Source organism: Peromyscus californicus, unplaced genomic scaffold (genome assembly GCF_007827085.1).
Source record: "Peromyscus californicus insignis strain IS unplaced genomic scaffold, ASM782708v3 Scaffold_24__1_contigs__length_46423439, whole genome shotgun sequence".
NCBI lineage: Eukaryota > Metazoa > Chordata > Mammalia > Rodentia > Cricetidae > Peromyscus > Peromyscus californicus.
The window spans coordinates 32,855,831-32,927,919 of record NW_026294535.1 but is presented as its reverse complement, the minus strand read 5'-3'; the positions used below and the strand labels follow the sequence as shown (position 1 = coordinate 32,927,919).

Here is a 72,089-nt window from a genome sequence, read left to right as displayed (position 1 = left end):
CTTTCCTTCTCAGCGCTGGCTGAGGAATGACGTCCTGCTTCCAGCCAATCACAGAAGTGGACACAGAGTTCCACCCCTAACCAAGATGCTATCTACAATTGATAGCTGAAGCACAGCAGGATTGAAATGGTCAGGAGGATTCTCTCAGCACTCAACTGGAAAGGCAGCCCAGGACAGGGAGAGCAGTAGAAAGGATGGTCAGGGGCTTGGAATCCAAAGAGCGTGTGGGGAAGTGCAAAGCGTACTACCCAGGGCAGACAGTAGGAAAGCAAAACCTTGACAGGGACTGCGTATAGAAGGACCCAGAAATTCAGACAGGACTTCAGAAATTATGATAGCAACAAACTCAAGACAAAAGCAAGGAGGTGATATGTGGCTATGAGTTAGATCATTCTAAACCCAAGAGGAAGGCAGATTTGAGAGCAGAAAAATCTAGATAGGTATATTTTGAAATATATACAGTTTTACTAACAAATTATTAGCAATTATTCATATGTCTGCTTTTCCCACCTGACTCTTAGGCCATTAATGAAACAATGAAAATAATGTGAGAGTCATTCATGAAATAATCAAATTTCATTAAATTTGGTATGAAGGGATAAGATAGCACTGTGAATACTGCTTCTGAAAATTGTCATGAAATTATCCCTCATGGATTCAGTTTGAAATGCTGAGAGCTGAAATCGATTACCCTGGGTTCGGTTTGACATGCTGAGAGCTGAAATCAATTGCTCTGGGTTCAGTTTGAGATGCTGAGAACTGAAATCGATTGCTCTGGAGTCTCAGAGAAACAAGCTTTGCCAGACTGGGGCTTATCTTCAGAAAGAGTGTTTCAAATTTGGCAGTTTGTACTCTGGTTTATCTTCCCCAACTCATGCCCTATACCGAACTTTTCTGTCAAAGATCAGGAAGTAATTGTTTCCATCACTTAGGACAAATAGGCTGTGTGCTAGCCACTCAGCTCTGCCGTTGTAGCGCGAAAGCAGCCCAAGAGGATTGATTCATAAGCATGAGTGTTCCAACTCATGGCATGAGTGTTGCAATAAGACTTTCTTCATGGGCACTGAAATGTGAGTTTCATACAGTGTCACGTGTCACACTTAATTGTTTTTCTTTGTTCTTTTGCCAGCCATTTAGAACATATGAAGCATTTTTAGCTCACAGGTCACATAAAGACAGGGTGACAATGGCCAAGATCCAATCAACAGACCACTTAGACTGCCACTCCTTCTCCATAATTACTAAGGAAACCAATTGTGCTCACATCAGCATCATAATCAAGTATGTTATGTGTCTATTCTGTAATCATAGCCTACTGTTTTACCTTTGCCAATTTTTATTCAAACTGTATTTTTTAAAATCACAATACCATTTGTTTTTACATTTGGAAACAGAGCTAAACATTCACTGCATTATAATTTATAAATTACAAATTAAAGTGACTAAAATTCTATGTATTTTTTTAAAATAAGTTTAAAATGTATTCTATTGTGATTATACAACCAAGATTTCAGCCACTCTTTTAATCTTCACTCTTTTAATCATAATCAAATTCATCATGTTTCATTATAATCAACAAGATGTTCTTAAAATCTAATTATAGCTGCCTGTGCAGTGACTATGCATGTTTTTGTATTTATTTGCTGTGTCTATTAGTCATCAAGTTATGGTTTCTCTTCTGAGTAAGTAGGTATGAAGCTAATGTGATTTAGCAATGTGGAAAAGGCTTCCTTCCCCAAATACATTCCTCTACCCTACTATGGTGCATTTGTTTGAGTCTTGTGTCTTGTCTCAATTACTTTTCTATTGCCATGACAAAATACCATGACTAAGGCAACTTACAAAAGAAAATGTTTAATTTAGGGTTCTTGGTTCAGTTCCAGAGTGTAGGAAAGGCCATGAAGATCATGTCAGAGAGCATGGCAGGGTTAGGCAGCCATGTTACTGGGACAGTAACTGAGATCTTGTATGTGAAACTACAACAGAAAGAGAGAAAGAAGAGAGAGAGAGAGAGAGAGAGAGAGAGAGAGAGAGAGAGAGAGAGAGAGAGCGAGCGCACTAACTGGGAATGGCATGCATGGGCTTTGGAAACCTCAAAGACCATCCCCAGTAGTACACCTCCTCCAATAAGGCCACACCTCCTTATCCTTCCCAAATAGTTCCCCTAATTAGGGACCAAGTATGCAAATAGATGAGTCTATGGGGGCCATTCTCATTCAAACCACCATGGATCTCAGTTAAGTATTTCATTTCTCTTTTTAGGGCCCTCTGTTTCCTTTTTTTTTTATCCTTAATTAAAAAAAAAGTTATTAACTGAAAGCAGAAATTCTCATAAGATGGAGACACTGTTTGGGCCCCAGCTGTGCGTCTACAGGGTAGGAAGGAGGTGGGGCTGAAGAAGCAGTGAGGCAGAGGGTATCAGGAAAATAGTACTGAAAGGAAAGGTAGGACACTCAGAGAAAAGATATTTCTGAGTTCACAATTAACGTTTGAGATGATTTCCTTGTGTGAGTCAGAGCATAATGTTTCAATTCTTAAAAATATTAGCCTTCCTTTCATCTGACGCCACCCATTGATAAGATTACTGAGGGAATAAGTGGAGTTAGTCTTATTTCCTGAGCCTCTTACCCCCTTTCAAAGAGTCGAGTTTCTGCACAATGGTAACAAATGAACCATGGTGGGGCAGTTTGTGGAAAGTTTTCGGTGACCTGTAACCTAGCTTTATAAATAATTCTAAACAGTCATAAAGTCATTATGCTCGAAAGATGATTGCTCATGGAGGTAGCATGTAAACTCTGCTTAGGAAACAGAGCAAGAACATGATGCCCACAAAGAAATCTCCAAGATGATACCTTCTGGCTCCAACTTAAGTGCACAATTTTACTTACTTATTTATTTACTGGTTCACTTACAAAGAAAACGTTACATTTTCATACATGTCTGTCTTGCATTGTGTTCTTACCCCCATCCTCCCTTTCTCTTTTGCTCATCTCCCCACCCCCCCAAAAAAAAATAGCTCTTCCTTCTGTTTCCATGACTCATGTTTCTCATTACCCTCTCTTGTTCCACTCCTCTCTCCCATGAGGCTTCTCCTTCTCAACTCATAGTCACCTTTCTATTTGCATGCCTCCCATCTACAACTAGATAGATAAATTAGGTGCATAGCCTTATATAGGATTTTTTCACATATAGGGATAATTTTGTAACTCTAAAATTTAGAAAGAAATTATTTTATACACTGAAAAGAAAGGGAAGAATTCCTTAGTGTTATAGGACTTTTAAGTTTTACCTTTTGTTAGGGCAATAGAGAGAAAGCATAAGAAAGAAAGAAGGTCAGAAATCACATGATTAATATAAATCAGGAGGACAAATTGCCAAGGGAGGAAAAGCTAAGTGCTACAATTCCAGAGTGGCTGAATGCTGTAGAATAATCCTGTTGTTCACTGTAAATATGCATCACTCTTATTGGTTAATAAAGAGCTGACTGGCCAATGGCTAGGCAGGATTTGTGGAGTGGAAAGAATGCTGAGGAGAAGAAGGGCAGAATCTCTGGAGACATCATGAGATACAGAGTAAGCAGGATAGGAAGTATATACATGAGGTAAATGAGCCTCAGGGCAGCAACATAGATGAAGAGAAATGGGTAAATTTACATTATAAGTGCTCACTAAAAAACAAGCCTAAGCTACCATCCAAACATTTATAATTAATATTAAGTCTCTGTGTGGTTATTTGGGAGCAGGCTGGCAGGATGAAAAACTTCACCTACAGCTGAAGAATACTTTGATGAGTGTTAACCAAAGGAAACAATAAAAGCCACAGGACACTATAGCAAACCAAAGTTTTCTGCCCCAACCTCTGCCCTTGGTTTCCAGTGAGATGGCCTTTCTGGTGTCTCTATTCCATTCATGTATTTAAAAAACCCTTACTGACAACTCCCGCACCTAAGGTTCTGGGGACCTTGAGATGGGGTGGAAAGATTGTAAAAGCCAAGGTTTCAGGTTTGCTTTGAGAATGTGTCCCCTATAATCTACAATAGCACACCAGAACGTCTTACCTTTAACTACAGCTTGGAAGTCATTGATCAATGTTTCCCAATATCTCCCTTCTTCCTATTAAGTCAGCAACAGCTATAGTCTCAACTTTATAAGATCAACTTCCTTGTATACCAGTTGTCTATGTCAGGTTTACTTCACTTAACTCGGGTTTTTACAATGATTATTTTAAAAACATAAGAATCACTTTGTTGGGCGCTGGAGAGATGGCTCAGTGGTTAAGAGCACTGGCTGCTCTTTCAGAGGACCTGGGTTCTATTCCCAGCACCCACATGGTAGCTCACAACTGTCTGTAATTTCAGGGATCTGACACCTTTACACCAACATACATAAAAAATAAATCTAAATAAATAATTTAAAAAAAAGAATCACTTTGTTCATAGTCATATATTCTTCCTAATGGTGTCTTTTTCTAATGGTGTGTCATCAGTATTTTGTAGGGATGTGTCTTAGTTAGGGTTTACTATAGCTGTGAAGAGACACCATGACCACAGCAATTCTTTTAAAGAAAACATTTAATTGAGGGGGCTCACTTACAGTGTTAGAGGTCAATTATCATCATGGCAGGGAGCATGGAGGTATGCAGGTGCAGGTGAAGATGGTGCTGGAGCTGAGAGCGCTACATCTTGCAGGCAACAGGAAATCAAGTGACCATCACACTGAGTGAAGCTTGAGAAAAAGACTTCAAAGCCTGCCCCCACAATGACACACTTCCTCCAATAACATCACACCTACTCCAACACGGCCACACCTCCTAATAGTGCTACTCCCTTTGGGGGCTATTTTCTTTCAAACTACCACAGGATGTATTTGTCATATTTTATATGTATATATTTGTGTATATATTTATATGTATATATTTGTCATATTTTATATAGAGAGACAAATATTATGATATTACGTGTGTGTGTCATGTCATACATATTTATGACATAAGCGTATATGTATTATGTCTTTTAACTTCTTTTTTTGTTTTTTTTTTTTTAAGACAGGGTTTCTCTGTGTTGTTTTGGTTCCTGCCCTGGATCTCTGTAGACCATGCTGGCCTCGAACTCGCAGAGATCCACCTGCCTCTGCCTCCTGAGTACTGGGATTAAAGGCGTGCGCCACCACCGCACAGCATATTTTAACTTCTCAATGTAATTTTTTTTTATTCTTTTTCACTTATTGTCCTTTTTCCAGTTTACTGGGGATTGTTGCTCAACCCTTGTTTTACACTTCTGATTTCACTCTTAGCAAGGGCATGGCATTTTTTTTTTCTTCTGTGGACATCTCTATGTATTTCAGTCATGGGTATTCTCCATGAGTAGTACTAGCCAGGAACAAATTCTCACATTAATGTTGAGATTTTTATGCTTTCAGGTGATTCTGATGATGTAAGTTTCACATGACAGCATTCCTTTCTGAGTGCAAATTCCAAAATCTCCAGGGAAGGTTTTATGCTTTTACGTATATATATATTTGTATGAGTGTGTGTGTGTGTGTGTGTGTGTGTGTGTGTGTGTGTGTGTGTGTGTCCCTGCATGCCACTGCCATCACATCAAAAGACATGTCAGAAGACAACGTAGAGGTGTCAGCTCTCTTTTTCCATCACGTGGATCCTGGGGATTAAACCCAGGTCACCACGCTTGACAGCAAGCACCTTTACCTGTTGAGCCCTGTCACTGGCCCTCAAAGTTCCTCTTCCTAAATCCTAAATGGAAGCAAAAAGCTTTTCTGCTATATATCTAGATGGATAGATTTTACACACTGTGTATCTCAAAAAAATTGCCACACTTGCCTAGGATACACAGTAGGCAACAGCAAGTAAAAGAACAGACTTGCCCCCACCAAAAAAAAAACAACCAGAGACTAGATATTGGCACCATGAAACGTTTCAAATATCTTAATTCCAGATGCCTAGATCCCAGCACAAAACCACAAGCATAAACAGCCAAAACAATACACCTCCACCAGAAGCCAGAAACCCTCTGGCCATAGGCCCCAAGAAAAGCAATTTGACATCAACACAAGGCAAAGAGTTCAACACTGCAATTATGAATATGTTCAAGGCACTTAAGGAGGATATGAATAAATGGGCTAATGGAGACTTTAAAAAAACATTTGAATAAAATAATGAAAGCATTTCAAGACATAAACATTAAAGAAACCGACACAATAGTTCTCTTTGTACATATTCATGTATTTTAATGTACCTCCTAGGGATATCTATAGCTAACAGTGTCTTCAGTAATGTTTCCTTTAGGAATTTAATTTTCAGTGTTATACTACTTTTACTTTATTGAGTGAATGTGTGTGTGTGTGTGTGTGTGTGTGTGTGCGCGCGCGCGCGCATGTACCTATACATGCTTATATGTGTATGCTTATACAGTCAGGAGGTCAATATTTGTCTTCCTTAAAGCTCATAGATTTTGAGCAGAAAACCCAAAGGATCCTACTATCTCTGCTTCCCCAGTGCTGAATTAGCTAACATATGCTGTCACACCTGGCTGGTAAGTCAGAGCTGGGTATTGAACTCAGGTCCTCACCCTTGCACAGCAATGTATCAGCTGAGCCATTTTCTCCGGCCCCAGTTCTTACTTTTGAAGTATATTTTTCTGAATGTTCTTTAAAGTTGACTTGCAGTGTTAGCAAATTTGAAATTTATGCCATGTTCAGCTGATTTGTTGACATAAATTATATTTCGTTAAAACTGTATTGAGAAACCCAAAGATGTACTTTCTAAGCATGATAAATTATCCATTTCTGTTGAAATACATAAAGACAACAACTCAGATATTTTCACAGGCATATCATTATGCCTCTGTGCAGAGCAACTTCCTTCAGTAAATACTTTTCATAAAAAAAATTCATATCTAAAGTTGTCTATTCTTTTGCAACCTTCACCAAATTTTTAATACTACAAAAATTGCTGGAAATTTCACTCTATTCTAGCACCAAATATAATTTTTCCCAAGTAAGAATAGGAATCCAATAAAAATCATCTTCACTTCAGGTTGAGAATTTCTAAAACATATTGGAGAATTTCAAAATTATACATTCTATACATCTGCTCTGTCACCCCTTAACTTCTTTTGTTCTTTGATTTCATAGAGACAAACTTCAATATATTTTAGTATGCACTGTTTGTTGACAATGGAATTTGTTAGCATCTCTAAAACTGAAAGCTCACTGGGCAATTGTGGCACATGCCTTTATTCCCAGCACTCAGGAGGCAGAGGCAGGCAGATCTCTATGAGTTCGAGGCCAGCCTGGTCTACAGAATGAGTTCCAGGACAGTCAGAGCTGCACAGAGAAACCCTGTCTTGAAGAGCCCAAACCAAACAACCCCCCCCCATACACATACACAAAAAGCCTGAAAGCTTTCCTGTATCCTATTGGTTAAATGATTTATCAAATTTTTCAACAAATAACAATAAAATTCAGATTACAAAAATTTCAGTGCCTATTTTAGGAGACTTGTACTGACTGAAACTACTTCATTCAAGGTTGAAAACTCAATCCAAGATGACCAACAATGAGCAAAATTATACACCATCAAAGTATAAAATTGCCCATTCAATATTAAATTCCTCATGAAGATTTCAAGGTTTGGTTCCTTCTAAATGTGAAACTCAGCTTTTACCAATGGTAAAATATCATCTCATTCATGCATAGCTATCTCAGAGTCTGCCAGCAGAGACTCTTGCTCTGCCTCACATTGTATGATCTCCCAGAATTCCTTCTCAAATCTTTTGGGGAAGCTTCCACAGCTTTACAGCTCTTAAATATTTCATACTTGCAAAACCAGCATCACATGGAAATCAGCGAGGGAAGGTTCCACCAGCTTGAGCATTGGCTGGCCCTCTGCTACCACAAATACAGCCCTCTGTGTGTCCCTCAGTGATCGAACATGGGAAAATGGGTTCCGAGAGAGTTTCCTGGGTAGCATTGTCTGGAGAGCGTACCTTGAGACTGTTAACAAAACTCTTTGAGGCTGTGATGGGCAGGGCCTTGCTGACTTATGCAGTGACTCCAAGACTTCTTTCTTATTGTCCCAGAGCTTCTTTTAATGTCATCAATCTCTTTGGCAAAACTTTCAAAAGTGCTTATTTTCTGATCTAATTGCAAGTTTTCCAATTCTTTCCATACTGTGTTTGCTTCCAGTTCTCACTATAAGTTTATCTAAAAGCAGCCAATAATACACATGCCACTGTCAGAAAGTGCAGCCTTGAAAGTTTATCTACCAAGTCAATTAATCTGTCCCTTCGAAACCAGTCACACACAAAATCTCAGGGCATAAGAACATACAAATTCTTTCCAGAACACACCATGAATGGCCTGTAGTCAAACTCTCAAAAGACTTCATTTCCTTCTGAAACCTCACAGACTTTAGCTTTGTTCTCTGCACACTTACACATATCCATATAAACATACACACACACAATAAATAAACAAAAACAAACAGGCAAATAAACAAGCAAATAAATTAGCTCTGGGGGTTGCCATGACGACTCATTAGATAAAGGTGCTTGCCACCAAGTTTGATAACCTGAGTTCCATCCCCAGGATCTACATGGTAGAAGAAAAGAACAAACTCCTACAAACTGTCCTCTACCTCCACATGCTAGCCATGGCAACACCACCCCATGAAAAATAAATAAATAAATAAATAAATAAATAAATAAAATTGGAAAATATTTTAGCTGGCTCTGATATTATCTAAATGATCAGGATAATTTACAGTCACTCAAATCCTAAAATGTTTTTTCTGCCCTCTCCCTTGCTCGTACTGAACATATCACTTCTCAGAATGGGATAACTAGTTTATGAATATTTTCTGTATTTCATTATAGCTTATAATTCTGGGTTATTTACTTTTTGAAAATGGCTATTTGTATTTTTTATTTTCATTATTAGCACAAAATACACAGATTGTGCTTAATTTACATTTTTTACTCACATATTTATTTCAGTGTTTGGTATTTGAAAATATATTCACTTATTGACTGAAAGAATTGGTTAGCAAATTAATGAATAGAAAGCTCAGGGCAAACATCTTTTTCTTTTTTTTTTTCAAATATTTATTTATTTTATTATGTTTACAGTGTTCTGCTTGCATATATTCCTGCAATCCAGAAGAGGGCACTAGATCTCATTACAGATGGTTGTGAGCCACCATGTGGTTGCTGGGAATTGAACTCATGAACTCAGGACCTCTGGAAGAACAGTCAGTGCTCTTAACCTCTGAGCCATCTCTCCAGCCCAGCAAACATCTTTTTAATGCTCATCATATCTATTTAAGGAACAATTTCTTTGTGGAGTATAGAATAACATTCTATAACCATTTATTAAGTAGTTCAAAGTACTCATTAAGTACCAAAGCTCTACGCTAATACTTTCTGGATTCATTTTGTCTTTCTTTTTTAATAGCTGGAAAGAAGTCTTCTATGTGTAAATTACAGATGTTTTATTGTAAGAACTGAGATAACATACTTAAAACAAATAAAGAAATATGGAAAATGGTAACCCTCAATAAAGACAAGGATGAAAGTCTGTTCAGCCCGATTTTGGGTACAGATGCTGGCCCAGGACTTCTAGAGTCTATTTTTGTCATATTTAAGCATAGCACAATTTTGGAAGAAAGTTTTCAGGTAACAATTCAGTCCTGTGAGTATAACAAATCTTAAGACGTGTTTACATTGAAGCTCTTTACACAGTGCATATGGCTTCATCCAGAAGATGGTTTCTTGTTGACTCAAGGGTCTAGAACAATGGTCCTCAACCTGTGAGTACATGTTGGATAGGTATAGGATATTAAGGTAGATTATTGTATTTATCCTATACCTATTAGTGAGGCAGAATAAGGTTAGGCAGGACATTCCAACTAGAGAGAGAGGAAAGAGAAAGGCAGAGCTGGGAGATGCTGCTAGCTGCCGCCAAGAGAAGCAAGATGTAAAGTACCGGTAAGCCACAAGCCACGTGGCAAAGTATAGATTTATAGAAATGGGTTAATTTAAGATGTAGGAGCCATTGGGCCATATAGTTTAAAAATAATATAAGCCTCTGTGTGTTTATTTGGGTCTGAGTGGCTATGGACCGGGCAAGACACAGGAAAACATCCAGTTACAACATGTCTTTATGCTACTTTGATAGTTTTCTTGTGAATTATATTTTTAAGATGTTTCCCATTTTTAAATTATGCTCCTCTCTTCTTAATGATTTGAAAGTCTTCTTTATATATATCAAATGTAAGTCCTTAGAGTTAGGTTCAATTGAATCAAAGACTGACAGCATCTGTGTCATAGACTATCAGCAACTTTTAAAAGTCTCTTATTTTGTCATGTTTATAATTGCTTTTCTTCTTCCATCCTTTATACATATTTAAAATATTTTTCCTGGTCTATCACCTGCCTTTTCACACTTTCAATAGTTAACCAGTTACTTCTTACATGCTAATGCTCTATGTCTATATAAGAAATCTTTATTCCAGGGTGATAAAGATTTTCTATTGTCTTTTAGAAGTTTAACTTCTTATCTCTAGGCCATCTTGAATTAATTTTTATATGTGACTTGAAGTAGTGGTTCAAGTTCATCTTTAGCAACCTGAAAAACGTTTTGCCATTTATTGGAAAGATTGTATGTGCCCATAGTGAGTTAATGCTTTTCAGCTCCCAAACCCCCCAAATATCTGCTGCTATGCTGGAGAATTTCAAACCATTTTTCTACTGTGTTGTCTAGCTTACTCTTAGATTCCACTAGAAAGGGGGAAAAGGGTGGCTAGAAAGAGATTGGTGGAGACAATGGGCTCGATTCCCCCTGATTACTTGTTTGACCCCACCCCCACCATGGGTTTTCCACAGTTGATGATTTCCGTGAGTGGCATTTGATCTGTTTTCTCCCTAGAGACCTAGGACCCTGTACCACCAGCCTTCTCCTCTTCCAAGACCACAACAGCAAGCCCCAACTCAACACTGGCCCAGAAGCCTGTTCTCTCACTTTCCCAGCTTTGATCTCTCAGCCAGAGGGGTGGTGACTGCTTCCTGCACTTGCTACACCCCACAGTTCTCTTTTCCTCTTTTAGCACCTAATAACATTCTACTCTGTGTGCAGTGATTTATATTAAATTCCCTGTTCACTTTACACTGTGGTTTCTGTCTCCCGATACCATCTGTTCGCCCACTGAACTGCGGTTGGAACAGCCCTGTAAACAAGGTGACTTCATATAAATGGGTATGTTTCTGGACTCTATTCTGTGTCATGGGGCTGCTTGTCTATTCTCATTCCAGGACACTCTGTCTTAATCGTGCTATTATTGCACTAAGTTTCAGTATCTATGAGTCAAAGGCTTACAGCTTCTTTTACCATAAAGCATTGTTTTGGCTCTTGTAGACATGGAAATTTCATCAAAATTATAGAGTTAACTCACCAGTTTTCATTACAAAATATACTGAGGCTTTAATTGGTTTGCTGGGAGTCTACAAAACAAATAATAGTGACCCTTTTTAAAAAATATAAACCGCCGGGCGGTGGTCGGCGCGCGCCTTTAATCCCAGCACTCGGGAGGCAGAGCCAGGCGGATCTCTGTGAGTTCAAGGCCAGCCTGGGCTACCAAGTGAGTTCCAGGAGAGGCGCAAAGCTACACAGAGAAACCCTGTCTCGAAAAACCAAAAAAAAATAAAAAATAAAAAAAAATAAAAAATATAAACCAAGGGATATATCCATGAGCATAGCATGTCTCTCTGCTTATGTAGGATTCTCATAATTCGTCTCAATAACATCATAATTTCATTGTAGTTTTTGCACATATTTCATTAACTTAATTTCAGGTACATGGTTATTTTGACCTTGCCAGGGAAGGTTGGTTTGCCCACTGCTCACTTACTTGTTACTGGCACACGGAGGAAGTCATTTTTATTGATATTATATCCATTAAACTAATTGGTTTCTAGTAATTCTAATAGTTATAGGTATACCTCCTTTTTGTAAATTTGAGAAGCTGTAATTTGAAAGGAATTTGTTCTGCTTTTAAACTGGATTGTCAAATGATTCCCACAAAGTTCAATAATATCTTCTTGTTTGTTCTCTTAATAAAAGAGGGCGAGTAATTCTGTCTTCCTTCCCATTCCTCCTATTAGAATCTTTGTCCCTCTTTTGTCTTGATGGCAAGCTTCTAACTTTGTTCTTCTTTCTAAAAAGAAAATCGACTTCAGCAGCTAAGAGCATGTACTGCTCTTTCAGAAGACCTGAGTTCAAAACCCAGCAGCACCCATGTCTGGCAGCACCCATGTCTGGCAGTACCTTTAACTCTAGTTCTAGTGGAATCTGATGCCTCTACCCTCCACAAGCACCTACATTCACATGCACATACCCACACAGAGACACACACATATACACATGAAATTAAAGTATAAACATAAAATATTTTTAAAATGTTAACTTATTTTCTTGAGTTTTTCCCTTAGAATTTTTTTTAACTGCATGTTCTTTACCATTGGTATTTTCCCTTTCCATTCTTTTAAAAATAGGTTTAATTTTTCAATGGAAACATTCCTTTGATCAAGCCCTTCCACTGAAAAATTAAACTTTTTAAAAAAGAGTAACGGATGATTCCCTCAAACCATTGACTTAACTGAACCTAATCAGCTTCTGTATGCCATGTTTTCAGTTCCATGTGGTTCAAAGTGTTTTTAGCTAGCACTGCTTACTTGGCAAGTTTTAGGATAATAGGAGATCCTGTTTCAAAAGCTATTTTTCAAAGTCATTATTTTCTTAATGTATATTATACTTCCATTAGAAATTAAAACTACAGTAATTTAGAAATATTTCTTCTGATGAGCACTACTAAAACAAAGTGTTTCCTCCCCACACCAGGAACTGTTCTGCCCTGAAACTTTCAGTTTAGGTCTCTAAGGCTCTCAACATACAATCTCATCTAACACTGCCCTCCCACCCCCAGGGATGGTAGCATCCATATGATCATCAGACTAGAAGATGCCTGCTGGGTTTAGTTCTTCATTTTCCCACATGGAGACGAGCCAGGAGCCATGTGACTTTGGGAGACAAGGCCTGAGAATAGCATGAACAAATTTTCCTTGTGGCAAGGCTCTGGAGAATCTGACCCACTTTGGCAAGCCCAATGGATAGTTCGCTGCTAATTCTGGGCATGACCCCAGGAGCATATGTGCTACTTACTTTCCTTACACAAACCATATTGCTGGCTGCCTCTAGTTTCCCTTTCTTAGAGCTATGAAGTGGCTTTTATATAGGGAAAACTTCCCCCTGATGACTCTCCTCTGGGTGAACCAGAGGGGATGTTGTTAAAAATATACAGAGGACCCTATTCAGCTCATCAAGCCTTTGATGTTTCAAGTGTGACCATGAATTCGGGCTTTTTAAGGACAGGATATTGTCTTTCCAACACACTTTGTGACTAGCCTAAGAGAGTCACAGTAGTTCATGACAATATTACAAATTTGCATATCTGGAGAGAATGATTTCAACCACGAGAGTCTAGGAGAAATGCTAATAGTTGATGTCAGGAGTTAATGGGAACAGTCTAGGAACAGGGAAAGAAGCAGAACCACAGAAACCCACAATGCCCTCATTTCTAATAGCTGGGCCAATACTGTAGGAAATTGAGAGGAAGGAAACATGAGAACAAGGGACGAGCAGTGCCAACTATTAAGAGTAAGTTGCCAAGTTATGTTGCCTATGGGATCAATGGAAAAACCTAGAAGAGATGGAGTAATACAGAATGAAGAATGAATTGACCGAGCCTTGGCGGGTGAGTTAATTGTGAGAACTTAGATTTGACTAGAGGTAAACATTAACCATTAGGAACAGAACTCTCTTTCACTTTGCATGACATTGTAACCACAAATGCTGTCAACCGGGCATGCTGTTCTACCTGTAGGTGTGCCTGGTTAGCAGACTTCCTTTGTTGCTTGCAACTCTGCTTATGCTTCTAACATTAGGGCTATGAGTCACGTAGGTAATGGTTACCCGTGGGAGAGTTGGGGGACGGAAAGGGAGCTATGGATCAAGTAGGCAATGGTTAGTGGTGAGAAAGTTGGGAGACAGAAAGGGAATGAGGTAAGGGAACAAACTGGCAATTACTGTAACCATTGTTAGGAACTTAAGGAAACAAACAAATTTGATTGTAAAACTCTTCATGCCAGCTATTGAAACTGTACAAACAAAAACGGCCCAGGCTGTCCAGGGTCACTTGTTTGAAACAGGTGGTCATACTTTCTTTGCTGCGCCAACTTGACACGTCTGTCCCAGGTTAGGGGACCTGTCTGGAGTTAGGCTTCCAGCAGAACCCATCCCATCTCTTGGATTATTTGCTTCATGGCAAGATCTGGTAGATATGTTTTGAATATCGAGAAACAAACAATTTGTCAGTCAAAGAAAGGCACAGATCTAGACTCATGTCCCAGGACTTCTTTTGAGCTACCAACCAGTTCCCAAATCATGACATGGAGACTTCTTATTAGTTATGAATGCTCAGCCTTATCTTATGTTTGTCCCACTAGTCTCATAACTTCACCTGTTTCTTTTCATCTACGTTTGGCCTCAAGGCTTTTTACCTTTCTTTCCTTCTGTATTTCTTACTTTCACTGCTTCTCATGTCTGGCTGGCTGACTGCTGCCTGGCTTCTGGCTCTGGGCATGCCCCTCTCTTTCTCCCTCATTCTCTCTTCCTTCTCTCTAGAGCCTAGATTTCGCCTCCTATCTATTCTCTCTGCCTTCCAGTCCTGCCTATCCCCTCTCTGCCTAGCTATTGGCCATTCACCTCTTTATCAGACCAACCAGGTACCTGAGGCAGTCAAGGTGAAACAAATGTAGCACATCTTTACATAAATAAACAAATGTAGCATAAACAAATGAAACTCATCTTTACATCATTAACAAAGGCAGCATAAACAAATGTAACACACCATCACATAGTTAAAGTAATACTCCACAACAGATTCGTTTCGCATGGACTTGAATGTACAGGCATGGCTCCTTTGTTGGCTGTAAAATGTTATACTCTGTTAAGAAGATTTCTACCATTACCAAAAATCCTACATTTGACTTTGACAAGTGAATGCTATTTATGGCCATTTTTATCCACAGACAAGAAACTGTTTCATGGAAGCAAACCTATAGTGATACTAGTGGTTAGTGTTGTTGGAGGTTTTTGCTCTTTTCTGGGGGGCCACCACCCAGCTCCCAAATAAATCACACACAGAGGCTTATTCTTAATTATGAATGCCCAGCCTTAGCTTGGCTTAGTTTCTAGCCAGCTTTACTTAAATTATCCCAACTACCTTTTACCTCTGGGCTTTTCCTTTTCTCTTACTTCTGTAAGTCTTACTCTTACTCTGTGGCTTGCTGTGTGGCTGGGTGGCTAGCCCCTGGAGTCCTCCTCTCCCAGATTTTCTCCTTCTATATATACTCTCTGCCTGCCAGCCCCACCTATCCTTTCTCCTGCCTTGCTATTGGCCAGTTCTTTATTAGACCAACAGGTGTTTTACACAGACACAGTAACACAGCTTCACAGAGTTAAACAAATGCAACATAAATAAACAAAAGTAACATACCTTAAAATATTCTACTACAGTTAGCCTTCGAGTACTGTAACAGAATACTTAAAATAATCTACTTACAAAAGTGCAAAGATTTATGTTTGCTCAGAATTTTGGAGGTTGGGCCCATGGTCTGGCTTCAGGGCTTGTGGCAAGATAGGTCATCATGGTAGAATTGTGTGACAGCTGTGGCCTGATTACTTTGTGGTGGGGAATGAGAGAGAAAGAAAGACATTGGGATCTTACAGTTCCCTTTGACAATGTGTCCCTAAAGACCAGAAGACCTCCCATGAGGTCCCATTTCTTAAAAGTTCCACTACCTCCCACAGGCTTGAGACCACGTCTTTAACATATGGGCCAGGATGGAACAGATACCCAAACCATAGCAGGTGGTTTTATCCAAATCGTCTTTGAGTCGGTGAGCTTCAAATGGTGTGATGGAGAAAGGACTGAGGTGCAGGGAATGGACGGTGAAGAGACACAATTTAAACCTCAGGAAAGATGAGGACCACTTTACCATCCTAAGAGAAATATTGGAGACTTTATGAAGTAGGTTGCTGTATTTTCTTCCACAGGCACATCACATCTGAGGCAAAGATTCAAGTCAGAGACAGAAGATCGTTCTGAATCAGACAGAACAATGACAGGGAGATCAGTGCAAGACTACGGTGTGGTGCTGGAAAATTATAGCTTTATATTGTTAGAGCCTGTGTTGCAAAGAAACATTCAATCAGCTGCTCCGAATTCCACTCTGAAGTTAGGACAAGGAGGAAGCCGTGGCATCTGCGAGGTTTTAAAACAGGTTCAAGAGTAAGGAAATATGTAAGAATGAAGGGGTGTGTTTCAAGTTAATTGGGTTATCATAGGTGGAATTTGGGTACTTCACAAATATGACCCTGAAAGACTGTATGGAATTTAACCACAAAAGGGAGCAAAAATGTGAAGAGCAGAAACCTTTGAACAATTCCTATGGGTTCCCTGAAGTGAGCTGTTCTCAACTCAGCTTCACACTCTCACCACGAGTTACTTCAAAATCTCAAGGGACGGGACCCAGTTATTGGTACTGAGACATTTCTTGTAGAGTACCTAGGGTTGAGAATGACAAAGAGCTGGAATCCACTATCGAAATGTCTCCTCTTGTCCCCATCCTCTCTCCTGGGCATTTCCTTTTCTTATGATGAATAAATAAGTTGTACAAGGAATTTTTTTGTTTGGTTTGGTTTTGTTTTTCAAGATAGGATTTCTCTGTGTAATAGCTCTGACTGTCCTAGACATCACTTTGTTTGTTTAAAGATTTATTTATTTATTTTATGTATGAGCACTCTATCTGTATGCACACCTTTATGCCAGAAGAGGGCATCAGATTCCACTATAGATGGTTGTGAGCCACCATGTGGTTGCTGGGATTTGAACTCAGGACCTCTGGAAGAACCGCCAGTGCTCTTAGCTGCTGAGCCATTTCTTCACCTCCTGGAAATCACTTTGTAGACCAGGCTGGTCTTGAACTCACTGACTCCGGAGGGCTGGGATTAAAGGCATGCACCACTACTCCCAGCTGTACAAGGAATTTTAACTGTCTTACCAATATTTTAATCCACGGCAACAAGCAATCCAACATTTAAGTATAATTCCTGAATGTGAGGGAAGAAAAATGTGAAGAGCCATTTCCCTTTGCCGACTTCGTAGTCTCTTAACCATACACAACTTCTTTTTGTTTCTCTTTCCCCCAACTAGATATAACATTTCCTCATCTTTAAGCAGCAAAATGACTACCATGTGACCAGAAAGATAATTACATGTGAAAGTAAGCTAGGTGGTAAGGAAAATAAAAGTTCTGGTTTACAGTTCCCTTAATAGATGCTGTTTCCAAGATATTTTTAGATTTATTTTTATGGCTGAATATGTTCCAGAAAAGAAAGTTGACTTTTCTTTCGGAAACTTGTTTCTTCTGTCTAAGGATTTGTAAGATCTTTGGCTCCTTTGAAAGTACTTTCCGAAGTGAAGATTTTTGAACCACTAAGGGATAATTATCTAAAATTTAAAAAAAGGGGGGCAGGGTAACTGGAGATTTAGTTAGCATCACACAGAGCCAGCCAAGGCCCAATTTACAGAGCACAGTGCCAGCTTTTAGGCTCATGAGACCCTCTCACCCTTAATTCAGCAAGTACTGGCCACATTCTAACGCTCATTATCCACTATTATTCACATTTTGATTTCAGATATACACTTATTTTTTATTTCAGAGTACTTGTTTGGCTTAGTATGTGATACTTTCCCAGTTCCGTATTAATGTTGACTATTTTTTTTTTAACCAAAAAGTTCAGCTGTCAATTATTATGCCTTTTGTTTATGAACTAATTAATACTTTCTTGGTTGTTTACAACATTCCCAATAGTTTTCATCTTCGGTTTTGCCAAGCACCCTAACCTGATTTCCAAAAATCACAGTTTCTGCGGAGAGCAGCTTGTTCTATTGAAATCACTGGAAAAAGTGTCACAGTCACTCTTGGAGACCCGGTGAGGCAGGTGTGGTGCCATGCTCGGCTCAGCTGGTTATTGCTCTTGGCTGTGCCACAATTGGTGCTGATTGCGTTAAGCCCATGTGGCGCATTTAGGTTTCTGCTTGTCAGCAGAGCCCATCCTGCCCTCTCTCTGCTCGTCCTCACACAGGCTGTTGAGCATCACAACTTACCGCCTTTCCCATGCTGAGGTTCAGCTCCTGGCCCCTGTCTCTGTTCTGTCTGTTCGGTTCCACTACCTCACACACTTTCAGGCGGGCAGCCTTGGAACGAGATTCTGACCAGAGGATTTATCCTTTTCTGGAGGAGTTGTTGCTAAAATCCATTTCAAATCACATGGCTTTGAAGATGGAGTTATTTACTGATGCCTCCCAGCTTCCTTTGAAGTCTAATGGAGCTTCATAATAAAACCCAAAATTTGATAAACATGTCTTTGAAATAATTTAACTGTAGTACTTCATATAATCATGATGTTGTAGACACTGACATTTATTGAGTGCTGACCATATCATATGTGCTGAACAATTTGCATGAGTTATCTCAGTTGATATCACAGCAGCTCTGTAGAGACTTCTCTTCATTCTCAGTTCTAGGATGAGTCACAGAGACATGAGCATGTCCAGCACCACTCAGCTGCTGGATGATGAAGCCACGGTTGGAAACTTAAGGAATCTGCTCACAGATTCTGCAGCTTGTAGTTGCCATTCATTGTAACAGAAGAAGGAGATGTAAATGGTAACTAAACAAACTCCTCTCGTGGAAAATAACACTATATTCTCATCTTCTTTTGGGAGTCAAATTAATTGATTGTGAGGGACATACCTTGTTAACTGTTATTCATGGATGTGGTCATTTTAATGTCTTTTAGAATGTAAAATATATTTCTTCTTATTCATTCAGAAGACATTATTTGGGCAAATATCTCCTACTTGCCAAGCTATAAATGGGTAGAGCATATGGGTAAGAAAGAACAGATTTTGTTTTTCAAATTGGTCCTCCTCAGATAAACGATGTGGCCTCAGAAACAAGTGTATGGTAAACGTCATGATGGGACATACATGTAGTTGAAAGGTGAGGAGAGGGGAAGACATTCCATTGCATTTATGGCACTCTGTCGACGTGACCAGATGTTCACACAATATCCCCAGCAATTTGGCTTCTCTGGAAAGAATCAAAAACTCAAATTTTAATCAAAGCATCTTTTTTTCCAGGATATGTATTGCGACTTAATAATGTAACATGGGACCAGGGAACCTTAATAATGTAACACTGAATGACTTGCTTAACTTCCTTGTATTTCAGTTTCCCCCTCTGAACACTAAGAATGGCTTTAATAAGAGAATTGTTGTGAGACTTGAATGAGCTTGAGTTCTTTCAAAGAATATTTTATATGTATAATATATATTAGTTATATATAATAAGTAATATAGAGTATATATAATATATATGACTTATAATACTAGCTATATGTGTGTATAGTATATATATGTATACATATATATCATTGTAAGTAAACACTGATCTTCAATGAGCTGTCTTTAAGGACAGCATGGCTATCTTCTTTCAAATGGACCAGGTAATAATAATAACTATGTATACTGACTGAGCTGCTAATGTATCCTAGTTACCATGCTAAGATCTGTTATACACATTCAATTCAGGATCCCAGGAGCCATCAAAAAGTCTAATAATTAAATACAGACCAAAAATAGCTAAGACATATGAGGACTTGGGTATTTAAATGGAAAACTTAACTTAGTCTTGATTGGACTCAGAAATGCACCATTACTGAAGGTAAGACTCCAGCTAGACCTAAAGGATCCCAGCTAAACGATATGATGGTCATTAACAGTGTGGGGACCAGGCTTGGGGGGTGTCCATGGAAAAGAGCCTAGAGAGGAGCAGGGAAAACAGACATGGCTCTGGTGAAGAGCTTTGTAAGCTCTAGGAGACTATAAACATATCTCAGAACTTGAGTGTGGAATATGACATAGTAACATTTGTATTCCAGGCAGATGGCTCCAGTGCTACCAAAAGCAATGGATTTGAAGGAAGTAAAATAAGTGTGGAAAAGCCTATGGAGAGATTATTGCCATGAGGCTGGAGAGATGGCTCGGTAGTTAAGAGTGTTTGCTGTGCTTGTAGAGGACCAGAGTTCAGTTTCCAACACTCACATCAAGCTGCTCAAAACTACCCGGAACTCCAGCTCCAGGGGACCCAATGCCCATGTTTATCTTCCATGGGCACTGGCAGGCACATACACATAAATGAACAGGCACCTACACATAAATGAATAATAAATAAATTATTTTAAGAGGTGATTATTACAATGATTTCACTTCAGGAGAGATCATGAAAATAGGATGGTAGTGAAGAGAAACAGAGAAGTGAGCAGATTTGAGAAACATGTCCAAGTGTTTACTTGCATTTCGTGTATCCAAATTAGTGCCACGTATAATCTTAAACATAATGAAAAACAATACCCATACTTCTCTGAATTGGAGAAACATTTCTGTTTTCATTGAATTAACAGTTTAGTGGGGGAAATTCTTTTCATTTTGTTATTGTTATGATTCTTAAGTAATTAATAAAATTCCATACATTTTATAATATTCTGGTTTGATCTTGGAGCCAAGAAGTAAAAAAATGAATTTATTTTGAAATCAGAATTTAACATCATTCAGGGAAGAAAAACTTCCTTTATAATCACATCCAGAGCAAAAAAAAAAATTAAAAAGCAAGCAAATTATCAAAAGAAAATAAATATTTTAAAACAGCCAAAGCAGAAGCCTGGACACCTTTCAGCAGAGTAATGTCTGGAAATTTTAATGTCTTCCTGACAAAAGTTGTCACTTAAAGAGGAGGAAATTCGAGTGACTTGTGAAGGTCGCAAAGCTAACAAGTTGTCAAAGCTCTTGCCGGGATCTGGTTTCCTTTAAAGCATGCATGAGGAGTCTGTCTCCAGGTGAGGCTGCTGTTGCTATTGCTCACAGATGGCTGGCTGGCTAATCAGGCTCTCTCCACCCTGCACAGCACGACTGACATTTTGGACTGGATAGTTTGAGCTGTTGGACAAGCTCACGTGCACTGTATAGACTGTGACAGAATTCCTAGCCTCCGCTCACCAGATGCCAGTAACACCCTCCTCCACTCACAGTGCCGATAACCAAAACTGTCTCCAGACATTGACAAATATCCCCTCAGGGGAAAATGGCCCCAATTAAAAACAATTGCTCTCAGGTCTTCTCTGTCCTTGAAATACCATCAACTTTAGGCAAGAGGGGGGAAAAAATGGGAGAAACTGCACCATTTCTCACACAGAGTCTAAAATGTCTGCATTATTATTTTTATCACGTTTGTGTTCTTTTCTCCGAAACTTAAGCACCTGTGTGCCTTTTCTCAAAGTCGGACTTTGCTAAGATGATGTTCTCCGTTTCTGCCCTCAGTCAGGTTTCCCCAGTCTCAGCAATGCATTGCATCAGTGGGGGCTGTCCTCTCAGCTCTCTCTGGCTTGTGGGTGAATTCTGCTGGTAGAGGTGGGGGTGGGGGGATGGCAAAAGAATGGGGTTGGTGAAACGGAAGCAAGGTTATGCTGCTGTGTGACTTCCAGGGATCTTAATCCTGCTAGTCAAATGCTTCCTCTATGGTTCCTCTTGGTTCCATCTTTACCACACAACCCTGGATCTCGGCATTATCTCCGTACTTTGCAATGTCTTCCTGCTGCTAATCTCTGGTTTACCTCACATTTCCATGTGACTGGGTATACATTCCCCACCATCTATATAGGTAGTTGACTCGGAATGAGTTATGTCTCCCTAAATTCCCTATTGTAAAGCCCTAACTCCCAGTGTGGAAGTATTTGAATAAGGAAGTAATCCACGGCAATTATGGTCTTGGGGTAGAACTTTGAACTGAGAACATCATTGTCCTCTAGGAAAAACATACCAGACCACATGCTCTCCACCCCTTTTTATCCCCCTTCCCAACACGAGGACACAGCAAGAAGGCATTGTCTGCAAGGCAGGGAAGAGTCCTCACCAGCAACTGGATCCACCAGCACCTCAGTCTTAAAATTCTCAGCTTCCAGAAATCTAAGAAAGTCTGCCTTTTAAACCACTCGGTCAGTCTATGTTGTTATGGCAGCATGTGGTGCCTAATACATCAGTTTCTGTTCTATGCTCTTGTTGTTCGAAGGTGCTGGAGGGCTTCTGTTTTCCTGCAGAGACCAACTGATATAAAAAGATCATTATATCACCAAGACAATATAATATTTATTGTACTCCTGCCATGTGCCCAAAATTATGCAAAAGAAACATTAATATTTGGTTTCATAACTGTTTTCTTCAATATAAAAAATTGTAAGGTTTTTTGTTTGTTTGTTTTTTAGTAACTGCCTTCCTTGGTTTCCCTCATGCTCAGAAGAGGGGAATGAATCAATCACACTTGTCTCATATGAGAATAAAAGATCACGACTACTTTAGTTGCTATGTCATAAGAGGCACAGGTTTTGAGTCATTTAGTACCAGTCATGATTCCTTCCCTTACTTCCTGTGTGTCCTAAATTAGTCTCTCTAGGCCAGAGTTTCCTTGTTTGAAAATGGGTCTAGTAATAGTAGCAACCGAAGAGGTTGTTCTATGTAAAGTGTTGAGAATATATTTAGAGACTGAGTTAATACTCAGTGTATATCTCTTAACTTTTCTTTATAATTGACTATGCGCCAGCTCGGTGCTAGCCACTGCTTAATAGGAATAAGAAATGATGTCTTCAAAGAGTTTTAGTATACAACAGACACAAACAAAACAGTGATTATAAAAATATGGCCAATTTATAGATAGTATATCATCAGGAAGCCAACTTGAACAGTTTGGGAAGCTACAGTCAAGGTTTGAATCTCATTTCTGCCAATTGCTAATCATTTCAGTTGCGGGCAGTTACTTAACTTCACTAAGCCTTCACTGTCTCCCCTGAAAAATGGGGGTAATCGTGGGGGTCTGTTTCATAAGGATGTGTGGGAAGAAATGAGATAATAAATGCAGAGTTTATTGTAGAGTTCTTGGCGGATGACACATCTCCACAGAAGAACTATTACTTTTATCATCGATTGGAGCGGAGGGAGCACAGAATAGAGGTGTCCGATCCAGCAGGGATACCCCAAGTTTTCTACTCCTTTACTGTGACTTTGAGTAACGTAACAATAACTGCCTTCTGTGGTTTTCCTCCTGCACAGAGAAGGGGGATGAGTCTGTCATACTTTTCTAGTATGAGAATAAATTATCACAGCTGCTTTAGAAAATGTCTTGAACAGAATCTATGAACTCTCAGTACATGGGTACAAAGCAGTTCCACACCTGCATGTGTGTGTGTGTGTGTGTGTGTGTGTGTGTGTGTGTGTGTGTGTATGTGTGTATGTATGTGTGTGCGCGCGCGCCGTAGTAGCAGTAGCACAGGACATGTAGAAGAATGTTTGTATCAGCTTTATTGTAGTAGTACAACCAAATGTCCATCCATAGAAGAATGGATCAGTGCATCGTAGTACATCCATACACAATGAACTATTACATAGAAATGAGAATAAGGTACACCTACATGCAACAATATAGATCCCACAGACAAAGAGCCATGAAAGAAAGTCAGAACGCACAGCTTCTTATTCTACTAAAAGGAAGTTTAAGAGCAGGAAAATTGATCTATGGACACAGGAGTCAGAAAAAGGTTATCGTTAAGGAAACACTAAGTGAGTCAGTGAACGGATACATGTTTCTATAACCATTCAAACTAAAAGCCCTGACACGGCAGTTTCCAGTGTCCAGGGTGCAAATATCCCCAGTGTGGTGGACTGTAAGCTCCAGCAGACCTTAGTAAATAGACATGCAGAGAGACACAAATGTGAATGTGAATGCTCTGGCTAATAGAATTGGGAGTGCATTCGGGAGCAATGTGGTGTGTTGAGAATACCGTCATTGGACAGTCCTCACACAGTCCTACATGCACAACCCCAGAGTTCCACACTGAAGAGTTATTCATTTTGCTGCGTGTTACATTTCAGTAGAACGTAAAATTAAAAGTGCATTTCCATGAACTAGAAAGAAAACGTTGTTTGAACTGTTGTGTCCCATAGGAAGATCCAGAGTGGCACCAGGTACCATGGGCTCTAAGGCTGAGTGAGATATAGGCACTCTTTTTGGGGGGCGGGGCCAGTGCTTATAGTACATTTGAAGCAAAACACAGACACCATAAAGATAAAAAAGATGGTGATTTGCACAGCTAGATTATTCTTAAGCATTTCAACTTTAGGCAATCTCATTATCAGTCATTGATATCCCTGATGAAACAGATATTTAAAAAAAATCAGTGTTTTTGAAAAATCCCAGATTCACTGCCCTACTATTCTCTTGTCACTTAGAAATGAAGTTATTCCAGTGGCCGGATCCAGATGAACGTCACCAGGAGCACAGAGCCACCTGAACACAATGACCAGACACCAAAAAAGCATCAACGTAAACACTGTTTTTATTTTGAGAAAAAAAAAATTACACATCCATTTTTTCTTATGTCCCTCACATTTAAATATGCTGAACACATGTGAAGATATCTGTAGTGTATCTAGGCAAGACATTTTAATAAGGCATTTGCTCCTGATATTTACAGTACTCACTTATTCAAAGTTACAAAGCCAAAGCAAAAAAACTTAAATGGTGTTGATGATAACTTGGTAAATCTGTTGATTCATTTGCTCCCGATCTGGCAGTACAGCACCATAGAAAACACCAAACCAAGAATCTAGAAACAAAACACTGGATTAATGTGGAATTTAAAGAACAACACGGGGAAAGATGGAAGCTGTCTTTTGAATATCTCATGGGAAATTAGACTCCTTAGGAAGAGAACAATACTGAAGCCTAAGTGCAGATATCTCTCTCTCTCTCTCTCTCTCTCTCTCTCTCTCTCTCTCTCTCTCTCTCTCTCTCTCTCTCTCTCTGTGTGTGTGTGTGTGTGTGTGTGTGTGTCTGCTTCATTGTGCAGTATCAGCTGCTACTACAGGATGCTCTCCCCTTGTGGTATGCACACATCTTTCTGTAAAGCAGTTCCCTCTGAGTTCTGGGTACCACCAGCCTGTGGTACCCAGAAAATATACTTAGAAATAGAAAAATATACTTATTGATTCTATTGAAAGACCATGGTCATCTGGTTTGGATCATCTGCATAGAAATCAAGGAGTCTAGAATTTCTCCCACTGAAGTTTTAGACGATGCTTAGAAGTGAAAAAAGTATGTACATTTTTTTTTTTTAAGAAGAAGGGAAAAAAAAGCACTTGTAAACTATGGGGAATAGCTTAACTCAGGAATTTTCTTTTGAAGTAACAAAACACAACTGAAAATCTAGGGCGTGAATTCCATCTCATTAGTTCTTCTAAAAGTAAAGAACCTCTGAACTCACTCTAATTGACTCCGCAGTTGGTGACTTGAATGCTTTGGTTTTGAGTAGTTAAGAAGACTCAGCAAATGGCACCTTCCTCTGCCCCAGCCCCTTTCAAAGGAGACAGGGAGTGTGTGTGTGTGTTGGGGGGGCACAATTTCCATCTACACTGCACACAGATTGAAGAATTTAATGAAACACTTTCAAATGGTAGTTTATATCAACGTTTTATCACTAATATCACACTTCCTTCGTTTCTTCATATCTGTTAAGAACATTTATGTTCAGAAAAACAGAAAGAGGATTCTTTATGATGTGTGGACAAAGACTCACAACAGACTTGCTGCTAAGTGTTTATACATAGACTCCCACATGCTGAAGCTGTTTATAAAGATGTGGTAAGATGACCGTTTCTCTGAACTGCTTCGTTCCTAGGACCTCCTGTGAGGTTAACTTTTGTCCTATTAAGTGATGAATAGTCCATGTCATTTGATAATTTTTTGTTTTGTAAAAGCGAAACCACAAAATGCTGACCACTTTTTAATAATAATAATCTGCTTATTTATGTCTAGATAAGGATCCCAAACATCCGCAGAGGAATTTTTTTTTCACAGAATTAAGCATGAGCATCTTGTATGAGTTTCTAGTATGCAGACTGAAACAAGCCCTAAAGGTATATAGCATTAACAAAGCCTCCACCTAAGGTCTAAATAGGGAGTATGATGTTTTTTCTTCTGAGAAGATTGTTTACATATATTTTCTGCATTGAGTCTGTAGAGCATTGCTTTAATTTCCTTAGAAATGTTTAAGAAAAGAGATTTTTCTCTCTGTCCATCTTTGTGCTTCCTTGAATTTGGAAGCCAAAAAGATTTAAGTGCTGAGATACTCATCTAATGATTCAAAGACTAAAGTCTATTTGGAGGCACTTTTCTACTGATTGGGGACCAGGGGGCCATTTGCAAAGCTCTCTTTCAAGTGAAGTAAAATAAGGCACCAAATACTTTTTTTTTTACATCAAACTCTACAATGGAAGACAGGCTTTAGATTGAGAAATCAAAGAGAAGTATCTTAATAATTCGTTCAATCAATTAGTAACCATATCTACATATAGTCCAGACATCACAATTTCACTGGGCTCACTAATGATTACACATTATGACAGTACCACACAAACTCCATAGTGGTAAATAACTGTACATAAGGTTTTTTTTATTCAAGGGTTTCACTTGAAAAACCATATAGGAGAATTAATAATGTCCCTAAATGTGTGACAAGTACATGAAGTATATGACATTCATAAAATATTGATATGCGCTATTCCTCTTGCAATCTTATTTTCTACTAGATCTGTCTAGATTCTTGGCAATAACTTTGGCTATGATATGCAAGACACCAATCTTTCTAATCAATCATGTCCTTATTACTTCTGACTCAGCTTCAACAAACCCCTCAAAAGCGTACGTGAGCTGTATTCAGTCATAGGCAACTCTCTAAATTTGAGTCTAACATGAAATATAATACTTAACCTCACTTAAAGGCTGCTTTCTCAATCTTCATTAATCAGTTAATGATTAAACCCAGGTCTCTGAGAATATTAACCTCCCGCTCTACCACCAAGCTATCCTCGGCCATGATCATTCCTTCAAAATCAAGTCCATCAAAGCAAGTGTATGTGTGCCATATGTTTCTATGTCCAGGAGTAGATATGTGATTCTTTACTCGCCTTTTCAGCCATTGTCCATTGTTTCTAAATTAGCATGAAGCCAGAATGCTAAGTAAACAAACAAGGAACACAGAACAAATGGCAGAATCAAGAGAAACAGACCTAATGCAAAGTAATATTTGACTTTGACTCATTTGGGTCACAAGACAGTAATACATATGTAACATATATGTTATATATATATATATATATTTGAATATATATATATGTATATATATATATATATATTTGATGCTAGTAGCATCTAGTGTTTTCTGATACATGGCTGAGAAATTCCACCAGTAACAACTTAGAACATTCAATGACTTTAATCTCAACCAAAATCCTGACCAAGCAGTTATGCAAAAGGAGGCTGCAAAGCTACTGAAGAGCCCAAAGGGGCACTGCCCAGCATTCCGTGAGAATGAAGCAAACGCCACTCAGCTGCCATCACCAGGGAAATACCACACAGGGCTTGAATTCTTGCTACTGTATTGACATACGCTCATGAGCCATTCTGACTCATTTGACATCTACGTTTCTTAAGAGCTGAGGTAACTCCATAAATGCTCCTTTGAAAATGTCTTATTTCATCTTCTTGGCAAATATGGGGAGGCCGCATAAACGTTGCCCATCAGGTTGTAAAATGAAACGCCAAGAAAATCCATCAAGATGAAAATTTGATGGAAAGTATGTTTTTAAGTTAAATGATTAAATTGATGGAAGGCTCCACATGCTTCACTGCTTTTTCTGGAAACATCTCCAAGTCTGCTTATAGTATCTAAACTGAGAAAATCCAAGGCAACCACTTCTGCTGTTTAGAAGTTGTTAGATTTCTCTAGAATGAGTTAGAGGCAAAACATTTCTCTATTCCTTTGGGTTCGGCTTTTATTTTCTGTTTCAAGATCAAGGCTGGAAATGACCAATTATGGCATTACTTTTTTTTTTTTTTTTTTTTTTTTTGCTTTTGGGTCTTGCTTTCTACCTCACTTCAGAAAATTTAAGACTTGTGCTAGTTTTGATGCAAAAGGGATACCTACAAATAAGAATTGTATAGATGTTAATTTTTTTTTCCTCAAGAAGACATTTAGAAACAGCAGCCTCAGGCCTTCTTGGTTTGTAGGACTAGAATCCTACCTGTTCCAGACTCAAGCCTGGCTCAGAGAGATGCTGCGCCCCGGGCAGTGTGCACCCAGTGCTTGGCTTACCATTAGCATTTGTTACAACCCATGAGAAGTGGAATGAATGCAGAGGCAGTGACACTGTTATACTGTACCTCGATAACCGCCAGTCCAAAAGCGATTCCAATGACAATGATAATGTTCTTCTCAACCATATCTTTTATCAGAGAAAGGCAGGTCTATTCAAACAAACAAACAAATGCTTTTTAGTGAAATTTTGATCTCATATTTATTCTTCTGGTTGACTTTTGATATGGTTACCAAGGTCGGCAAAAAGGAATTGAGCTATTTCTTCTATTCCTAACTTCAATCTTACTCTGTGTTAGAGAGCATTTGAACTAAAAAGCTATGCTTTAGCTACATAGCTCCTGAATGTGGGGAATGATAATCAATAGAGTGGCACCAGGTCTACCAACCACTCCAGGACAGGCCTCATGTTCAGGAATAGCTGACCAATATAGAATCGACTCCACAGTTTCTTTGTGTGCATGCTTTTATTTGGTTACAGTTTGCTGAGATTTTTGGGGGGAAGGGGGGTGTTATTTTGTTTTCTTGGGGGTTTTCTTGTACTGGGTTTCTGGTTTTGTTTTGTTTTGTTTTAAGAACTTAAAATTGGGAGGGTAGGGTGAAGGATTTGGAAAGACTTGGGGGAGGAGAAGAATATGATCAAAATATATTTAAATTTAAAATTGGTTTTAAATAATAAGACTATAATAAAAAAGAAAATGAAAAACTAAAATCATTTTGTGAAAATTTAAAAATAAATTCACACCACTATATCTCCAAAACTATAATTTTTAGAATCAAAAGATCATAAGTAATTGTATCTTCTCTTTGGATTACTTATCTAAGAACTGGTATTCCACTAACTATGGATTATGTGGGTTTGTGACCTGCAGCAGAGAAATCTACTGTTGAAGTTACACCTGGATATAGTACAGATGTTCCTCTTCAAAGCAAAGAGATTCAAATCCTTTAAAAATAAATATGAGTGCTATTTTTAATCTTAAAAAACATTGTTATATATACTTTCATTCTACTACTTTAAGTAAGAAAGAGAATTTAGGAAGTTGTTTCTCTGGTACATTACTTTAAAATGTATTCAAACCAGCCTAGAAATCAAATTTTACATGTCAGGCAAATTCTAAACATTCCAATAACTGAAAATTGCAAGGGTAACTTTTTAAAATGGAAAAACACTGTGCAACATAATCTGTATTGTCATGAACTGTCATCCTTGTGACACTCATATATTTATGAAGACTGACCAAATCATGCTACTAGCTAGAAACAGTGAAAGGTCTCTCCAAAGCTGGAAAGGTCTTTCCCCGACTCCATTCTTTAATGGGATGGACTTCTCCATTCACTTCTAATCCAAAGCAGCAAACATCTGAGATTAGCGTGTCAGTTAGGGTCAAGAGGGAGATGGATGACCGCGTCTATTGATTCACATTCATTATATCTGTCTCCTCCTGCGCCCAGGAAAATAAGGTTATCTTGGCAAAAGAGAAGGAAGAAAATAAAAGGAAACATGAATAATGGTCATTATAGATTTCCTATTTTTCCAGACTTGCAAATGACACATGGCAGATGGAAGTATTCAGAGCATTTATGACCCTCCTTTTAGGGTACTAGGGCAGCTGTTGGCTTATACTCAGCTGAATTATGTGTGAACTTTCAGTAAATATCTTCTTATAAGGGCTTTTCAGAATGTATCTTAAGGAAAAACATCTTTCTACTGAGTTTTTCATAGGAAGTAGACAACCATGTCAACAGAGCCTATGGATTTCTTCCTCCTCCTAACTGGAAGCTACATTCATCTGTACCAGATAATAATTTCCAGTCTACTTGGGAATTGTGTTTTGCTAAATTTAAGCAGGCAGGAGGGTATCAGCTATAAAAGGTAAGAATACAAAATTTTAATTGCTATTATTTTTGACAGTGAAATAACATAGTAATAATGCAATCTGGTAACTTCTTCCCCCATGAATTACTATAAAGATGAGCTACACCAATGCTGCTCCAGAGCAGAGCCTCATTAGCTCCAGAGATAAAGGTCAGTAGTCCAGAGGAGAGAATTTTTTCCCTATGATTTGATATTTTCTTTCATTTATTAATGACATCAACAATTAGTAAATAAAAACAATGCCAGATGGAAAATAACCTTTGGGTATGCGAGTTGTAGGAGGATTTGTGGATATCTCATGACTAGATAATAATTTAAAGGATGCTAAAGCCTTTTTTTTTTTTCCAGACAGGGTTTCTCTGTGTAGCTTTGTTGCCTGTCCTGGATCTCGCTCTGTAGACCAGGCTGGCCTCAAACTCACAGAGATCCGCCTGTTTCTGCCTTCCAAGTGGTGGGATTAAAGGCATGCGCACCACCGCCCAGCCGGCTGAAGCCTTTTTGATGCTGCAACAGTATAACTGAGATAGAGTAGTCTCCAAAGAACAGCAGTTTAAAAAATTCAACTTTAATGCCAATTGTCATGTGTGTACTAAGCCTTTCCAGGTGGAAGGAACAGCTTAGGAAAAGCCTTTGTGGTGAGGGGTACATGTGAGGACCTCCATGAACCCACATTCTGAACTTCAATGATTGATTTGGAGGGGGACCATAACATTTGTACTGTCTCCTACGCAAGCACTTTAGTTATCTTTTGGAGCTGTCTAGTTCTTTTTCCTTTATTCTCTATATTTGATAATCAGTTCTGTGAGCATAGATTTTATACCTTACGTACATACTGATCTCCAGGGACTAAATGACAGGACTGTCCTAAGTGTTCACTGCTTTGGATCAGGTGTAAATGAAGAATGGATCTCCAGAAGGTCTGGCTTACAGGAGGTTGCCAATAGCTATTCGATAAATAGTCATAAATTCTTCATTTAAAAAACACAGGAAAAGCAGAAGGTGATACCCACAATTCAGACATTTAGGAAGTATATAACACATAGAAGATAGAAACTCACCTTTTAAATCTATTTCAAATATTCAAAGCAATTTCTCAATTGCAACAATAAGTAGATAAATTAGCAAGTATATTTATCATCTAGAAACTAAACTTTTAAATATTAAATCCTTCATTTATACTTACATGGGTTCTTGGGAAACGGTATTATGACTAGTAAAAAAATACAGATTTTGAAAATTAAAGTAAAAATATTAATTTCCAGAACTTTTATTAAGACAGAAAAAAGTAGAGATTAGTAATTATAGTCACCAAAGGCAGAATAAAATAAACTTTTTATGTTAGTTTGTACATTGACCTAACTTTGATCCATGAAAGTTGGATTGAAGTGATGTGAAACTCAGATTAAAAATGCTTTCATTTTAAAATATCTTCTTTTATATTTAATAAAGATTAGTTTTAGATTTGGATAATTGCTGTATTTTCCTATCACAGTTTCCCTGGTGCTTGCTGTATTTTAAGTTTCTACAGAGACTGTCATTGTGAAAAGGATACAGCAGAATTAATGTGCCAAACTGGATCTTATTCTCACCTGTCTGTTCACATTAGTTCCCGCATAACTATTACACTGAGAATCTGGCGAATCTGGACATTTACATGACTCTAGAGCGTCATTAAAATTATTTCCCCAATCTTCAGCTCCCTCGACCAAGCCACAACATTTAAGCTGTGAAGAAAGAAAGAGAAGGAAACAGAGTCATTAAAAAAACCACAAACATTGTCATCCATTGACTTGTCCTTCTAAATGTCATTACAGGGATGTGTCTTATGCTAACATACAGATTTTATTTTATTTATGTGGTGTATGTGTGCTTGCTTGTGTATGTGTGTGTATGTGTGTGTGTGTGTGTGTGTGTGTGTGTGTGTGTGTGGTGTGTGCATGCATGTGGGAGGGTATGCCAGTCCTGTGGTCATGGAAGCCAGAAGAGAGCATGGGATCCGCTGGAGCTGCATTAAGAGAGTTATAGCCAGCTGTGAGCCAGCTGACATGGACCCTGAGAACCGAACTCTGGCACTCTGAAAGAGCAGCAAGTGCTCTTTCTTAGCCACTGAGCCATCTCTGCAGTACTCCTTATGCTAAAATATGACATGTCACCTTACCCATACAGAGCACACATATACACAATGCAGATAACAATAAACTCTATTTTTAGAAAGGAAGAAATGTTTCACTTTGGTCTGAACAGCAATAAAAAGGAAAATGACTAAGATAGTAAAAGCTTGAAGAAATTGGAAATAGGGTTTTAAAAAACTAAACAAAGTTCTTAACTTTCAGTTTTAAAGACAAGAGAAAGAGTAGAGTCTGGGATATGCACCCCAGGTTCACAAAAATGTCAAGTTCTCAATTTAAATATATGTGTATATATATTTATATGTATACATCTATCTCAAGATTTCTGAGAAATTTTCAAAATAAAATTTCTATCCCAGGATCTCTGGATCAGAGACGTTTAAAATACCAAAGAATTCCAGAACTTCCCTAGGACTGAATTTTCATAGAGATCTTCAAAATAGGAAAGCAAGCACAAATTAAGGAACAGTGTTTCAGAAAAATGTTATAGAGATGAAAGCCCAGACTAAACTCACTAAAGTGGAAGAGGTTGTGGTCACGCTCCAGGAAGGCAAGGAATCAAGCCTGACTCAGAACACTATCCATGAAGAAGAGAAAGCAATCATTTCCACCCTCTCCTAAACCCATCTACTATAAAGAGCACTTCTGGAGAAACTATTGGGAAAAGTCAGTAAACAACAAATACTGGTCTTTCGGGTATGAATTTAATCCCAGCAGTTGGGAAGCAGAATCAGGCAGGTATCTGTGAATTCACGGCCAATCTGATGGATGTGGTGAGTTCCGGGACAGTTGAGACTATATTGCAAAACACAGACTCAAAAATAGATAAATAGATAGATAGATAGATAGATAGATAGATAGATAGATAGATAGATAGATAGATAGATTAAAAATGGCTGGGCACGTGCCTTTAATCTCAGCACACTTGGGAGGCAGAGGCAGGCAGATCTCTGAATTTGAGACCAGCCTGGTCTACAGAGTGGGTTCCAGGACAGTTAGGGCTACACAGAGAAACCCTGTATTGAAAAAACAACCAATGTCTGGTTTAACTTAAGGCCCACACCAGGAGAGCGAGTCTATGCCTTATACTGCCTGGATCTGGGTAGCCAAGAACCAGAGACCGAATATCCCACAATCCTAGGGTAGAACCAAATATAAATAACAAAAAAGTAATAATAATAAATGAAATGATTCCTAATGATATTCTGCTGTACTCATAGATCAGTGCCTTGTCCAGTCATCATCAGAGAGGCCTCCTCAGGCAGAAGATGGGAGCAGGTACCCATAGCCAGACATTCTGTGGAGAGACAGAGTCTAAATTGCAAATCTCCATCAGGTCCCTCTCCTCAGAAACTGGAGAATGCCTCAGAAGACGGGGAGGAAAGACTGTAGGAGTCAGAGGGGATGGAGGACACCATGAGAACATGACCCACCAAATCTACCAAGCAGGACTCACATGGGCTCACAGAGAAAGAAGCAGAAAGCACAGGGCCTGCATGGGTCTGCATCAGGTCCTCTGAGAATATGTTATGGCTGTTAGCTGGGTGTTTTTGTGGGACTCCTAACAGTGGGAGCAAGTGTGTCTCTGACTCTTTTGTCTGATCTTGGGACTCTCTTCCTCCTATTGAGTTGCCTTGTCCAGCCTTGTTAGGATGTCTTTTGCCTTGTCTTATTGTACCTTGTTTTGTCCTGTTTGGCTGTTATCTCTTAGAGACTTGCTCTTTTCTGAAGACGAGATGGAAGGGGAGTGCTGTGGGATGTCTTTCTGTTGCTGTGAATACTTGTTGCTCTGATTGGTTGATAAAGCCATTTGGCCTATGGCAGGGCAGAAAGAGCCAGGCAGGAAAATCCAAGGGAGATAGTGAAAGGAGAAAGGCGAGGCAGGGGAGATGGCATCCCACCGTCCAGGGAGCAGTGTGTAATGGTAAAGCCATGGAACACGTGGCGACATATAGATTAATGGAAATTGGCTGATTTTAGTTATAAGAGCTATAAGAGCTAGCAAGAAGGTTGAGTCATAGGCCATGTCATACAGTTCATAATTAATATAAGCCTCTGTATGTTTATTAGGGTCTGAGCAGCTGCGAGACCAGGACCGGGCAGGACACAGAAAAACTTACAGTTACAGGGAAGTGGAACTGGGAGAGAGGGCAGGTGGGAGAGGAGCTATGAGGAGTAGATAGAGGGAGGGAGGGAAGGAAGGGAGGAGGGAGGGAGGGGAAGAAAGAGGGAGAGAGGGAAAACTATGGTTGGGATGTATTGCATGGGAGAGGAATCTATTTAAAAAAAACAATAAAAGTGAAAAGGAAGAAAAAGAAAAGAACAGACTTCTAAGAGACAACAAGAAAATATAGCAAAATAAAAAGATAAAGGAAAAACTTTCATATCAAACTCCGACACAGCAACCCAACACGAGGAAGAGTCCCACAAGCAGGCAGAAGATTCAGAGACCCACTCGTTCTCATGGTCAGGAGTCCCATAAAATACAAAGCTAATAGCTATCATCTACACACAGAGGACCTGGTGTAGACCATGGAGGCCCTGTGCTTGCTGCTTCAGTTTCTGAGAGACCGTAAGTGTTTTGATTAGTTGATTCAAAGATAAGTTGGTTTGATTGGTTGTTCTCCATTCTCTCTGACTCTTCCTCTTCTGTGGGATTCCCTGGGCTCTAATGGGAGAGATTTGATGAAGAACTCCAATTTAGACCCTTTCTCCGGGATGTACTGTATGAGAGAAAACAATCTATTTTTAATTAAAAAGAAAAACAAACTCACAAAAAAATAGGAGAGGGACTTTCGTTCAATGGTTGTAGTTGGGTGGCTACACTAGTCATATTTCAAGCCCATCCTGCCCAAGTTTCGGTTGCTGACAGTGGGACCTAACCAGGAGATTTGTTGCAAAGACAAAAATGAGACAATCTGCATGAAGTGATAGGCCCAGTGCCCAGCATGTAGAATCTCCTTTTTAAAATACATGAACTATATATATATATATATATATATATATATATATATATATATATATATCAGATCACCCCACATCTGAGATAACACACCTGATGATTCTTACAGAGTCACAGAAACGTAAGGGAGAAAGCGGGGAGACAGAAAGGCTAAAGCTTGTCCTGATATCTACTCTCTGAACCTGCGATAGAGAAGTCAAGGAAAAGTGTTGTCAGAACAAATTGTAAGTTGACAGTCAGATGTAAAAGACCAGCACTGATGACACGTCACCCTTATAGAAATACTTCTTAAGAATCCTGGAGGGACACGTTCCATCGTATGGTAACAGGGAACTTGTATGGGAATTCCTTGAAATCCACAGAAAGCCATGCAACAACTTCTGTCCATAGCTGGTGTGTTTACAGATGACGTGGAGTTCGGAATAGGACCCTTTCCCCCAAAGAAATGTAACTAAAACCAAGAAAGCTAGATGGATGAACAGATAAAGCAGCTTCAGGGTGAAGCAATATGTCTCTAAGAACATATGGAGTTTTAGGCATAGGATTTGTGTGCGAGGAGAGAGCATCTCAAACAGACAACACATAGCACATTTAGTAAGCCACAGTTGTCACAGATGCCTTACATTCCGGGAAATAGGCAGTAAATGTGGCTCTACACCTGTCCCAGAATCCCACTGGATCTCTATGATCTTTTGTTCCAGGCACTTTACTAGAGAGGACCAAGATTGCTCTGGATGCCCCATGGATGGGCTGAGGCTGCCCAGATTCTTCCTGCTGTCAACTTGAATTAATCTGTGCTTTAGAAGGGAAATCATGTAGGAGGGAATGTGTGCAAGCCACGGACGGATACAGCCACTGGAAGTTAGGAAAACCAGTACCTCACACGGGAATTTAAAATGGAAACTGGCTCATATTAGAGTTCTGTTCTTGAAAACAATGCCGTAAGCAGAGTTTTTGTAAGCTGGAGTCTGTCCAAACAGGAACTGGTAAATGACCAGGGCAAACAATGCCATCTGACAAGTGGTTTAGGAAATCAAGGATGCTTCAGCTTGAAAAGCAAATTTTGGGAATCAAACAACAGCTATTTTCAAGGAAAGAGCCCTGTGTTTACAGACATCCATTGACTTCTTTTTCTGGTGAGATTCAGAATTAAGACTAAATGACATGAATTCCAGGGAGATAGTTGTTTGTTTTGGTTTTGTTTTTGTTTTTTCAAATTGAGGAAGAACACACTGATTATCAGACTAGTATAGAAGTGGGATAAGCAAAAATGGGTAGACTTTCAGCTCACTATTTAAAAGGTAGATGGTAAGTGTGAAATATTTCAATTGATGAAAAGCCAGGATGGATATCCTATAAAACCCAGCCCTCCTACAACCTTCTAAGAATTTCTATGCCAAACCACACCTACAGTGAACACTGCATGTAGATATTATGATGAGACTTCTAAAATCTAAAAGTGTGGCTAGGAAGCCTCTGACAAAAGAAAAATTCATCATGCTTTACAGCACATGTATTCACAAAGGGGGAGAAAAGCAAGAAGTGTACTCCAAGGATGTGGGAATGATAGAAAGGCAGGAAGAAGTCTCTCAAGAGACCTTGACCACACAAACCCGGTCTGACCCAGCTTCCTTCGGAAGCAATACTCAGTAAAGCCTGGGAAGGAGTCAGATAGTTGGTTAGTTTTAATGCCTCCATTTGATTTTACCTTAAAGGAGAGGGAGGGAGAGGGGGAAGAGGAGGGGAAGGGAGGGAGGGAGGGGAGAGGAGAGAGAGAGAGAGAGAGGGAGAGAGGAGAAAGGAGCTAGTAGCCGAAATAAAAAATGAGGTCCTGTAGATCTGGACTCAAATTCCAACCCCTTCATTAGTTATTTGTCAGCCCCAACTCAATAACGGTGTGCATCAGCGTGACGTCACATCTGCTTTGGTTTCATGCCCTGCAATCTTGGGTTGCAGCATTAGAGAACATTCATGAGGTGGGAACTGGGCCAAAAGGAATCACTCTCTTGAAGGGATCGCTGCTGGCTGAAGAGAGTGGGTGGAGTTTGCAGGACCGAGTTAGTTCCTAAGAGAGTGGGTTTCCATGAGAGGAGGGAAAAGAGATTTTTAAGGAAGGGTAGGGAGAGTGACAGGAGCCTGTGACTTACTCGAAAGGGACTACTAGGGTCAGAAGGGTACAAGTGGTGGGAGTGGGCAAGAGGAGGAGGGAGGAGAGTGGAGGAGAGGAGTCCAGCAAAATAAAGTGTGTATAAGAAGGACACAGGAGCCGGGCGGTGGTGGCACACGCCTTTAATCCCAGCACTCGGGAGGCATAGCCAGGAGGATCTCTGTGCGTTCGAGGCCAGCCTGGTTTACAGAGTGAGATCCAGGAAAGGCGCAAAGCTACACAGAGAAACCCTGTCTTGAAAAACCAAAAAAAAAAAAAAAAAGAACGACACAGGAAAAGCCACTGTAATACTTTGTAACCTTGTACGCTGGTTAGAAAGCAAATTTTTAAAAGAAATGTAGAAAGTCTGAACACTCAGAACTACATGAGCAAAATCAACAATAAAAGAGCAGGCCTTCCTCCTCTCTAGACTCTTGCTTCTTGTCTCTGAGTAATCTCCTCTGTATTTATTCCCACCATCGTGATGTTCTCCTCCGTGAGGACCTCACAGAACTGAGCAGATGATGCCATGCTCCTCAACCTCCAGAACTGTGAGCAAAATAACCCTCTTTTCTGCCAGGCGTAGTGGCGCAGGCCTTTAATCCCAGCACCTGGGGGACTAAGAGGCAGGCTGATCTCTGTGAGTTCGAGGCCAGCCTCATCTCCATAGTGAGTTCCAGGATAGCCAGGGCTACATAGTGAGAACCTGTCTAAAAATAACAATCAGACAAATAAACAAGCAACCCCCCAATAACACAAATAAATATCTTGTGTGTATAAAATACTTAGTCTCGGGCATTTAGGTATAGCAACACAAAACAAACCAAGTCACTGGTTCATAGGGTTGTAGGGAGCAGGAAGAGTTGTTGTAAGTGGAGAGAGGAAAAGAAGAAGGTAGACTCCTCAGCACACTACTCTTTCAGATTGTAAATATTAAAACAATTACTGGTTTGTCCCATAAAAGCTTAATTTGTTGTAGACATAGCTTCTTAATCTATCCTCTAAATGGCTTCAAATCCTAAGGGATTGGAAACTGTTACAAGCACTTTTTTCCTATTACATTGTGACATAATAATCAGTCAAAATCTGAAAAATGAACAATTTGTCTTCGCAGAGTAAACATACCAACTTAAAAAAATTAAAGAGTGGACTGAAGAGATGGCTCAGTGGTTAAGAGTACTGACTGCTGTTCCAGACGCCCTGGGTTTGATTCCCAGCAACCTCAGGGCAGCTCATCACCACCCATACCTCTAGCCCCAGGGGATCCAACGCCCTCTTCTGGTCTCTGCAGGCACCAGGAATGCATGTGATGTGCAGACATACATGCAGCAAAACACCACACATATATTTTTAAAAAGCGATAATAATAACTTTATAAGTTCCAAACCCTGGAACAAATGGCCGGAGTGCTTATGTAACATATCTAAACAGATCTGGCCGCCAGGTTCTCCTAGCATCCCTCAGTCCCTACTTGTTACAGGGTAAGGCTGACATATCCCACCCTCTGCCCTGAACTCTCCAGCCCAGGGGCTGGGCTGCCCTTTTCCCAGAGGCTCTTCCCTATATAATCCAGACATTTTGGTTACCCACCCCTTCTATACTTTTGCCCTCTTTGCTGGTACACCTGGTTCCCCTCTCTTCCCTCTTCCTTCCCCTCCCCCTCTCCCCACACGGCCCATCTCAGCCTGGTCATGTCCACTCCTCTGGACGTCCCAGATGTCCCTGCCTCTACCTATACTCTTTTAATGTCACTAAACTTTCTCCTCCACCACACGTAGGGGCAGTCACGTCCTTTCCTATCCTTTTTATTTCTTCTTTTCCTTCACTTTTTAAATTTCAAAGTTAAACACTGAGGAAATTATATTCAAATTTCCAAGTGGCCAAGACGTTCTCATTACCTCTTCTTGAAGTGCAATCATGGCCTGCTGGAATTCTTTTGCCTCAGGAGTCGTTTGAGACAAGAGTTTTGCATTGTCATAGAGCGTTTCATTCAGAAGGCGGCTAGACTGAAAATTGAAAAAAAAATATATATATATATATACGTTGTTAAATTATTCATGCCAGCGTGTAGAATTTCAATGTTTTAGGCCTTTCCAAGAGCTGTCAAACATCATCGGTGAACATACCTCAGATTTGAAAGCAGCTCCCAGGATACCTGCTGCCAGCTGCAAGAGCAGAATCAGGAGCAAGCCGATGAAAAACTGAAAGACCAGACAGAGGTGTGTTATTCTCAGAGTAGCCAGTAACTACCAACAGCACTCCAGTGTCACGTGACCCCTGGCAGCCAGAACTATCAGCCTCAGTCTCCCATTATTACACCATTGTGTTGAAGCTACAAATTGACTCGATTACTACCAAGCAACATCTCCTTTAAAAAAAATGATCAAGGAAAGTGGTTGTAATTAAATCTCATTGGAAAGACTATAGTCGATTCTCTCATCCTAAAGGGAGGTAGGTCTGAAAGCCTAGAGGACCTAAGTATTGTTTCCCTATTCCTGTTTAACACACACACAGACACACACACACACACGCACACGCACACGCACACACACACACACACACACACACACGCTCTGATTTCAAAACAGTATCTTCACTGTGGGAATCACATGGCACCATGTTCCTGGTGTAAATCCTGAACTCTGCCTGGAGGATGGAGTCCACATACCAGTTTTTTTAAAAACAAGTTCCTCAAGTAATTAAATTCCCCAAATGGTAAAAGAGGCCTCATGACTCAAACAGCTCTCACAGAAGATGTAACTGGAGTTCTGTTAAATGTGTCTCTGTCTTCTCTCTTAGTAAACAGCTAAGCACTGTTATTGTTCTCAGATACGCAAACTGCTTCTTTATTTATAGACACAAGCTTAGGTTCATTCTAATTTATACCCCACAAATACTCTATTTTCTAATAGTTTGACAAGATCTGTTCATTACTTTGCAGTCTATAAGTTAAAAAGTGAATGCCTATGGGCTATCCCAGTTCAATCCGCCCTTCTGGAAAATCCTAAACCACAAATCTGATTATCTCCCTTGCAATTTCCTTAGCACAGCCTGTACTTTACAGCCCACACAAATACATCTCCTATCATTACTGGAAATAGCCCTCTCCAGCCACACCCAACACTCCCATTCCTCACCCAGAGCAACCCTGGATCCCAGGCTCTCTTCCAGGTGACCACAGCCCACAGCACACCCTTACCTAGGCAGACAGATTATTCACTTCCACCTCTGGCTCGAAAGCTCCCTCCCCCATCTTCACCCCTCTCCTCTGCGAACACTTTCACTGTAGTATATTCTTACGTCTTTCTTTTTTTGGGGGGGCGGTGGTTCTAGACAGGGTTTCTCTGTGTAGTTTTGGTACCTGTCCTGGATCTCCCTATGTAGACCAGGCCAGCCTAGAACTCACAGAAATCCACCTGGCTCTGCCTCCCAAGTGTTGGAATCAAAGGTGTGTTCCACCACCACCCAGCATATTCTCACTTATTCTTCCCCCATGGGTTATGTCCACTTAACACAGTGTCTGACACACAGAAACATGGTCAAGTGGCTTGAATGAAGGACAGAATGAGAGAAGAAGGCATGACTGATTAAAATGTATCTTCCTTTAGACTCTAAAAGTAACCTCAAATTTAAGCCGAGGTAATCCAAAACCTAAAGCCCTAGTATCTTCCATATGTAAATCCTCTAAAATAAATGAGGCTTTCATCAAGCTTGCCAAGTCTTTGGACCAACCACAGGGACGGATAACCCTTGGGGTCCGGAGGGTGGATGCTGGGATTGGTCTGGAACCCACCAAGAGAAGCATGCAGCGGCTTTCTTTCACAGCACCACAGCAGCCCAGGAAGCCCAGAACCATGATGATGGCCCCCACCGCGATCAAGATGTTCACAGCAATGTAGGGGTTCGTGCCAGAGTCTCCAGCAGAGATGATCTACAAACAGAAGAGATTGGTGGTATGAATTCCTTGTCTTGACGTTTCTTTTTCTCCTTTTCCCAATATCTCTTGAGTACCCACTCAGTGCCAGGCCCTGTTCTGAGACCCTGAGAAGCTTTCATGGTCTAAGCTAGTGAAGGTCTCCGCTCTGGCAGAGCTCACATTCTGCTAAAATGCTACCTTCCTGAGTCGGGAAATTCTAGGATAGATAATTCTAGAGTGAAACAGTAGATGTTGAATGGAGGAACTGTAATGGCCTTTTAAAGTTGTTTCTAAAAGTTGAAAATGAAAAGTACTTTTAGTCCTTTTGATGGGATCTTTGGTTCACACAGTGTACATCTGATTCATAGAGTAGCATAACAAAAGTCTTTGTTTTATGATAATCTAATCATTTTTACTTTAGAGTACCCCAAGTTCTTAAAGTCGCTGTTGGTTATGGCATGATGTCAGAATCATGTTGAGCTGAAGAAGCTGTACATAAAAAAGCAAATGCTGTAAGATCCATTTACACAGAGCTGAAGAACATGCAAGGCTGTGGTGATAAAAATAAATGCACTTTGCCTTTGTGCAAAATAGACAAGAAGTCAGGAACTGACTGAAAAGGCCCACTTGCATCTTGGTAAGAATTCAATAAGCCCATGTTAACCCTTACTTCTCATTCCCTGAAGGACTTAACCCAGAGACTTTAATTTTACCTGACTGTTAAATTATGGGATGTTGAGTAAAATACTGTAGGTCTGTTTATGGTGGGTGGGCTACCCATCCAGTGTAACTCAGTTCTTCTATATGCTACACAAGTATCCTCTTGTACTTAACCTCATAGCACCCCAAACCCATCTGCTGCTTGTCCTGCTTGATGCATGGATGCATGTGCAGTAGTCAATTATAACTAGAGATGGAGATCTTGTGCCAGTGTTCCACCTGCATGCTGCATTCAGCGCCCCCATGCCACCTGGAACCTCAAGGTACTGGCTGTCTCCACGCAAAGACACTCAGGACTCTGTATTCTCTAATCTCTCAGACCACCCACACGTCACCTACTCTACCAAATCAATGCAAACGTAACACGCCACTAGTGATCCTTCTGTGTTGAAAGGTTTTTTAAATCCATTCATAACCTATAGGAAATGTTTATTCAATAGTCAATATGAAGGTGCGTACTGAAATTATGAAAGCTTAAACACAAAGATCCACATTCTACATGGGGTCCCACTAGGCAACAAGTTTGCAACCCCAGGACCATAAATGAACCTGAGCCTTCAGGCCCATTTGCAGTTTGTAAAAGGGAAATAGGTCAGGTCTGTGATTTCTAAAGCCTCTTTTGTCTGTAAAAGTATTTGCTCACACATAATGCTTAGATTTACAAATTTAAAGCCTGCTTATGTCATAATTTTTTTTAATTTATTTTGGGGGAGAGGTTTTTGTTTGTTTATTTGTTTGTTTTGTTGTTGAGATTGGAGCCAGACTTCTTGGGAGGGAGAATTAATTTCCTTTAAGGTTGTTGGTCCTGATAGATAGACCGCTCTGCTCTGGTGGATAGTCCCATATCTATGAGTATATGGGCAGCACAGATTGGGCCTGGTGGATTATTACAACAATAACAAAAGTAAAGACATAAATTTTGGAAAGGGTAGATTGGGTAGATCTGGGATCAGGGGAGGAGTGAGGGGTGAATATAATCAAAATACCTTGTACGAGTGTATGAAATTCACAAAGAATCGATGAAAATATATTTTTAAAAGGACTAGGAAATTATTTTATTCTATTCATTTATTTTGGTTTTGTGAGACAGGGTTTCCCTGGAAAGCAGCTCTGGCTGTCTTGGAACTCGCTCTGTAGACCAGGCTGGCCTCGAACTCACAGAGATCAGCCTGCCTCTGCCTCTCAAATGCTAGGATTAAAGATGTGTGCCACTGTGCCCAGCTGGATTAGGAAATTATTAAAGCCAGAGAAGTCATTGTTGTTAACAAGCAGGCACAAGGTCAGAGACAAAACAGATATGTCAAGAAAGCAGCTTTGGGAAGGCAGCTCTGTCTGGTCACCAGGACATGCTGTGACATCTGAACAGGCAGAAGACTCTAGCAAGGTTATTAGAACTCAGGATGGACACAGAGACAATAGATGGACTATCTACACAGGGAGCCTAAGTAGTGCAGTTGATACCCGTCCAGGCAGTAGTTAAGGACTGTGGTGAGGCCACCCACTGCCAGGGACCAGGCAGAAAGAAAGCTGTGTGCTGACCCACTGCCAGTCGCTGTTGCAAGCTCAGACCAACAAATGCCTATTCTTCCTGAAGAATGAACTAGAAATCAGAGCCGGATGTTTGTTCCAGCAGGAACCCAGCAAGCTTTCCAGAGCTGCCCCATATAAACAGAGTCTGTGTGTTTCTTAAGAAAAGGGGAGACATTCCAAAGAGGGACTGGTGGGTCTGTAAAATGAGGCTACTGGGACCTTCTTTAGATTAGAAAAGATGTTCTGAACAAGGCTGGTGCCCATGATTTTGACCTTGGAAGCTATGGAGTTTATCCTTAAAAATGACCCTTCCAAGGCACGTTAGCCGAAAGAGATGTCTCCTCCCTGTCATTCTTGTGTGTGTTTGTTCTCATGTTGGCCCTTTTAAAAAAAAACTACTAGTTCTATTTTCCCAGGAAGAAAATTCAGCTCTTCACTCAGTCTTGATTCTTTGCCACTAACTGCAGATAAACACACATCGTCAAGTTAAGTTCGCGTAAGCCAGGCTGGTTGTCCTGGTAGCGACTTTTGTTCTGGGGAGGAGGCTGATGGCACAGGGGTCTAAATGTGACTAACAGTGCTGTCTGGCCCCTGCAGTCCAGTCCATTTCATTCCCAGATGTGGCGTCGGAGTCACATTCTCTCAAGGACAACAGCTCTCTTTTAATGTGTTCAATGTGTGTCATGTCTTAACAGACTAAACACCAAATTTGCTTAACAGAAACACTGGGGAGAAAGAAAACATCGCCCAGAAATCAAATAGTAATATAAAATTCAGGCTGCGCACACATCTTCAAAAGTCCAAAGTACCCTCAAAGTGATGGTTCTTAGTCTTTTTTAAAATTATGAACGTCAAAGTCAGACAGATTACATACATATTCAAAACCCTCTTCCTCCTCTCGAACTCCAGTTCCTGGGGTCATCGGGAATTTAGAGCCACACTGATCAGAACAAATGGAATTCTGTTGAACTGGGAGGCAAGGCTCTCTGTCCTACCCAGCCCCTCCCAGTTTAATCATCTGGTGAAGTATAGAATGAGGAAGTAGCTAACTGCCTCAGGGGTTCTCTGGACTCTCTTGGATGGAAAGAGTCGTAAGAGAGAGAGCTAGAGAGGGGGAAAGAGGGAAGGGGGTAGGGCATGAATATTTCTGGAAAAGCTGTCCATGCTAGAAAAGGAAACAAACCAGCTGCCAGTTTTCTTTCCATCCTTCTTTCTACTAGGCCGTGTCCAAAGGCAGTTAGTTGTATCGTGATGTATAATGCATTTAAATAGTTTTAAAGCATCTTCTTCACCGCTGCCTTAATATCATCTTTTATAACTTTCAGTCGGAATGAGAATTCTTCTTAAGGGAGGAAAGGTATTGGAGCAAAACCTTTGAAAAGGCCCTAACAATAGATGTGACCCTGCCAAGAGCTTGCCTTCACAACCAAGGGTGAGTAAACTGCTCTGCAGGAGCTGGGACAGTAAAGCAAGGGGGTGGGAGGTAGTGGGGAGCTGGGGGAGCTGAGGGTGCTCTTTTAATTGAGAGGGAAGAAGAGAAATGCAAATAAGGGAGCCAAGAAATGGAGCCAGTGTGGAGTTATTTTGGATAAGACTGAAACAACAAATGACCCGTGCACACTTACCCTTTCTCCCTCCTTATACATTTTAACACTTTAGCATGGAAAAGAAATAGCATGTGGTGAATCCAAAGCCTGGGGCTGGAATGGTGCCTATAATCTAAACGTCCAAACCTGGGGACATATTGATAAGAGCTTTGTCCCTGGGGTGAAAGATATGCAGTGTGAGGGAACTGGTCTTATTAACTGTTTGTGTGATCAAGAAGCTGAACAACACCTGAGTCACGCCTCTGGTTGAAGTGGTTGCCTCCAAATCTGGTTGTAAGAGGTAAATACTGACTACCCTTGTACTGTGCTGTCCTTGAAATCTAGAATCACTTTCTTCTCCAAGAAAACATTTCATCTTACTTCATTTTGGACCAATCACCTTGGGATCAGCTACATCATAATCAGAATGTACTAGAGAAGTTGTTCTTGGTGGGGAGGGAAGGTATTCAGTGTCTCCAAGCTGCTCATCAGCCTGGCCTTTAGTACGAAGGACGCAAGATTCTACTTAGACCCCTTCCTACATCTCCTTGTGTTGAAGTCTTTCTAGTTTGAAAATAATGTTACTAGAACTTGGGAGAGACAACCCCACCTGGGGTGACACATGTTGCCAGGGAAATTGGGGTCACCTCTCAGGGTTCTTAGTCTCGCTGATAAAAGAATTCAAGAATGGGTTCAGAAGAAAGCTCAAAGATAATTTTATTTGAGCTTCACTGAAAAGCCCCAGGACAGATGAGCTATAAATCTTGGTAGCTTCCTGGAGGAGGAAGATGCCTAAGAGGAAGAGAGGAAGCCATACTATTTGAGTTGACACGTTCAGCCATGAAGGTCAGACAAATAGTCATATGGCAAAAGCAGACTGGGGGTGCCAATGTAATGGGCAGCATGCTGAATTCCTGTTCTCCATTATCAACTACACAGAGCGCTGGAGCCCAGAAGGAAAAACACATGCTCTCATAAAGGATATAATTACCTCTGTATTTTTAACATGGCTTATGGTAAACCAGCCTTCCTGAGGAATGGTCCTTTGGTCAAGCGATTGACCAGCCCAACTACATTGACTAACTCTTACATTTGGGGTAGCTTGGAATGTTAGATTTCTTTCCCTTCACAAACATAGATGCTTCTGTAACAATAACACACCCCTCTCTACTCTCCAGAAGGACTGCTCCATGCAAGGCACACAACAAGCCATTTTGATGGCTTAAATTATAAAACCATAAAACATCACACATGGTAAGTGAGGCATTGAAGAAAAATGGTACACAACATTTTCTACTTGTCATTATTATTGCTGTTGCTTTTCATGAAGGAGACAGAGTTGCTTTGTGTATCTATATTTACCTCTTTGCCATCCTTGCTCACTCGTACCCATATCGATAGTGCTAGGATCAATGTACCACATATCTGCAGAAATAGGGGGGGAAATGTTAGAGTACAAAGATAAAATGAAATGCAAATTCCATAAACACCATTTATCTGGCTGTAACAGTTTATCAGTAATTAGACCATTACAGTCTGAAGTGCTCCATAGCAGTCTATAAGACTGATAAGACTAACAGTCCATTCGTAGTGTTAGGACAAGAATCCACCTCTGCCGGCTAGAAAAAGACATTTCACATGATTTAATTCCAATCACATGGGTTTTTCCGCCTATGGTTTAAAGATAAGATACCCCTAATATACGCCTGGATTTGACTTTTGAACTCTATTTTGGACCAAGAAAGAAAGGCATAACTCACTAATTATCAAATACGCATTCAGGATTCCCAAGGAAGATTGAAATTTGCAAAGATAAACAATAGTAGAGCATTTGGGAAAATTTGAAATTTAGCAATGATAGTATAGATTAATATTTTTAAACTCAAATGAACTTTTTCTGAAAAAAAATTCTTTTAGGTAGTAAGGCTTACCCAGAGAAAAGAAACAATGGTGTACAGTATTTAAAGTCTTAAATTCCTTTAATGACTTTACCAGAATTATTTAATTTGGACCATGGCCAACACATAAAACGTGAAACGCATTTTACCTTAGTGTAAGGAAAACTCTTGTCTCTCAAGGTTAAAAAAGAAAGAGATATGCATAGAGGCTTCAAAAAAATCAAAGATGTATTATTAGATAGATATGTTGAGAGCAGCCCTGGTGACATACCGGACATAGTAGGCCTTGGAAGACTTTCTAGATGTTTCTGACCTCTCCATACATTAAAAAAGAAATGGTCGAGTTCTCCAAAACCCAGTGACCTTGGAGTGCCCTTGCTTTCATGCATGCATGGTTGAACCACATGCCTGCAACCTTCAGCAGAACGTTCAGAGCTTTCTCATTAAGCTTCCAGTAGAAGGAAGGTCAAGGGGATTGTTAAAGGAATAGGCAGCGCACAGAGCAGCTGAGGAGACATGGAATCTCTGCTTCCCCGAAGACCTCAAAAGCCGTCTAAGTCCAAATTGTTTGTTAAAAGTAACTGAATCCTGGTAGATTACAGTCACAAGGTTGAAATCCAGGCCAACTCCTAACCAATCTGCCCTTCTTACATGCTTTAACTCCTATAAAAATCGCCCCAATTATTCTAATGCAATTTTTTAAAAAGTAGAATTCTTTGTTCAGTAGACAATAACTTATACAATTGACTATCTTATATGCAGGCATATATAGACACTATATAACATAAATTAATAAAAGTTTAGAGTTGCAAGCCTCATTACCCCTCTTCCCAACAAAGCTAATATTTACAAATGAAGATAAGAACCCACGTTAGCAGGTGCTAGATAGCAAGTCAGAGAGGAAGAATGAGCGTCAAATAATAACTAAAGAGACCTCCTGGTGCTGATTCTATAATAATCACATTTTTTCTTGTTTCTTAATTGATTTCCTTCCTGATACTTTCTTTTTCTTCTCCCTTTACAAGCACATTTATACTGATCCTCATTTTTAAATGTATTCTTTGAGAATTTTATGCAGTATATTTTTACCATATTCTTTTCCACCCCTCGACTCCCATGCCATCTTGCCTCCCTTCCTAACCCATTTCATGTTCTTTCATTCTTTTAAAAAAAAAAAAAAAAGAAAAGAAAAATCCACTAAAAGGCATGGAGTCTGATTTATGTTGGCCAGCTGCCCATGAGCATGGTTGATATCCCCGGTATCACTCCATTAAAGAAAACTGATTTTCCTCCTGCCCCTTGCTATCATTTGGGAACAGCTTCTTGGCTAGGGCTGGGAGTCTGTACCCACTTCTCTTTTGTGCCGGGATTTTGTCTCTCCTGAGCATATCTCATGCATGCTTTCACTGTCTCCGAGAATTCATACATGTATCTGCCCTTTTGTGTCTGTTTACTTAAAATCACCCATCACCTCTAACTCTTACAATCTTTCTACCCCCTCTTCTGCATGGATCCCTGAGCCTAGAGGGGAGAGATGTGGTAAAAAACAAACCAACCAAACAAACAAACAAACAAAAAGCATTCTACTCAGGGCTGAGCACTCCAAAGTCTTTCACTCTGCATATTGTCCAGTTGTGTGTCTCTGTGTTCATTAACATCTACTGCAAGAAGAAGCTTCTCTGATGAGGGCTGAGGGATGCACCGATCTATGGGTATAGTAATATGTCATGAGGAGTCAATTTATTGCTATGTTCATTTAGCAGAATAGTAGTAATGGGTTTTCCTTTGGAGACCATGACCTATCTCGTCTCAGGTTCTCCACCTCTTTCACAGTATCAGGACTAGGTTACATCTCATGAAATCCAAACGAAAAGTGGTTGATTGCTCCTATAACATTCATGCCACTCTTGTGCCAATGGGCATATTTTATAGGCAGGTTGTCATTATAGCTCTGAGGGGTCATAGCTGGAAGAAACTGATGGTTACTTTTCTCCTCCAGTAGCATGTACAGCACTTAACCAGTAGGGATGGAGCTTTCATTTGAGTGCCAGCCATATTTCTCCATGTTTGATAACATAAGCCTGTGTTTTTTTTTCTTTTCTTTTCTTTTTTTTTTTTTTTTTTTTGAGCAGTAAGGTGGTAGAGGGTAGCTAATAGCATCAGCAATTGCTTGTAATGTTCAGGAGGAGTCTATGGGAACCGTTTTGTCAACAACTCAAAAAGATATAACCCTTTCTTGGTACTGGGAGTTTTATTTGACAGCATATGATATCTAGTTGGGATATTATCTCTCTCATTGTATGGTAACTCTATTTAAATTCCATTTATTTATGTATAGACTTTAGAAGCTTCTACAGTAGTTGGTTTTCATGTGGTTTTTTAAAAGGCCCTTAGTGCTATTCATCCCTTTCCATATTGCCTGGTGTACTCTGATCTTCAATTTTATGTTGATCATCTTAACAGTTATTCTGGTCTTTAACTTTAACTAAAAGCAATGTTAACTATCTTAGTAACTATTGTTTATTTGGAAGTTATTATACTATCAAAGAGAAAGCTTTAAGACAACTATGAAGTGCTGAGAACTGGGGAAATAGTCTTCCCCAGGGAAGAGCACACCAATTGGTTTTCCAATACCAAATGGTCAGCCCTGAAAACTTATACATACAACACCTACAGGTAATATATTTACATATGTCTACAACAATAATTACTGGAAAAAGAGGTCATAAATTTGAAAAAGAACACAAAATAGTATATGGTGGGGTTTGGAGGGAGGAAATGGAAGAGGAAAATGATGTAACTATATTGTGATCTCAAAAAATAAGGTAATAATAATAACTCTTATAGTAAGAATGTGATAGTCTTTAAACCTTTATCTCCTTTTTGTATTATTATTTACTTCAAAGTACTTAGAAATTAAACTATACCTGTGTATCTTATCAACTATATTTGACTCTCAAATCATGTTAGGTTTTCTCAGCAATTGAATATTATCTGTAACACCAACATTGAAAAGGAGTACTCAGTTATCTCAGAAGTCAAGAATATTTTGCCTAATTTGTCTTCACAACTAGACAAAATTCTTTTGCACATATAGAAATTAGCTAAATGCTCATGCCCATGCCCATCACTATCCCTCTTGTTTTTGTATTTTAGTTTTAAAATAAAAATATATTGTTTAAAACACATCTTTCTCATCTCATTGGAGAAACTCAAATGTAAGGATAGCAAACTTAACACCATTAGAACCTTCATAAATGCTAAAGCTAATCTTAAAAGTCGATGCATCGTCTACCAAGTTGATTAAATACAAAGCAGTTTCACTACCATTGCTTTAAGATGGACCATGATAGTGAGTGCATAGAGCCTTCCCCCATCCCTTGTCTTTGGCTCTAAGGGTCTGTGATGTTGTTAAGACATGTCCAGTTCTAGATATTTTTTCATTGTAAGACTGTAAAATGAAAGGCATTAATCTGTTGGCCCTAGGCCTGGCATGAGTAGGTACTGTAGAACTAACTGGCCCATCTTTACTCTGGTTTCACTTTCAGGAGAAAAATCTGGTTTTCACCCAGTTCTTACTTGATGTCTTTGAATTTTACACTCAGGATGTGGTTGGTCAGAATCAGTATTCTGAGAATATAGGCAATTTTGGTATTTGCATATGGGCAAGCAACAGGTCTGGTTAGCATCTCCCTAGACTCTTATACAAAACACAGATTCAGTGATATATTTGGAAATAGGACTTTTAGGAGATAATCAAGGTTAAATGAACTCATTGAGGTAGAATCCTAATCCAATAAGATTATGAACCTTACAAGAGAGATCTGTCTCTCTCCATTAACTTAACCCCTGGGAAGTACCCCATGAGAACATAGTAAGAAGGCAGGAGAACGACCCTCACCAGACACTCAAATGGCCATCAGCTCAATCTTAGACCTCCCAGGTTTCAGAACTGTAAGAAACAAATTTCTGTTGTTTCAACTACCAATCCACAGTAATATCTTATGGAAGCCCAAGCAGACTAAGACAGAAAATACACTGAAATCAACAAAATGTTAGGAAGAGAATGGGAAGGCTTTCTGAACTAACTTCTGATTTGAAATCTGCAGGACTTGACAGGAATTCGTGGGGGTTCCTAGAAACCCAAGCTCAGCTTACAGCTGCTCAAAATGGTCATGAGCGGAGGAGAGTCTGTGTTATCCATAGCAACAGGCTTGAAGCCAATTGGATGGGGACATTTGGGGCCTCATCTATGTAGAATAGAGGCTAGCATCATTAAGGTCTACACACTTCATTCTCACAGACTCCTTGTCTTGTGAGAAAAGAGAAGGGTCAAGCAGAGCTAAAATTATGCTTCTGTTTTAAAAGCCTACTATGCATAAAATATGATTATCATTTGGGGGGCAAGTTCTTATACTAAAAAGCAATATGATCCATCATTGGAATAAAAAAATCAATTAATCTACTGCATACCAAGCCTTGCTTATAAGTTTTTGCAAAATGTCTTGATTAATCTTTGCAATTAATCTTTCTAGGTAAAAGTGTCACATTCTTTTTTATGTATGCAGATAGGTGCACCGAACAGCCAATGAACATATGTTAGCACACAAAGCAATAGGGTGTGTTCAGGATCTGAATCACAATTGGTGGGAATCCATATTTTTTTCGTTTCTTTAACTGGGGTGGAATAATTCTTGCCTTATCATAAATTCTTTCAGTCTTAGTTCCTCCCCTGGTCTAAAACCCAACACGGAAAATTATCCATCACATTATGAAATAGTTTCATATCTTCTTCATTAAAATGCCTATACAATGCTGATTGAAATGCCATTTTTTGTAAGTGCTTATTTTTCTTTTGAGTCCTTTATACATATTAACTTATTTAATCATCACAATGATCTCAGGGGTACATAGATCTATGGTTAAAATTTGGGGAGATGGCAAACTGTAAAATAGAGAGAAGCTCTTCCCTCCTCCTTTTTTACAGCTAGTAAAAAAGCAGTGAGTGTCTTGTCTGACCTGAGCTCACTACAACTGGGTTCTTAGATCTTCACTGTTACTGTAGTTCAACTGAATAACATTTACTGTACAAAGACAAGCAGCCACTCTACTTACAAAGATCATAGATTTCAGCCACAGGAAACTGCTTCTCATGGGGCTTTTCATCAGCCAACAGGATAAAATATAATTGTGCCCTAATATTTGTAATGTACCCTTATCTCAGAGAGATGTCTGCTTTGCCTCCAAGCTCTTAATGAAGCTGAGCACATCCAAGGTAGAAAAGACAATGAACAATGAATCACGGGTTCTTGGATTTCGTCCATGTCAAGACTATCTTCTGAACACTTCATTGCATTGATCCCTTTGGGTACAGATGCCTCTGGCTTTAGGGATTAGCCCCCTTTCCTCACTGTGCTCACTTAAAGACTGGTAACATGTCAATGTGTTTTTCTTCATGAAACCTGATCTCTACATGGTACTCCATGTCTGGTTTTTATTACCCTGCATCTTCCCAAGAAAAGGCCCCATACTTACCCAGATGCCCAGGAAACCCTACACTTCTTTGATACTCTCAGGCCTGTCCTATCTAAGAAGGGCATGAGAAAATTTGGGCATTTCCTGTGTTTGACATGTGACTCAGGGAAACAGGTTTTGTATCTTCAACTTCTTTATTATTGATAACACCTCCAATTCTCTCACTTGCAGCAGTCTCCAGCATGATTAGGAATGATTTTCAACTCACATGTTTTTCTTCGATTAGTAATTCTATCAAATGTAAACCACCACATATTTGTGTGGCACATCAAGTTCTCCCTGAAAAGAAACCAGTATGTTTAGATCAAGTGACTATGTGCATATCTCAGAGATACTTCAACATCTGGCCCCACTTTACAAAAGCCAAGTTTCACAAGTTAGAACCAGAAAGAATGCATTTGAAAACACAAGGCCATGGACATCTACAAGAAAACCACATCAATGGAAACATTAAAATTTTTGCTCATGTAAACATTAAGAATATGACAAATTGCTAATTTCCTATGAAGGATCATAACTTTCCAACTGAGAACTCCAGGCTGAGGGGAGACACAAGAGTAGAAACAGGAATGTCCCCCCTCACCTCAAAAACAGCTCCAGATGCCTACATCTTGATTTAAAATGTTGATGTCACATGTGACTAAGAAGTTAGCACTCATCTTTCCAGACATTGTCCTCACTGAGGGTCACTATCTCTTATCTAGAAGTTGCAGGTCCCACCACACATGGGGAGGAGAAAAATCAGTGAAGGAAGTTAGAATTATCTAACTGAAATCTACAGTATCAGTAAGATTTCATGTGTGACCTCAGAGAAAGAAGAGATTGTAACCATAAAGTAATCAGAGTCCCCCAGGAAAGCTGTGACAGTGTCTGGGAATATAATGGCACACAGACAGGAGAGCTGCAACTGATCTTGAACCCTTTATCTTAAACCGATAGCACATCCCTTTCCGAGATTATCTTTATATAACGTTTTGGTTCAAAATTTGGATCTATTCCAAATTCCTGTTTGTGAATTAGACAATGAATTCACAACTTCAATCAGAACTTTGCAGTATCTTCCTAATCTGAAGATAGTTTCTGGTGTGGTGTGGGTATTTTCAGACAGATTTGTTTTAATATCTTAAAAGCTGTGTTTATTAGTATATTAATACTTGTATAATCATAAAAATATAAACAATGGCTGGATGGCAGTGATGCACGCCTTTAATCCCAGCACTCAGGAGGCAGAGCCAAGCAGATAGATCTCTGTGAGTTCAAGGCCAACCTGGTCTACAGAGCAAGATCCAGGACAGGCACCAAAACTACACAGAGAAACCCTATCTCAGGGCTGGTGAGGTGACTCAGAGGTTAAGAGCCGTGGTTGCTCTTCCAGAGGTCCTGAGTTCAATTCCCAGCAACCACATGGTGGCTCACAACCATCTGTAATGAGATCTGGTGCCCTCTTCTGGCCTGCAGACAACATACAACATGCAGGAGGAATATTACATACATAATAAATAAATCTTAAACAAAAAAGAAAAAAAGAAACCCTGTCTCAAAAAAACAAAAAAAAAGAAGAAAGAGAAAAGAAAAGAAAAAAGAAATATAAACAATGGCTGTAGTTCTGTAAAAAGTTAAGAGGTCAGAACTTCTTGAAGAAATAGGTAATTCTAACTCTGGCCAGGAAATGGGCAGATGAGCCTGGAATATCTTGTCCCACTTAATAATAAAGAAATTATAAAGATTATTATAATCATGTCAAAAAGCCTCGAAACCAACTCGAAGAGCCTTTTGTCAAAAACCCAGAATAAATTGTACATCAATAAGGATAAGAACTGCATTGGACTATATATTCATTTCTCAGGAAAATATTATCTTATTGTTAAATGGTATGAGAAAGCTAACTCAATTTGAAATCTGGTTAAAAAAGTAAGAAAGAAGTATTTACATCACATTTGTGTATGCATCTATGACATACAAAATATGTGATGTACATATATATGTTCTCTCTCACACACACATACCTATGTGCACACCTACATGGGTGCACACGCACACACACACACACACTGGATGCCCTGGCAACTAAACAATATGACTTAACTAACACATGAAGAAATATTGATAGCACTAGATTATCACCCATTTCAATATTTTAATCAACCGAAAATGAACTTGAGCATCATCATAAACAGAGACACACCATGTATACTTCCTGATGAAAGAACATAGTATTACTTATGAAGTAGCAGTTTCTCCCTTACAAAAGCTTACATCTTATCAAGCGGCCTGATGCCATTGCCAGCTTACAGGTATACGAAAGATAGAAAAGTATGGAAAGGTACCCCTTGGGTATATGAAGAGCAAAATTCAAACCATTGAAAGTTTGATAAGACCAGCAGAAATAACCACACAATATTTCAAAAAGGAGAAAAATGATGAGGTTGGAGGGGGAATTTACAGACACCAACCGACCATAGTCTGTGGACCTTTTCTGGATCCCAGTTCAAATAACATTTTTGAAGCAATGAGAAATTTAAACCCTCATTAAGAAATTCGTATTAAGTTTTTAAAGTATGAGAATGATATTGTAGGTACATTAGTAAATGTAATTTCCTTTCAAGACACATGCTAATGTATTGATAGATGAATGATAACCCTAATGTTTTCTTCATAATTGCCTGGGCAAGTGAATGAAAAGTGTACAGATTGATGGGGTTTCATGGTTTGAGAGGCCTGATAACAGAGTTAATTTTCCAAATTTGTCTTTGTTTGTGAATGCTGGAAAGTTTGAAAGAAAGCCAAGGAACACATTTATATTCTACTCTCAGTGACTTTAATAATTCAAGAGAAGCAATGTATCAAATGAATTTTTAAAATTTGTCATAAATTCTTGAGTCTCAAAATATTTTCCTAGTTTCTGACATTTTCAAAGCAGTCCATTTTTCTAGGAAAAAGACAAAGTATAAAGAACAAAATGTTTTCACTCTCTTATTTATATAAATAAATACTTATTTAATTAATTTAATTCACCAATATGTCACCTATATTCACTAGGGCTACTGGCCATTGAGTGGAAAGTCATTTCATACAATAAAATTTTATTAGTTTATTTAAATTCATCATTAGTTTAACAGAATGGAAGTTTATGAGATTGGAGCCTTTCCTTTTCCCCACCGCTCTGTCCAACTCTCTAATAAGCTCTTTGCCCAAAGTTAAAAAAGAAAGAAACTTACTGGGCTGATACCAGCCATCTATCTCTCTGCTAAAGGCCAAAAGGTTCAGATACAAAACCAGAGCTCCTTATTCTTTTTTTTTTTTTTTTTTTTTTTTTTGGTTTTTCGAGACAGGGTTTCTCTGTGTAGCTTTGCGCCTTTCCTGGAACTCACTTGGTAGTCCAGGCTGGCCTCGAACTCACAGAGATCCGCCTGGCTCTGCCTCCCGAGTGCTGGGATTAAAGGCGTGCGCCACCACCGCCCGGCTCCTTATTCTTAATAATGCATAAACCACTCTTCAATCCAGAATATAAAATGACTTTTTTTTTTCTATTTGAGCACGCTGGGATATTCCCATTGCTTTACTTGTAACATATTTTACTTCCCGCCTGTGTGTAAAACGGTAAGTAAGGCTGTTTGCCCTACAGCCCAGCCCTTCACGTTAATATTCATTTTTCACTGTATCTGGTTTAGCTACATCAGTGGTTCTCAACCTGTGGGTCGCAACCCCCTCAGGGTGGAACGACCCTTTCACAGGGGTCACGTATCAGATAGCCTGCCTATCAGATATTCACGTTACGGTTCATAGCAGTAGCAAAACTACAGTTACGAAATATCAACAAGAATAAGTTTGGGGTCGCCACAGCATGAGGAACGGTGTTAAAGGGTCGCAGCATTGGAAAGGTTGAGAACCTCTGGTCCACGTCAACAGACTTTCAAGCAAAACATACTCCGCTAAATCCAAACCCTGTTGTTTGAAAGGGCGGGCCGATGACACATCAGAATACTGATTTCAAAGTACTAACCCATAGTCACTGGTTTAGCTGGATCTTATAATCAAATACTTGTACTGTTTCTCCTGGAGCATTCCAAGACCCGCTATTTTTTCCTGGGGGCTCTGAAAATGATCTTCTCATGCATTTATCATCCCGCCACCCCCTGGTTAGTCACCTGTTTTAAACCCAGATGTCAAGGGAGGGAACCAGAAGCCAGGCAGAATCAAACTGTTTTCCTTGGAGTCCTTAAACCAGAGAGTGCTGATTGACATATAACTAAGAATAATCATCCTTAATTAAGGGATATTTTCCCCTGTGTTTAGTCTTGCAACAATATGAAAACATTTGGGAAATGTTTATCTTCAAAGAACTTGAGCACACTTTTTTTTTTTCTCGAGTCATTGGCTTATTTTCAGTTCCCGAAACAACCCAAGAGAGACAAACAAATCCAAACAGTTCAATGGAAAAATGCCTTTTCCTCCTCATCCTCTAGCTCTATGTATATTATGATATTTATCTCAAGCTCCTCTTTCTTGTACAAAACTGGTAATTAAAAGAGAAATACTTACCCAGAACAAGAAGTTGAAGAAAAACATAGAATATTTTAAACAGCCGCTCACGCCTGCCATTTCGGAGAAGGGACAGGCGCCCAGGTATTGTGGAACGAAGCAGTCCTTACAGAGCTATCCGGCAGTAGGCTCTGGGGGATTTTGCCTGCACCGATCCTTATGCCTGCCGCTTCAGGGCAGAAAGAGAGAGCAAAGAAGTAGGAAGTAGACTGAAGAAAAAAAAAAAAGTCCAGTTATTAGAGTGGATAAAAATTTAACCCACACATTTAAATATCCCCAACGTTATCTTCAGGCGAGTATGTTCTTTTTCCTTGTTATGGCTGCTAGGGCGTTGGGCCAGGATATTTATGATCTCTTCTCAAAACCCGCTCCCTCTAGAGTAAACAGATATCAAGTTAAGGGTGTGACGGGAGCAGAGGTGGAGAACGGTACGGAGAGATAGCAGGTGGGACGTGGGTAGGCTTCTGAAGGCGCAGCCTGGCATGGCTAACCTCTATTTTAATCACTGGAATATAGGCTGTTAGTCTCCCAAGTAAATGGACCTGTGTCTCATTTCATTTTGCATTACGTTTTGATAAGAGCACAAAGTTTCATTCAAAGGCAGCAACGGGGTATTTAGAACCCTGCAAAGCCTCTAGGCTGAGTTACAGCAACCTTTCTTATCTTTCACTTCAAATGAACAGTGAAACAACCACCGGTCAGTGCTTCCAACTCGGTGTGTCTTGTTAGTTAGTTAGCTAGTTAAGTTAGTTAGCGAGTTTGTTGTTGTTTTCCTTCAAAACAAAGCACAAGGAAGAGCTCCCTTAAATACCTGTCACTTTCAAGAACTGAAGGGGAGGTGGCCTTGTGTATTAGGGTAAGACCATTCAGGGTTTCTCTTTACCTCTTTGTGTGAAGGAAAAAAAAAAAAGGAAGAAAGAAAGAAAACCTCAGGAGCTGCTCCTGACTGCCCCTAGTGTATTCAGTTTGTGACACAGACACCAGGTTTAATAGCCTCCTTTGCTTTTAAGGTGAACTCTGTGATTTCATTCTTCTGAGAAATGACCTACAGCAACAATTCCACTCTGACTCGGTTTCTGGGTTCTGGGCAATTGACAAAGAAAATCCCATGAGGAACATGTTTGTGAACTCGTGACAGCAGCTCATTCAGCTGGTTCTGGTGCTCATGGGACGGAGCCTTCCCAGGTATTAAATGCAGGATTCTGGGATCTATTTAGACAGGTTGCTTTGAGGAAACAATCTGGGTCTTGGGTCTGTCCACATCCTGTCTCTCAGAGGAATTTCTTGGTCCCTGAATAAAACAATCCCAATCCCACACTTCAAGGAGTAGTTAGGAAAATAATTCCTTAAAAAAATCCCTACTAAAGCAGGGCGGTGGTGGCACTCGGGAGGTGGGTCTCATTGAGTTTGAGGCCAGCCTGGTCTACAGAGTGAGTTCCAGGACAGGCTCCAAAGCTACACAGAGAAACCCTGTCTCGCAAAAAATAAAATAAAAGAATAATAAATAAATAAATAAATAAATAAATAAATAAATAAATAAACAACAAAACACAAAACTCTATTAAATGCAATGTAACATGTGACCAGAGTCTTATCCTGTAAAAATACCTAATTTTCACTAATATAAGACTTTACTCTGTAACTATAAAAAATAATTTTGATGCATTATTACAGTAATATTTAGTGTAGCAGATCAAATTTAGGATTAGTTCCCCCAACTAATACCGAACCTGAAGCTCACTGGCTAGTAAGACAATGCACTGGGATGGGCAGAGACGTATTCACGAACCCAACTCGGGTCTCCATGCTTCTGCTGTAGGCGCTTTCCTGGCTGAGCCATCCCCTCCCCAGCCCCGTGACCATTATGATCCAAACAAACCTCTACACCCTCTGATAGTCATTTATTTGTGCCTCTCTCTGTTGGTGACTCCTTCACTGAGCTCCCTAGGGAACTACAAGTGTGTTATCCAAAACAACAAACACATTTCTGGATTTCAAACCTTCCCAGAACCTGTACCTTTCTTTTCTTTTTCTTTTTCTTTATTTTTTAAATTACACTCATGATATTCATTAATTGTACTCATGATATTAATTACATTTGAGGTATTCATTGATTACATTCGCAGTATTCATTCAATAATTATATTTATGATGTTCATTAATTATATTAATTGTATTGAGTTATTACATTCATGATATTATGTCCTGATACTATTGTCCATTTGTTGGGCTTTTCCATCGCACAAAACAGAGATTCTGAACTTAGCAAATCATTGCTCTATATTCCTTTCTTCTTCATCTTGAGATAACATCTGATCTTTCTGTCTCTATAAATTTGTACATTCTATATATTTCATGTAATACAATTCTATAGTATTTGTCCTTTTTTAATGTAAAAACATTTTATGTACAACTGCAGGAGAAATAATACACAGATAGCTTGAACATAAAAACAGGTTATAATTCAAAGGTCCAGGGTTATTTTAACTTTCTAATATCCTGCTTTCTAATATTCATATAGCGATACACAAATGAACACAACCATAGAATATCTTTCTAGAAAGGCATCTGGAACCTCTGTCTCAGATGTGGATATATTGTCAGAAATGCGGATCTAGGCAAAAGCTCAAATTTTATACTTCACGGAAGTGCCACTCTGCTCACAAAACTGGCTTGTGACAGAGTCCCTTCTGGAAACAAAGCCAAGTGATGATGAGCAGATCTGAATTCTGTCCACAGCATCAACTGTAGAGTTTTGAAGTTTGAGTCACTTATTGCTTTAGTCACTATGGATTGCAGTAGCAGGAGTAGGGTGGAGCCGGGCGGGTGAGGTGAGGTGAGGTGGGGTTGGAAGTGTCAGTTGTAAAGCTTAAACATTACAAAAGGTGAAACCAAGAAAGAGAGGCAATGGCAAGTGGCCTATTGTAAGGACAGATGACGACTGGGGAAAGGGCAGAAAGTCCAAACAAATGTAGATACCACTTCCCCAGTATTGCCATCATGCCAGTTCCTGTTACTCATAGTGAAGTGTGCAGGGTAAATAAAGGAGGAGAGGAATTGAGTCTGACTCATTATGAAAACCCTCCATGACACAGTCACTACTGAGTCAGGTTTGCTGACACTACAGAACTCCTGGCAGGGGAGAGAGAGAGATTCTTATGCTCAGGGTGGTGGAAAGGGCATGAGTAGAAACTTATATTTAATACAGCATTTCCTCCTGCCTATCAGATTTCTATTTGGGAACTACTGTGATTTGAATGTGTCCCCAAAGGTTCACATGGTGGAAACTTAATCTCTAATACGACAGTGTTCAGAGGCACAGCCTGTCAGAGGTGATTGGGGTGTTTATCGTGTCCTGGTGGGAGTGGGTTCTTACCTTGAGAGTGGATTTTTTTTTTAAAAGCATGTTCTGCCTTTCCCATGCCCTTCCCTGCATAGCACACTCTCCCCTAGCCCCTGCTTCTCTCTCCTCCTCTCTCTCTCTCTCTGTCTCTCTCTGTCTCTCTCTCTCTCTGTCTCTCTCTGTCTCTCTGTCTCTCTCTCTCTCTCTCTCTCACACACACACACACACACACACACACACACGACACACATGACACACTCACCACATGTGCCCCCCACACACACATATCTCCCCTAGCTTTCACCATCTGCCATAAATATTGCAGCATGAAGGCATTCATCCTTACAGCCTCTTGGACTTGAATTTTCTAAGCTGCCAAACTGTAAGAAAGAAACCTCTCTTCCTCAAGACTTATTCATTCTGATATATTCTGTTTTAGCAGCATAAGACTCAAAGAGATAATACTTACTGAGAAAGTAGTCATAACAATTGCATCACCATGACAGTCTCTTCTCTGCAGGACACACTCAAAACTCCATCCCCCAAACTATATTCAGGGTGCCCTACTAACTTTGGGAGCATAGCAGTTTACAAACCAAGATTTAAAATACCCATTTGCAAAGAATTTATAGGAGGAAGATGGCTTCCTCTTTACAATTTTGTTTCCAAAATCCAGTAATCCAAAAAATAATTGTCAAATGGAGTGGGTATTAAAAAACCAAATGACACATTTTAGGGGGGAAAGGGGGATCTTTTCTCTATTAGCTTGTATATTTTCATGTCACTGTCACTCTGATACATACATATCGCATTGTGAATAATAAATTCATTTTCTCAAAGATTAATAAGGGTGGTGAGAAAGTGGTGTTGCAATGTTGTGATGACTGTACTTAGAAGTGGGTGTGTAAGAGCATGAGGTCCCATATCTTAAATAATTAAAGTGAAAAGAAAGATCTCTATTCTCATTTGGAACCTCTACCCTTGTCCTTTGGGGGAAGCTAAAGGGTGGGGCTTCTACTTTGTTGTTCTCTAATCCAACTCCTGCCTGCCTGAGTGTTCTTCGGCTCTTGCCTCCTTCCCGGGTGTGCTTACACAGCCAGCCAGCCAGCTCATGAAAACCCTCCTGCATTCCCCCTGGAGGTGAGAAGCCTCTGCTGTGAGGACCCATCCCCCTCACTCCTTTGTAGGACAATTTTAAACAGCAAGCTGTACTTATATTAATTACAGCCCAGAATTAAACGTGGTTCACAATTATGAATACCAATACCTAGTATTCTTCGTCCTCTCTACGTATTTTTATTTTAAAATAATCATGGTTTGTTCCTGGACGTAAGATGGTTAACCATGCACACAGAGTAAGGGAAAACATAAAGGTGGGTGTGAGGAAAATAAAATTCAGATCACTAAAATCTGTTGGTAAATGTTTATAACTGAAAGTTGAGGCACAATGGTGCAGTGATTGAAAGTGCAACCAGAACATGGTAGACTCCAGATGCCTGTAGATTCTCCCCTGGTGTCTCTACAGTGCTGCATACTCCTTTTATGCCGTTGAGAGAAAAAAAGCCAGATGCTGGCTGGGATTCAAGATCCGTTTTTTTTTTTTTTTTTTAATTCCTTTTTTTTTTTTTTTTTTTTTTTTATCCGAGACAGGGTTTCTCTGTGTAGCTTTGATGCCTTTTCTGGAACTCACTCTGTAGACCAGGCTGGCCTTGAACTCACAGAGATCCACTCACCTCTGCCTCCCGAGTGCTGGGATTAAAGGCGTGCGCCACCGCCCAGCATGATCAGGCTTTTGGCATCCCTTAAAGATCAGCTTTGCCAACCTTGGGGGTGAACTAATTCTTAAAGGAGTCACCTTAAATGTTCTCCCAGGAGCTGAAGTGCCATTTTCTTTAGTTTATAATGAGAAATGTCTCTACTTATAAGAAAATGGTAACTGTTTAGAGAGCCTTCTCCCTGTTTACAAAAAAAAAAGTACAAGACTCAAAGCACAGATGATGTCTTGGGGTGGATTCAGTAAAGTAATCAGTGTGTGTGTTGCCAAGATAGAACTCCTAGGATCCAATCAACCAGCCAGACCCTCCAAAAGGGGCTCTCAGTGGTCCCAGCATCCTCACTGTGAACACTGTTGTGACCTTTCATCCGTTTTACCTTCTCAAGAATGTCTTTTCTCTCCGCTCTATCTAGATTGCCAGCCATCTCCAGACCAGGAACAGGATTATTTATTAGGTTGTGATCTGCCAAATGTCATTAAAACTCCGCCTTCCTTCTAAGATCTCATTCTTTTCAATTCCTTCACTTACATATCATTGATCTATTTGTTCAGTCCTGAAGACTTTACTTCCTGATCTCTTGGAAGTTAATCTTGTTTTTGTTCTGTCTTTTCTTCAAATTAAGAGTCATAACCAGGTTCAGAATACAACGCTCATCAAGAGAATGAGGAATACAAACCAGGACTTTGAAATAACCAGCTCAGCTTCATTGGACAGTCCATTTTTTTGTACCAAATATTTGCCTGGTTGTTTACCTTTTAAGTTTAAATGACAGCCCGATTTTCTGTGAGCTCTCTGAATAAGTCCTTTGTTTGACGCATTCACAAGGTTTACATTAGCTGTTGAGCATGATTAGCTTCTAGGTTAATGGTGATTAAACATTAGAAAGGGAGTAAAGGTCACCAATGAAAATTTATAAGTAAAGTAATAGTAACAGCAAAGTTAGGCAGAGGTCTTTAAGGCTTATGTTGAACACCATCCTCTAAAATGAAAAAAGCCAACAGAACGCACACTGAATTCAACAGGCTTACCCCATGACTGACCATAAATAAACAGACATTTTATTCATAGTACAAATTAGGATCTCACAAGTGACTAATTCCATGTCAGAAAAAAAATTGTTCAAGAGAGTAGAAATATGATGCATGGCTCTTCTGGTTCCTAGAGAACAAGAAAATAATAGGAGTTCATGGAAAAAGCTCATTTATGAGGAAATCCTACAACCTCCATTTCATACCCTCCTAAGAAGCAAAAAAGAAAAAATATCTCAAATAAACTCAGGTAGGAAAAAACAAAAAACAAAAACCCCTGCTCTGGTTTAAGTAGTTCTTAAACCACCAAGAGTCCTCTTTTAAGTTTTTCATATGAGACTTGATTCCTTTTTTAGTATAAAAAGAAGACATGAAGAGAGAGATAGAGAGAATAAAAAGAGAGTATCCCAAGAAACCTGTAGCTACATACCTAGATCATCATTCCAGACAGCAGAGGACAATAGTCCACTGTGTTATCCTCACCCTATCCCATATAAATGGTCTACCCCAATTCCAATCAACTAAAGTAGATGGCTTGAAGAATACACTATGTCCGTACATTTATAGTTTTAAAGTAGTTACTTCACAAGGGAACAATGCTCCTCCCATGGACCATAGACTACTGAATACAAATCAAACACGAGGACAGAGAGCCTCACTTCAAGTCATTGGGCAGAGGGTTCCAAAAGACCCCTAAAACAATATAGACTATTGCCACTGCTCTTGGTTTCCTACCAGAATATAAAGATAAGAGTCTATACCTGAAGACATCACACACTTTGGTCATAGGACTTGGATAAATCAAGCTGATATGGACCTGAAAATCCCTCCCTGAGAACTAGCTCTCATACATATTATGCAAGCTGCCAAGGGATAAAAGTTATCAATAGTCCTACCCAGCTTGAGTACCACAACAAGATGGAACTGGAAAGATATTTCCCAAAGGTGCAATAGCAGTACTTGTATCTTGCGGGGGCAAACAACATCTTTAGGATCAGACCAAAAGCGCGCTCATTTGGAAAGAACCCATACCTGGCACTGTAATCCTAGCCAAGAACTCTTGGCTGGAGAGGTCATAGGCCTTAGAGGAGAACCTACTACCACCATATTCCTAAAATAACACAGTCTCCAACCACCTCTTACAGACCCATCTTTATACTCGTAGACAAGTGCAACCCTTACAACTCATCAAAGGGTCTTTTTGTAGCAGACGCAGACTAGAGATCCTCAACTGGCTAAAATGCAGAGAAATAAGTGACCATGGGGTGCCCAGGCCCAATCAGGACATCTGCAACATGATCCCTATTCTAAGGTTTAAGGAACATTGTGGAAGAAGGGGCAGAAAGACGGTAAGAGCCGAGAACGTTTGCTGTGTGGTGTTTTCTTCTGGCAAGGATAGAATATTGCTCCCATGAACTCTCCACACTATGGGGACCTGAACAGACCCATGAAGACCACGCCAATCAACGTGCCTGCATAGATGAAGGGAAATTTTTACAAACCTCCATCCCTAAATGAATAGCTATAGGTCATCAATGGCTGCTGAGAAAGGGAGGGACCAGACTCTTTTTTTCTTTTTATTTACAGGAATGGGATTCCCTAATCCTAAGCGGTCAGCCCTAAACCATTGGGGAAATGCTAATTGGACTCAGCAGGCTGAAGTGCGTGTGTGTGTGTGTGGGGGGGGGTCATGAATTTGAGAGGACATGGTTGGGGGATATAGGAGGAGTTTGAGAAGAAAGAAGGGGGGTAGAAAGTCTGAAAACACAGTGTGCTCATATACAAAATCCTCAAATTAAAAAAAGAAAACTTAAAAAAAAAGAATATACTATATTCAAACACAGTCTTTCTGGAAACCAGGAAGTGAATACATGGAGTCTCTCAGAACACTCTGTGGCTCCCTTTTTCATTTATGGGCAGGTCTTACTGTGTCCTTTCACAGCCTTCTCAGTCATTCTCTTACTTATGAACATCATGGTTGATACAGAAATGTCTCCCCATGGACCCACCATGTGAGAAAGTCGAACCACGTTTTAAAAAACATTAGTCTTAGGGGTCATCCAAATGCCTGTGGGTCAAACAAATCCCCAGGCATTGTTTTGTTTTACACAGTCCGTTGACCTCTACTTTTGCCTACGTTAATCATTAAACCTTAAGAAAATACTCCAGAAGAAAACTTCCTGGCTTTTTGGTCTTTGTTTTGTTCTGTTTTGTTTTTTAATTATGGAAAGGACCCGAACTATGCATCCTCTTTATAACACGCTCTTCCTTGAAGCTCCAGGCAGCTAGGAAATTTCTGTGATTGCTGCAGTCCTTCTTCTCACTTTACACTTTTTTTTTTGTTTGAACACATGAGTGTGAAGAGATATTGTTAAGCCAGACAATCTGAGCGAGCCAGGTCCCTCAAAATAATGTACAAATATGGGAACACATTCCAGAATTTTCAGCTACCATCACGGGGCCTGGTGTGTGAGGAGGACCAGCCAGGAATGTCAAGAGTCCTAGGAACTGTATTCTCAGCCAAACCCCTCAGGAACTCTATGAGCAAAAAAAAAAATTGTTCTTAAAGCAAATCTGTGTTGCAAAATATTGTGTCACCCCTCAGCTTTGAACCCTAATGGATTCCCAGCACTGTTAAAATAAAATCCAAAGCTGTAGAAGATGGGTTCCCAGCTGTCTGGCCAGCCTCCTGTTCTCCCTCCCCGTCTCTCTAAACACCTCTGCATTCTTTGCTGCTTCTGAGACTTGCCAAGTACATTCTTCACGGAGACCTTCCCACTTCAGAACACACCTCTGGCACATTTAGATGTTTCATCTTGTTCTTTCATGGTATTTCACATTTGTCTACCTGTTGTTTTCTTTTCTGGTTCCTTTCTTGAATTCAGGAAGTAAGGGGAATTTTTTTTTCTTATTTTTAAGTGATGTAATCTCCAGATTCTGGGATATAGAAAGCACATGATACCTATTTCTTAAGTCAATGACTGAATAGCAAGCTGCCTAAATAATCTAATTGATTGTTAATAATAATAAAGAGCATCTGTTTTCGTTCACTGTTACATTCCTGTTGTCTGGCAAAATGTGTTGGCAAGATCTATGTCAACCTGACACAAGCTATGATCATTTTGGGAAAGAGAAAACCTCAACTGAGAAAAAGTCTCCCCACCAAACTGGCCTGGGGCAAACCTGTGATAAATTTTAATCATTGAGGGATGTGGAAGGACCCAGATCACTGTCAGGGGTGCCACCTCTGGACTGGTGGTCTAAGATGCCATGAATAAAAGCAGTCAGAGCAAACCTGTAAGGTAAGAATAAACCAGCAAACAGTGATCCTGGCTTCTACTCTAGTTCCTGTCTCCGGGTTCCTGCCCCAAGTTATTGCTCTAGTTTCCTTCAGTGACAGACTTACAATTTGTAAGGTGGGATGCATCTTTTCTTCCTGCAAGTAACTTTTGGTCATGTTTTTGTTTTTTTTAAATACAGCAATAGAAACCCTAACTAAGACACATAGTGTCTGCAGATTATAATGTGATACAGCACTGCAAATAAAAAAAAATGAAGCCTGTATTGTTCTAGTTGGTCATACAATATACCAATTTTAGAGAGCATACAAAGCACAATTATTCAAGCAACCACTGGGAAGTATCAAGATGCTGAGTTACAGGTATATGAGGAAATTGGCATTTAAGCTGGGGCTTTCCAGATAAGAAAGTCACAAGCCATGCCAGGACCTGGGGTAAGAGCACTCCAGATAGCTCCAGGTAACTACACAAAGGCTCTAAAGTGAACCCAAGCTTGGCATGCTGGCAAATAAACGACCATCAGGTGGATGTAACATAAAGAATCATGAAGAACATTGGGACTGGAGGAACGGTACAGCGGTTAAAACTCTTGCCAAGGACCTAAGTTAGGTTCCCAGCACCTATATCAGGTAGCGCTCAAGCACCTATAACTCCAGTTCCAGAGGGACCTAAGGTCTCTAGCTTCCAAAGGTACCTGTACTCAGATGTATATGTCCCCACTCAGGTGTACACACATATACATAATTAAAAAGAAAATAGATCTTTTTAAAAGAGAACTAGGATGTGTATTGTGTGAGATGAGTTCAGAAAGAAAGCTCTTTAGCTCGATCCTGTAGAGAGCTGTGACGCAAGGAAATGACAGTAGGGTGCGCTTACCAGTTAGTGGAGGGGGCTACAGAGATGTCTCAGTCATCAAGAATGCTTGCTGGAAAATCGTGAGGACCCAAGTTCAGATCCCAACAACCAAGTAACAAGCTGGTCATCCAGTACACACCTGTAACCCCAGGGCAGAGAAGGGTGGAGATGTGAGAATGGGGCTTCCTGGATTCCTGTCTAGCTAAGAAAATATGAGTCCTGAGTTTAGGAAAAGACCCTGGCTCAAAAGGAATGGGCAGAGAGGGTTAGAAATGGACACCAGATGCCCTCTTCTGGCCTGTGAACATACACAGATGTGTAAACTCATGTATACAAATATGCATATGTAATCACAGATAATACATACAAACAAAATAATTAAATTTAAAATTAAAAATCTTTAAAAAGAAAAAGAGTTAGCAGAAGTTTAATGCAATGGAGTGATGTAATCCAGTGCTCTACACAGGAAAAGATGGTAGCTGGTCAAGACTGATGAGTGTGTGTGTGTGTGTGTGTGTGTGTGTGTGTGTAACATAGATTTTTCAGTTAACATAAATAAGAGGGACAGATATACTTTGAGAATCCCATGAGGTGACCCAATAGAGATGCCAAGCGGGCTGTTCAAAATAAGAATATAAGATTTAGGGAGTGTTGGAGCCCACTAGGTTTCCTAGTGGCTGTACCCAGCAGGACTGCATGAGAGGTTGATTGAACCATGGGCCAGGGTACCAGGTGACTGTAACTAGCAAGGGGGAGGTCTTTTGCGCCACCCCTTGGCATTGTTATAAATAGCCTTTTGGAATAAATCTCTGGGCCCATTGGATAAGGATCCAGGCCCACCCGAGTCTACCCTGTGTTTTTCTCTCTGTTTTTCTCCCCTCTATTTCTAACTTGAGTCTCTTATCCCTCATTCAACAGTTCATGGGGTAAATTAGTGTGGGGGCTGATCCCCTACATGGGAGAACTTCATGAGTGAAGATATCCAAGTGACATGGATGATATTTAGAAGTAAGGGACCAGGCAAAGTTACCTATGCCGAAGGAGTGGATGCTAACAGAACTCTGGACCATTGCCTGTTACAAAACAGTATTCAGAATAACGAAAAGGAGAAGTGAACACATAGGACTCAAAAAGAGTGAACAAGGAGTTAAGAGGAAAATCAGCAATCTAGTGTCCATGAAGCAAGTGAGGAAAAAAAAATGTGTCTTAAGGAGAGAGATGGGGAACTGCCAAGAGCTGTAAAGAGAGAAGTCTAGTAAGATGAGAACTCTCCTTCCCACTGGTCTGAGCAGGATGGAGATCACTCCTGAGCTCCAGAGCAAACCAGTTTTAGTTACACAACCGGAACCGAGCCCCAGTGGAGAGGACTGAAGGAAGGATGGGAAGCATTCAAATCAAATTATAACTTAAATGATCATTTCAAATTTTACCACAATAGGAAGCACTCAATATGTGAACATTCCTGGGTCCTCTGGAAATGTCAGAGGGATATGAAAATCCATTCCCGCATAAAAGAAATGTGTTTCTTGACATGTGTACAAGGAATATTATGTCACATGGATTTAAACTCTTCAATGGCTCTGTAAAAGCCTGTGGGAAATCTTAAATGCAGTAAACGCTTAGTACAATGCAATAGAAAAGAGAAATACAGGGCTCCTTGGATAATAACTCCCAATATAGGCACTCAAATAAATCTCTCTCCAATGCCACAGTAGCTAGAATTCATATGGAAAAAACAGACTCCATCACTCCATGGGGCCAAAGAAAGAGGTAGAAACCCAGGATCGCATATCCTGTTGCATGAACTAGCGTGTGCAGATACTGACATGTTCCATGAACATCCATTCTAGGATGAAGGCTTTTGCTCCTGGTTCCCACTTGCCTTTTCCCTGGGTATAAAGACTAAATGGTCATGTCAGGATTTTCTTTGGGTGGCAAGACTAGAAAAACAGGACAACTGTAGTGTCTACTGAAGTTGGAAACTAATGGGGGACAGTGAGAGGAAAGTGACAGGTCCTTGTTAACAGCCCTTGGGGCTGAAGTTCCAGCTCAGTTGTGTGTCTGCAGAGGTATACCAGCCAGATACAAGCAATATGATGAATGTGGTTCACCTTGAGCATCTCCCTAGCTTTAATATTACACTTTTCAACATTGATTCTTCTGTATCCTGCCTTTTTTGCTTCTTCATGTCACTTTCTCCCGATTATTAAATCTCTTTGTACGCCATCTAATAGCTTAACATCTCTCAGAACCCCAAACGCAATACTATCAAATTAAAATGGTTTATTCCTTCAAATAACTAAGATCTGTTATATTTGCTTTGTTTTAAATTCATATACCTACATTTTGTAATAGTTACAGGTTTAGAAAGAAACAAGGCAGAAAATAAGGATTTCTCACATACTCCAACCCCTCCCAGCCCCACCCCAATTTCCGAAATTGTTAACATCATGCATTAGTGTAGAGTATATACATTTTAATGTTGGTGAGCCACTGTTGATATGTTACTATTAAATAAAGTCTGTAGGGCCATCTCTTTGAGTGTGGGCAATCTACCAAGGGCCATACCCATGAGGAATATTGACTCCCCCTTCTCCACCAGCTATTGATTGCCATAGCTCCTCTGCTGGGAATGGAGCCTCGGGAGTTCCTTCCCTATCCATGCTGGAATGTTTGTTTCCTTGATGCTGTATAGCCCTGCACTGGGAGCCACAGCCCCTTTGACTGTATACAAGCAACAGTCTTTTCATGTCGAGAAGATACTGCTTTGTGCAACTGGATCTGACTTCCATCTCTTAGACTCTTTCCACTCTGTTTCTGTGATGTTTCCTAAGCCTTGATCAGGAAGAGGTATGATGAAGCGGTCCCACTATGGCTGAGCACACCACAGTCTCTCATTCTCTGCACTTTTATCAGTTGTTTAATCTCTGTATTAACCAAAAAAAATCCACTGTAAAAAGAAGCTTTTCTGATGAGGCATAAGAGTTGCACTAATTTCTGGGAATAGGGACAGGTAGGTATTTAGAAGACAGTTTGGTGCTATGTACACTTAGTAAACGATTAGTAGTAGTTTATCCCCTAGGGCTTAAGACTTCCCCAGGCACAGGTTTGTGGCCCAGTTAATTGGTATAAGACATGTGTTCCTTCCTGTGGGGAAAGCCTCAAACCCAATCAGAATACTGTATAATACTTCTCTATCCTTCATCCCACTGTTGGTCAGTGGGCATATCTTGCCACACTAGTCATTCTTGTAGATTATAGGATTGACAATTAAGTAAATCTGTTGATTTTTCTTCCTCAGAAGCTTGCATAGCATCTTCCAGCACTATAAAATCTGGCTTCCAGACCAAGTTGGGCATGATTTCCCCATGCTCTGTGACCAAAGTGTGTGGCATCTTCAGTAACCAAGACTTACCATTAAGTTCTGGTGGGCAACCAAGAGCAATAGCAATAGCCTGCATAGTTTGGGGATGGTCTCTGAGACCCCTTAAACAACAAATTGAAGCAGGTTACCTAATACCTGGTAGTTATCTTTTTAATTACCAGGAAACACAAGTTCTGTATTATATGGTAACAGATGCCTAGGTTTGTAAGCAGCCTTCAAAAAAATGTTGCACAGTAAGCTAGTTTATATGCCTGCAGGCAATGAATAAGAGTTTTTATTGCTTTATATCTTTGTCAGAATCTGATGTTACCATTGCTTTGGATTTTAGCCATTCTGATAGATATACAGTGAAATCTCATTATTGACTTAATTTGCAATTCTCTAACGACATATGATATTGAGCACATTTCCACGTACTTATTTGCTATCTGTATATCTTCTTTTGTGAGTTCTTCAGGTATTTTGCCCCATTTTTAACCTTACAAATGACAACTGTTAAGAATTTGTTCCTCATCATAGTCTCTTTGGAAGTGTGTTGAAGAAGAGAACCCAAGTGGAAGAGGAACTTCTCAGTGCACTCAACAATGTCCTCCCTGATGGTGCTCAGAAGGGCACTAATGAGGAAGTAGCTTTCCTTGGGAATTTTACTCTCATCATGGAAGACTTTATTATAAATGCTTTGCCTTGGGTATTACTCAAGGGACACAGGATGCCTGACGCAGACATTGGGAAGATGGCTTTGACAAGCAGCCACTGAACTCTTCCTAGAACTCAGACCTCGGACTAGCAGGAAGCAGAGGCTGGGGCATGAAGCTGACTGGCAATGCTACTCCTTATAGTCAGAGAGCATTTGAGGTATGCCATAATGGCTCGAGGAAAGGGATGTCTTGTATAGGAGAGTCTACTGGGCCTCAGTCTCTCATGGAGGGACTCATGAGTTGATGTTTGATTATCTTGGTCCAGCTCTTCCCCATGTTGATTGGGCATTTGAGTTGAACACCCAAGCTGGTCACAGCCTCACAGGATGATGCCTGAGGCCAATTCAGGACTGGAATTCTAAGTGAGAATCTCTGTATTCATTGCCCTGGTTACCATCTTCTGGGTTGC

The 72,089-nt window shown here is 39.9% G+C and overlaps 1 protein-coding gene across 1 annotated transcript; it reads right to left on the bottom strand.

The window, feature by feature from the left end:
- Positions 1-23,656: 23,656 nt before the first annotated feature.
- Positions 23,657-57,535, bottom strand: Tspan8 (tetraspanin 8). The gene is made up of 8 exons (XM_052753767.1): positions 57,298-57,535; positions 46,685-46,747; positions 41,364-41,501; positions 39,697-39,771; positions 39,469-39,576; positions 31,923-32,057; positions 28,523-28,606; positions 23,657-24,908 (listed from the first exon to the last, which is right to left on the bottom strand). Exons 1-8 carry the CDS (start codon positions 57,355-57,357, stop codon positions 24,855-24,857), a joined length of 717 nt encoding a protein of 238 aa, XP_052609727.1. The 5' UTR covers positions 57,358-57,535; the 3' UTR covers positions 23,657-24,854.
- Positions 57,536-72,089: the final 14,554 nt, after the last annotated feature.

Coding starts and splice junctions, on each gene's coding strand:
- Tspan8 (XM_052753767.1), bottom strand. CDS start 57,357: ATGGCAGGCGTGAGCGGCTGTTTAAAATATTCTATGTTTTTCTTCAAC. Junction 41,502..46,684: donor TGAGCAAGGATGGCAAAGAG/GTAAATATAGAT, acceptor TTCTGTTTGTAG/ATCATCTCTGCTGGAGACTC. Junction 39,772..41,363: donor GCCGCTGCATGCTTCTCTTG/GTGGGTTCCAGA, acceptor CTGGTCTTTCAG/TTTTTCATCGGCTTGCTCCT.